A 71,796-nucleotide genomic window follows, 5' to 3' on the forward strand; every position below is an offset into this window, starting at 1 on the left:
TGAGCCGGGGGTAAATTTCCCACCAAAAATTGCTTGCCCGCCCTCTCAGTCTGCCAAAAATCGCTTGCTCCCCCCCCCCTTCTTGGCCCACCAAAAATCTTTGCTCCCCCACAGTGTCATCGCCCGATATCTTCATCTACCATCCGTTTCCATGCAAGAAGTCTTCAGATCGACAACTACAATAAAATTTCTGCTGCAAAATCTGAGGATACCACACTCTTTTTCAAGCTCGTAAATCAACAAAGAGGAGGAAACCGGGTCATAACAGATGAGCTAAATCACGATGGGAAGACCTTATGTACACCCGAGCAGATATCTCAAGCTTTTGGAGAGTATTTCCAGTCTCTGGCTGAGCCGTCTGTAAATTCCAATTTCACTCAATGTTTCAAAGATGATGCGGTTTTGAATAGAAACCTGATCAATGACATCCTCTCTTCAGAAGATGGCGAGTTTGACTTTATCACTAATGATGAAATGAAGACCATCATTCATTCTCTTTCAAATGGAAAGGCTGCCGATCTTCATCATGACCTGTCTGCAGAACATCTTAAGTTTGGTGGTGATCAAGTTATCAAGTCCCTTACCAATATTGTCAACTATATACTCAAATCGGGGCAGATTCCAGACATGCTCAAATGTGGTGTTCTGACTCCTGTACTGAAGAAAGGCAAAGATCCAAAAGATCCAGCCAACTACCGTGGCATAACTGTAACCTCTATCATCATGAAGGTTGTTGAGAAGGCATGGCTACTGAGGGCTGCACCTATCATGTTAAAGAACCAGAATCATATGCAGAGAGGTTTTACTAAAGCATCATCCTCCATGAATGCAGCTCTGCTAGTGCCTGAGGCAATCAATGATGCTGCTGATAACAAGAAGGCAATTCATGTCACTCTGCTAGATGCCTCGAAAGCTTTTGACGTTGTAGATCATGACATATTATTGAATGAGATGTACGACGCTGGAGTACGGGGAAGCTGTGGTTGGCATTTCAGTCTATGTACCAGAACACTGCTTCGATGGTTAAATGGAATAACTGTCTCTCTGCACAATTTGAGGTAAAACAGGGAGTTAGACAAGGAGGAATTACTGATGCACCTAGTTACAAGATCTACACTAACAGCCTGCTTGACCAAATGCAGAATCAGAATATTGGTTATGCGATTGGAACATCCTATATTCCAGCACCTATACTTGTGCAGACGATATTGCCATTATACTTCAAATCCAACTGAGGGTCAAATCCTGCTTGATCAAGTGCAACAATACAGTAGAGATCACAGATACATGATCAACCCATCTAAGAGTGCAACCATCAAATACCACACAAATGATGAGATCAAATATGTCATGGGTGATCAACCTATTCCAACCCCACGGAAGCAACCCATCTTGGCATTGTAAGAAACAAGAAAAAATGAGCCTAATATCGATGAGATGATAAAGATGGGTAGGAGAGTAACATATTCTCTCATGGGTGCTGGACTGCATGGTAAAGATGGTTTGGCTCCTCACCTTGCATATCATCTAATCTGTACCTATGCTATACCTAGAATGATGTATGGGGCTGAGATTATGAAGTTCAATGTCAAGAACCTTGCCCGTATTGAGTGTTTTCATAGAAAACAACTGCGACAGATTCAGTTTCTGCCTGAAAAACCGCCGCCTGCTAATACAGCTGTTTATGCACTGCTTGGGGCGAAACCTATTGAAGCACACATCGACTCAGCTATCCTGACTCTGTTTGGGAGTATTGTCAGACAACCCAATAGCATTGAGCACCAAATAGCGAGGAGACAGCTAGCCATCAAAAACAGCAACAGCAAGAGCTGGTTCATGATAGTGAAAAGTGTCCTTGCCAAGTACAGCATGGCGACACCTTACTACCTAATGGAGAATCCTCCCTCTAAGGCTGTCTGGAAAGCTGAAATAGCAAGAGCAGTATCCTCCTATTGGCAAAACCAATGGAAGATTGATCATGTCTCCAAGTCCAGCTTGAGGTTCCTGAATATAGATGCATGCAGACTAGGTTTACCTCATCATGTCTGGAGCTCACTACCCTCAGATGTCCGTGAAGTAGAGAAGGCAGCTGTAAAGGCAAGATTATTGACTGGCACCTACATTCTACAAGCCAATAGGGCTAAATTCAATCAACACAACTGCGACGCAACCTACTTGCTGTGTGAAATAGCTGAAGAGGATATGATGCATTTTCTTATCAAATGTCCTGCACTCACTGAGCAACGCTGTTACCATGAATCTATCCTGAAGAGGACACTTCTTGAGCACTGTAAGGTACAAGAAGTCGATGACCTATTCACAAAAGAGGATGTTCTACTACAATTCATTCTGGACTCCTCCCATGAATCTATTCAGAGTGTCATCACCCTACCAGTAGATTGGCCCAGTTTTACAGAATCGATCACTCGTCAGTGGTGTTATGGTCTACACAGTAGAAGATCGTCCCTTCTAAAACAGCTTTCTTATGCCGATATATAATCTGTCTGCTCAACTTATTCACATGCCTCTGTAGTCTAGTGCACTGTGTAGCTGATGTTTGCATGAACGAATCATCACATTTATGTCGCTTGTTCAAACTTTGTATACATGTTTATTATGAACTCACACTTGTGATTACTTACATGTAGCAATCTTGTACACATTTGCCTCTTGTATCTGATTGCTTTACATTACGTTTTTTTGTGTAGAATTTAGCTAGTTGTAATCCCGGTGGGGGGGGGCACTCAACACAAATGACCATACGGATATGCTCCCGGAAAGACCCCCTTTTGGGTTTCGCAGCTCGAAAGACCCCTATATTTGACCAAAATACAGCTCGAAAGACCCTTGATTTTGATAATTCCAGCTCTAAAAGACCCAAAAATTGCTCATTCCTCATATTTCTTGTTTTTTCAGGCAATTTTCAACCAAAAAGCCCAGAAAGACCCTTGATTTTGACTTTTCGCAGCTCCAAAAGATCCCATTTAACTTGTTCACAGCCCGGTTCGCAGCTCCGAAGACCCTTTTACCGTGCCGTCAGCTCCCAAAGACCCACCACCTCAAAATTCGGGGAGCATACCCACCAAAAATTTTTGATGTGCCCCCCCCGGGGTTGTAATAAGTATCTTGCACTGAAGTACCAGTATTTATTTGTATTTTGATATGATATTTTAATATTTAATGGGTGCACCCTGCCATGTCCTTTCCTACATATAAGCATGTTCTATTATGATATTGAACTAATACCTGTTACGCATCTTGTTACTGCGAACTATTTTCTGCGTACTATTTGATGATTATTTTTTGGTATGGACCCTTCAACAGAGCATCTGTCATCGAAGGGGTGCGCCTGAAACAAGAGGCGGGAAGTCCAACCTACTACTACTACTACTACTACATGGCAGAAATCGCCATGGTAGATTGAATCCACCGCCACACATGGCCATTATACATATCGACCTGTTAAATAGTTTTTTAGTCGCATAATAGGCCGAAGGACATCTGACTTAGGCTACTGACAATAGCCCCGATTAGCTCGGTGACTCACCTCGCTGTGTGTCAGTCAAGCATGGTATGCCATAGGTAATATTCTTTTAGACAACCTTCACGATTGGCCTATAGGCCTACACTGCGCTATATAATTCGGCACATATAAATCAGAATTATTGCGGAATTATTGTCAGTTTTTGACTCAAGACGCAAGCTACTGTCTCAAAGCGCAAGCTAACGACTATCATATCTGTTCAAAATATATATTCATGTGCAACCACATCTGGTTTCTTTATACGAAATCATTTACGGGAGATATTCATCATTTTCTACACGGTATCCAAAGATTTTCTTCTCATATCAACCTCGTGCATAGCAAATTCACGTGTATCGATCCCGGTATTTATTTAAGTATCTCTGCTGACAAAGTAATTATTAGCCAGGCGATGTCGGTGTGCCCCTTTACACATGCTAAATTTTGGGATCCAATTTTCAAACCTTAATGGTCTAAATATATGTTGCGAGTGCAGGAAGACTTTTTTGGCCAGCCAAAAGAGGAGGAAGCAATTTTTGGCAATACAAGAATGTGTGTGTGTGTGTGTGTGGGGGGGTATTTTTGGCACACATTAATGAGGCACCTTTTAAAGCCATAATGTATGATTTCCTTCAAATTTTAAATTTGTTATTCTATACTCAAAATGCTTTAGTAATAATTGTCGGGAGGGGTTTCTGTCCATTATTTTGGCCATTTAACATGTATATATAGGCCTACATGTAGTTCAGGAAGACAAAGTCATAATTCATGAATTATGCTGAAAATAATAACATGCAATAACCCAAATAAGTGTGCTGCAATGAAACCGTCTTTCATGAGGAAGCCCCTTGATGAGGCTCCTCTTACCATTTCTAATGATCCCCTTCAAGTTGTTGAGTCAGCCCAAATTCTTGGCGTCAAAATCAGTTCCAATCTGAAATGGGACATTCAAGTGTCTGATATGCTTAAGAAGGCTAATGGTAGACTTTATTTGCTCAAGTTATTGAAACACTTCAACTTGCCCCGCGATGATCTTGTCACTATTTTCTCTGGCTTTGTAAGATCGCTGGCAGAATATGCTGCCCCCGATTGGCACCCTGATGGTCTCACGGTTGCTCAAAGTGCCGATTTGGAAAGATTCCAAAGAAGAACGTGCAAGATCATCATCGCGGGAAGCAGTACCCAACTTACAACAAAGCTCTTGAGATGTGTGGAATCAATACATTATGTGTAAGAAGAGAGCAATTATGTTTGAATTTCTGTAAGTCACTCTGAGCAATTCAGTAGTTGGATCCCCCTTTCAAGGCAATGTACATCAAAGGATATGAGGAATCCTAACCAAACAAACAAAGTGACCCTCCCCAGGTGCAGAACTGATCGTTGTAGAAAGAACCCGATCTTGGATGACCGATTAATGGAACAAACTCTTCTGTTTGTGCAATTCAGTTTTGAGACATTGGTTTGCCTGATTTTTAGGAGTGTTTTGAAATTACTTTGATCTAGCGATCTAGCATACATTCATACTGTTTATATTTAATATATTATTATATCGAGCGCAATATACCTGTCTTTATTATTTAGTTGCATGAATCTATTTTTAACCTTGGATTGGTTTTAATGGTGGGGGGGCGTGCGGGAGTGTGTGAGGGTGTATGCATGTGGGGTTTTTCTACACCATTTCACTTACTCTTTGGGAATTATCATCTGTGCAAGGACCTTATTCACATTATCACAAATTACTTGTTCTGGGTGCCAATTATTGGACTGTGAATGTGGTCCAGGAAGCTGTTCCATGTCAGTGCATTTTGCTGTTGTGTCAGTTGGACAACTGCTTGGTTACTGACATGTGTTTAGAGTAGAGTATTGAAGTAATCCTGTGTGTAATTTTGGTTCATTTTGATGGACGAGATTTTAAGATAAGACTTTATGAAAAATTATAGTTTCTTTTTTCGCTTAGTGTATTGAAACAGGACACTGGACTGGATGTTATGGATTTAGGAACGGCCATGCAGGACAGAAGGGCTTGGCGTGCTGTTGTAGTTCGAGGACACCACTCATCTTAAGCAAGTAAGCAAAGTATTACACATATGCCAAATCTGGTTTAAAAAAGTGACCAATTTCATATTATAAGATCGTACATTATGGCTTGGCTCAAGGACCCATTCACAAACACTTATAGCAGGGGGGCCTGATGCAAAAAGAGGGCCCTAAAAATTAATATCCCTCTGAAAGGGGGAAGACTATTTTATCACCCAATTTTTCTTTTAGAACATGAGTTTACACTTTCTCTATGAGATTGACGTTCATTTTTCATGGTAAAAAAAAAAGGGGGGGAGCCTTGAAAATAACTTCAGGTCCGAAATGGGGGCACAGGAAAAAATATGTGACTTTTTTTTTTAATAGCTTAAGATTTAAGATCTTGACTTCCACAGGGGGACTCTGATTCCCCTATACCTACCCCAAGATGATACACAGCTTACACGCAGCAAAGAAGGAAACAAACTTCAGACCTGTTATAACTTTTCACATGTTTATTCTACAATCTCCTGCTTACACCCTGCGGCAAGCATGCTACAGTGGTAGAAAAAAAATACACTAAATAATTTGAGATGCATCCTCCAGAAGGAAGGAGGGCTTTGTTTCTTCATTTTATCATGTACGTAGACTAGACAGGTAGTTAACTTCACAGGGTTGACATTCACAGATCAATGTTAAATATTGAGTGATATTTCAGCAGTGTTGTATGGCACATTTATATTAACAACTATTATTTGAATGCTTGGCATAGTAAATGGAGGTTGAATGACTTGACTACAAGGTATATACACTACACACAACAAATGCTTGTCTCGAACTCTGAGAAGACATTTTATTATATCTTGTAGCAAGAAATTGCAACATAACATTTGTAATGAAGTTAACAATGCTTCCCATGGAAAAAACAACAACAATAGATAGATTCATAGGAACAATTTGGTGTCTTATTCCCCCAGTCAAGAAGCCAAACCTCCTAGGTGGGTGATCCGATATCTTGCATTGAGGATCATCAGTCAGTCACCCAAACATTCATACAAATATTCTGATTTCCAGTTTGAATTGAATTAGAAACCAAAGTCAACCCACCTATTGGCATGTTACCATGGTTACTCAGATTTGTGATACAATTGATAAAGGTACTTTATACATGAATTCATCAACAAAGAATTTTCTACTAAGTTGATAGTTGGCAGAGACACAGAAAAGCAATGTTGAAAAGATTTACCAGAATCACCCGAAGAGAAACAAAGGTTATTTTTAAGCTTTGAGATTTAGTATTTAGAAATAAGACCATTTGTTTCTAGAAAAGAAGTTGATAATCAAAATATGCCAATATTATTAAAAACAAAGTTGAGAATGTTATTGCTTTGAAATGATATTATTGACCAAATTATTTCAAGTAGAACATCAAATGAGAAAGAAATGAGACGATCAAAGTCACAAGAACATAATCAAATCAACTAATACTTATATGGAAGCATTCAAAACTAACTTTCACAAGCCAGTATTATTGGTACGACACACATATTTGTATCAAACATATTTTGAGGAATAATTTGTTTACGGATCTAAAGTATTGCTACCACAAGTTTGACACTAGAATGACCTACCACTAAAAAATGCAGTTTTCGATGTCATCTCAAAAGATTACGACCAGAAATCCAATCCCACTTACCCAACAACTATAGGTACAAGTCACATTGGTCATTACTTGGTTCTGAATAAACGGACTCATAATTGTGTTTATAACATTGGAGTAAAAAAAGGAATACAGCCATACAAACAAAACCACTTATTGATTTGCTTAGCAAAAACTAGTGGTTCACACAAAAATTCAAAAATATATTACAGCTTAGTTGCTTATAGAATTTTTCCAGGGTTTTACAAAAAAAAATCACATGATTTCAGAACTGGAATTCATATGAAGACAGTCATTGTATTTGTTTTCATTTCATAAGATCATGACAAGACTTGTTTCTACTTTCAAAAAATGAGCCATTCCAGAGATCACCTTACCACCCTCGAGATGACACTGGAATTTCGTACGCCATTTTCCCTCCATGAAAAGACCAGTTAACATCATCCAAACCCAGGGTTGGGAATTCTATTCTTATTATTATCATTTTTTTTTGTTGAACAAATCTGGATCCTGGGAGACTGCCGTATTTTTATGAATGGCATAGGAAATCGTATATAATTTTGGGAGACCACCAATACTGAGCACATGTTTGGTCATTTTTAACATTGACATCATAGGTGAGAGGGAATTTCTGAGATGTCCCAATGGCAAAATTCATTACAAAACCTAAGTGTTACATTTTTCCTTTGATCACAATTAAAACATGATTAAGCACACCAGGTTAAGCAATGCTATCAAATGCCTTGTGAAAAGCTACACACTAGTTCAATACATATTAGGGCTCATATTGAAATTCCCTTACACAGGAAGGTGTGCGCCATCCTGCAGCTTTCCTGTGCTAGCCTTCTTTTGTTAAAATCCTGGGCAGGGTGTATCAATGATTCATATAATCCATCCGTTTTATGACCGAGCTTTCCTGAGGCGTGCGCTTAGCGAGGGGAATCCTGCCTTCTTTCTGTGTGAAAACGTGGTAGGGTATTTCAATATGAGCCCTTACATTACACCTGTCTCCTTCAATACCTGTCAAATAAATTACTATAAAAATATGTTCCAATATCAAGTACCACACAACAGTGCAGGATTAGTGATTAAATCAATGGGCTATTATAGTTGACATCCACCCCCCCCCCCCCAATGGAAGAGATAATGTTACATCTCCCACACAGGTTGTGTACATTTCAAAAGGATACACCCATTCCAAGTAACCCCATTTGAAATACTCCCTGTGTGGAAGATGAAGGTCATACTTTCCATAGGGGGTGTATGGATTTTAACTGGAATAGCCCAATTCGGCATTTCCATTCATCAAATCCTTTGCAAAAAAACCACAAAAAAAACCCCAACCCAAACTACATCATTGTCAAAGTGTGCAATCGGCTAGTATTGACGCTGTAATAACCCAACATCTGGGACCCTGGCAGAACCAGCAATTGGGCCTAGTATCAGTGGCGTGCACAAAGGGGGGAAGGGGGCACAGGCCCTCCACTTTTGTTGGTCATTCGGGGGGAAATTGGAAGGTCCCGTGGAAGGAAAAATCTCTGAGAAATTCAGGGAAATCAAGAATAAATTCAGAGGGAAAGAAGAAAAAAAAAATCCAAAAACATTAAAATTTGCCCCCTCAAAATAGGATTCCTTGGCCTTTTAAAACGCCAAAACCCCAGAGCTTAAGGGGGTGCTGCCCCCTGGACCCACGCTACGGGCTTGGACCCCCACCAGGGGCCCTAAGGTGGCCCCTAGACCCCACCCGTGAGGAGCTTCGCGGCCAGTCGCTTGCAGTGCGGGCGTTAAACTCCAAATCAGACTCTATTCAGGGGAACTGAACAACCTGGCCCCGCCACTTTCAATGTGCTGCGCACGCCACTGCCTGGTATGTGAACAATCCAACATGGTTAGACCCCAGTCCTGCTTAGGCACCAGCAGTGTGTTTTTGAAGCCTTCCCTAACCTAGTTTGGCATTCTTTGGCAAAGAATTTCAAAAATGACTGAAGCCTTCAACCTTGAAGAGCCTATTCATCAATTCTGATTTCCATGATCTTGCAGAAGAGCAGATCCTGATGCCATCGGTATTCTCTTAACTTGCTGCAATTTGTCCACCATGCACCAGCTTGTTTTCCAGTTACAATGTCCACTTCGTACCCCAATACAGCCACAGACCAGGGAAACATAGCCTTATATACAAAGGCATATGAGGGCAGAATTCATTCAATGCAAATGTTGCACTGAGCCCTTGCTATATTTAAGTTTTGTATTGGGAAAGAGTTTCATGTTACATTCACATAATATCCTTAATTCAGGATATAATGCCGTTTAAGATCCAGTCACTATATACACGGGGGGAAAGGGGGACTTCAATTTTTTTTGACCAAAAAAAAAAGTGTTCCTCTTTGCTTCTGTTCACAAATTCCGCATTCCCCTTTATATTATGAAATTTCTCCACTTAAAATTTCACATTCCCCCGCTTCCTGGCAAAAAATTTGGACCGCCTTGCTCACAAACAAATTGTGCATTTCCTCAAATCCCCGTCCCCCACCGTAAATAATGACCGTTCCCATATGAACCATAAATGTTATACACACATTATTCTTAGTTGAATTAGATTCAAAAATTACTATTACATTACATTATATTGTATGTTTTTAACAGTATTCATGAAAAATTTCTTAGAAATAAAAACAATTGTATGACCAGAGACGGAATTCATTCACAATGGAATATTCCAGTTGAAATCCATACACCCATATGGAAGACATGTCCGGAATCTCTCACACAGAGTGTAGATTTCAAAAGGAGTAACCCCATTTGAAATTCACACTCCCTGTGTGGGAGATTAACATTATGTAGGGATTTCATATGAAATAGTTCAATAAGAATGTGGCTTATGTGGGACCAATTATCATACATATTTTCTTATTATCTCTAACGCTGTAAAATCTTACAAAACAAAGCCACTGAGCATGCACGCATCCCATGTGATGCAATCATCCTAAGTCATATACATTGTAATACACCGAACAGTTTCATTGGCCATACCAGTAAAACATCTGTTGTAATTGGTCACCAAAGCGATATAGTTACAAATTACTTATTCCAAAATTGGTTATTACATACGTAGGCCTACATCTTCACTGCATTCAAACAATGCTATTATCCCCATTTCAACAAAGACTTGCCAGTTGCCACTCTCATATCTTTGGTTCCAAACTACACCACAGAGTATCAGAAAACTTGACGAGTCACATAACTCACATTCTGTGAAAATGAATCAATACCCTTTCTTGAATACCAAATTGTGTGACTCAATTTTGTGAGATCTCAACTCTTTGAATTTGATTCCCAAAACTTTCGGCTTTGTATCTGAACAGGAAGTAATTACTTAGGATGAGTTTGTGTATAAATAAAATCCCCACTCCCTGTCATGTCTTCCATAGGGGTGGGGTGTACGGATTTTAGCTACAATAGCCCAATCAAATAGGAACAGATAATGCCAGGTACCGGTAGTGCAGGGCTGCTAAGAATACGCAATTTTGAAGGTCAAAAACGCACCCGATTTAAAAAAAAAATAAACGCACAAATCTGCTATTTCCCGTCAAAAGCGCAAAATCTATAAAAAAAACACAATTTATTGGCGATTTATAATTTTTTGCGCGGATTTGGAGAGTCTCTCCTAACATCAAGTGCTGCCATCATTGAAAATAAATTAGAAAAAAAAAAATGCATTTAAAAAATTTTTTTTTTTTTTTTGGAGAATCCTCTTGACCTAGAGCGAAGTACTGCAATCATTTGTGGTTGAATTAAAAAATTTGGAAAAAAGTTACCATAAAATTACTTGTTTGTATCCAAATGGGACTGATTTGTAACTTGTGTTCACTGTATAATATATTCAAGATAGTGAATACAAGTTAGAAATCAGTCCCATTTGGATACAAACTTGGTTTTGGTAACTTTTTTCCAAATTTTTTAAAATTAACAACGAATAATTGCAGTACTTTGCTCTAGTTCAAGGGACTCTCCAAATCCGCAAAAAAAAGTGGGAAAAAAAATAAATAAAAAAATGGAGCCAAAATACGCAAATTGCGCTGCAAATAACACAATTGCGTATTCTTAGCAGTCCTACAGTAGCATCTATATTGGAACATGCACGGTATTGTACATTAGGGTAGTAATATGGTGATCAACAAGAAATGTCAATGCCATTTAAATTTAACGTCATTGTGTACGACATGTATACGTCAAGTTGCTAAATTGACTTCATACACCACTAAAAGTGATCTACTTATAGTAAAACATCACCTCAAGTGATATGTTCAAACAGTTCAGCAACCTCAAGTGGTAAACGTTAACGATATGTATACCACAACATCTACATGTCTAAAGCGACATGAAACTTCAAAAACACCATGCTGTACATGACAAACAGGCCATGCATACACAAGTCACCTGAGGTGATCTCACCCGAGGTGGAAAGTTGCATGAGCATATCCATGTCTGCATTTTGTGCGCATATCCTCATCGCACATTATATCATTCTCGTTGCACATATTAATATGGTACGGTTTGTATATCGATTGAATATAAAAACAACACGGATGAAACTCAAGTGAGCCACAAGCTCATTTGTAACAATTGGGAATAGATATGCATTTGTCTCAAGGGGTATTCTTTACTAAAACCATTTTGAGTCACATCAATACACAGCAAATCTCCACCAGTACTGGACCAGACAAAAAGGCCATTTACTGGCACAGCACTGGATTAGGGATGGGCCAGATTAAGTGAGCACTAACACTGAACTAGACTGGTCCAATATGGTGTGGCACTTATGGACTTCCTTGGCTGGACTTACATGTTGCCCAGTGCAGGTGCTAACTTAATCTTTAAGGTCCAATTTCTTGAAGCTTGGCTAGTGGTCAGGCTTCCCAAGCCAGCAGGCTAGCCCTACCAAGTTGATCCATTTTACTGATTTATTTTTCTCGGTGAAGTACGATGAGAAATTGTTAGCATTGGTATAGGACTAATTGGGTTTAAGCCTGATGGCTTAGGAAGTCTGAACACTAGCCATGCTTTGAGAAACCGGCCCTAAGTGGCTTGATGTGGCCCATTACAAAGCACCTACTCATATGGTCCACTGAAAGTGTCACTTCGGCTGGACAGTGTGAAAGCCTTTTCGCCTGGTCCATTCCACGCCACCATGTGTTGCCCAGCTCTGGCCCAATACTGGGCCACATCAGCGAAGTTCCCTTTGTATACACCACCCTGCATAATGCTTTCATGATATCAGATGAATAAGTTGATGAGGAATGTGGTTTTGTGAACAAAACACTGTGAATACATACAGTATGCAGTGCTTCAATGAATACACAATGACTGCGGCCAGGGCTTCTTAATAGGTGGCCCATGAGTCAGATCTGGCCCTGCCGATTATTCTGTGGTTGAATAGCTCGGAAATGTCCAGTAAACATAACAAAATATGATGTATTGGGCTGGCACTCAAACACAGATCTTTGAAAGAAATAGGGCCCTCCATGGCCCACAGGCAAATATAATTGAGAACTCCTGGCCTAGAACATAGTATGTACAGTGCAGTTTAGGCAAGCTTTGGTTTCTAAACCCTACATGTGAGCACCTTGAGCAGAATTGTTTTCATTTTCAACTCTATACAAAGCCTGAAATGGACATGTAAATAAGTGCTCTATTTGGTATAATTCTCATAGTTATAAATAATCAAACATTGTTCCATGTACATTCAAATTCCATTTTTTCACATAAAAAATCCCTCTCTTGTATCATAAGCAAAACCATTCAAAGCAAAATGTACAAATTATACTTGTTTTGCATGACACTCAGTAAGAAATTGTACCAAGCAAATTAAACACAAAAAACACCAGAATTCACTAACTGTTCGGCCTTCACAAACTTGATGACCTTTTTGTGCGAGTTATTCAGTAATTTTGCCCTGCCTGTAACACAAAAAATTCATTCATTCAATTGTTTAAAAATTACTTACAAAATAAAAAAATGCATGTGAATTCACAGCTTCAACCACCTACTTGCTTCAAAGTTAGTCTGTTTTTGCAACAACAAAATATCCAATGCCGTACAACAGCAGTAGCACCACAAGTCTCATGAAGCTGATATACTCAGTTTATCTTCTAACACGTCCACATGCAAATATCAGTGAACTTGTTCCAATCGCAACATCCCCTCCCTCCCCCATCCCTTCTTCACCCTGCTTTCATGTTTAAAGCTTGATACACTATCAGTGAACAAACATACCCCAGAATCTCATATATTCTCATCTGTCATGCCACAGTTCATTTTAACCCCAATATTCTTGCATGTGCATTCACAGAATGACCTTTGAATGTCTTAGCCTCATTCACATGTTGAGCTAGGTCAAATGTTGAACTATGAATGTCAATGGAGATTACATATCAGAGCTGGTGGCAATGAGACTATTCTGTGATATTGAGCAGTTTAGTGAGTTGGATCATGACACAGAGGAGATCGGGTTGTGTGGCGAACCCATTTGTGTCAGCACCTTATCTAACCACTGCAGGGGCCCGTTCAAGTGAATCTCGATCCAGCAGGGCGTACTTGTCACGTCCTGCCGGTGGTACTCGGCACCCCACCCTTTCACAAAGCTCATTCGTATCGTGCACATCTTTGTCAGCTCGTACACAGCCTCAAAGCCACAGTTGACCGACTGCGACAGGAGGGCAGCAAATTCTTGGTTGTTGAAGATCTTGAGGCTGCAGCCAGGTGGGATTTTACAGACGGTGGTAGGGTGGAATCCATGTCGGTAGTTGCAGTTACGACTCTGTACAAAAATACTGCTGTCGCTTAAACACTCGGCGTACACTTCACCACCTACATAGTACAGATGCACACCTGAAAAAAGTGAGGGATAAAAACTACATTAAAGAAAATCAATCTTAAAAAGTTGACTTATTGTACTGTAGGCACAAGTTGAGTGTAATGAATTATGAAACATCTATGTGTTACTTCAAAATGACAACAGGGGAGATGAGTCAACATGTTTTTTATTGTTGTTCCAGTTGTTCTCAAAGTCAAATTTGAGAGAAATCACCGATTTATTTTGGTTGTGTATGGAGGTCAACGCTAACACCTATTACTATCACCAATTTTCATGGCCTTGATATATACAGCATTGAAAATGACAACGTCCTTGTATAGCTAGTAAATTAATGTTAACTAACCCAAGGTTGCCAACTAAATAAAACAGGCAACATGCTAATCAGATAATATATGTCTATTTCCAATCATGTCAAAAGTTCATGTTTGCTATCGAAATGATTCATATTGTTTAAACAAGGCAGAGGTGTCGTTGGGTCTACATGTAGTGTGTGGGGTGTGCAATCATGATTAATGTGAGCCTGGTGCAAACAAACCCTTCCTTCATCACAGTGATATTACCGTACTGACGCGAGTATAGTCCCACCTTCGAGTAAAGTCCCACCCCCAACAATAAAAAAAATTTCAGAAATTAAAATTTTTTTTTTTTTTTTAAGTTATTTATTTTTTTCGGTTTTGTAGTGTCCCTGGACCTAGACCTAAATGCTAGGATCATTCATGGTTGACCTAAAAAAAATTAAATTTCGCATAAGTTTTGTGTTTTTAATATGAAAATTGATACTTTGTTTTCATGTCATACTCTATTAATGATATCAAAATGCATTGAATTTGAATGCATTTTCTTTTTTTTAATCAACCATGAATGATCCTAGCATTTAGGTCTAGGTCCAGGGACACTCCAAAGCCGAAAAAAAAAATTCCTTTTTTTTTTATTCTCACCCAAAAATATTCACCCAAAAACGGGGTGGGACTATACTCGAGTCAGTACGGTAATATGATATCATCACAACATGAATAGTCTTGGTCAAAGTCTGGTTTTGTTTCATTTAGAATAATGGTCAAGTATGGGTGTGTGTGTGTGGGGATGTGTTTTATTCATCAGTAAAATACTTCATAAAGGATCAGCAACCAGTATTTCCCTTCTCTCATAATAATTTATTTTATTTATTTATTCGTTATTTATTCAGGAAAATTCCATCAATACAAAAGTACTGGTGGTCTCCCTGGAAGCCCTGGTAAGATACATCTATAACTTTCATATACAAATAACATGTACATTATAAAAATATGAACAATTAATATACAAACATGGAAATATCAAGCAAGTTCAAATTAACAAATTGATGAGAAGGGCTAGAATAATAAGTTCCTTATTTTAATGTCTTAAATTAAATACATACAAAATTATATAAGGCATTCTTGAACTCATTCAAGCTTAGTGCATACTAACTACAAGTTATGAAATGTTTAGTGAAAAGAATGATTTGCATATTTCCTAAAAACTTTGATCTTTTAATATTAAGCTTTTATAATGAAATATCATCAGCATCCAATTCTGGAAAAATGTTATAAACCTCAAAGATTTGCTCATATTAAAAAAAAAATTTAAAAAGAAGAAAGAAAGTTATAGACCCTAAATTATTTATTATTCAAGGTTGGAAAGCTGGAGAAATACTGCTACTACAACAAAAAATCTCAAAAAAAGTAACTAAGCCCCCTTAAATACTGGCCATTATTCAAAAACGGGCCATTGTATTACAAATCTGTAAAATGTGTTGGAAGCAAATTTATTTCCTGCACATTTTGACACCTCATCCCAGAAAACAATAAAACGGTGGCCAATTTAATGTAGTGAGGTCCAGATTGAAAGTTGCACTTACTACAATAAATAAACACTCAGATATCATTACACAGATTTCCTTCCATTATACTGAATATAAATCAATAGAATTTACTGCAACTTTCAAATCTTAGGTTACATTGATTTAAATGTACATGTATGCTGTGAAGTCAATATTTAGTCAATTGCTACAAATGAGGTGTCAAAATGTGCAGAAATAAATTCTGCTTCCAACGCATTTTACAGATTTGTAATACAATCGCCCTTTTTGAATAAAAGCCATTATTTAAGGGGGGTTAGTTACTTTTTTTGAGATGTTTATATATATATTTTGAACGTATTTGTTTCAAAGCTGGAGAATTTTTTTAATGTTTGTTTGATATCGGATCGGATGAGATATCGGCCGATATTAAGAACATCAATATTGGATCGGTGGACAAAATCTCATTTGGGTTCAGTTCTACAAATAATGATTCCCACTCCCATCTATACTGATCCAAATAGCCAACTCTCACCTTGGATTCTATAGTCTATACAACATTACTATTGTTTTGATCTGATTTGTAATGCCATAATAGCACACCTGTTGCAGCTACCTTCACACTACATGTGTCATAATGCTGCAGTTAATTAAACAAATCAATAGGAATACCAGTAGAGCTGGCACACAAGGACTCACATCACTACTAAAATACACACACATGCATGCATCAAGGCCTATGTTATGACCCAGATATTTTGTAAGGTAATTTAGAAAAGAGCATTAAGTTCCAATGAAACAAGGTTCTGTTGGAACATCTGATTTATTTTTATAATGATATTGTTTGCTGCATGCAAGTTCCTTCTAAAACAGTCCAACTTCAGTGCATTTTGTGCATCTTGGCAAGACAAATCAAGGTTGCCATCCCAAGGATTTAGACTAGAGTTAGGAGGATTTGGATAACAGTACAGAGATAAGCATCAAGGCTTGGGTACACAACTAGCATCAAGGCTTAAACTAAACAAAAACTGTCTTTAAAAAAGACAACAAAGTTTATATTAAATTAAATTAGTATTGAATTAAATGGATAAGCTAATGCGTTAACATCTGTAGGGATTAACTACTAATATCTATAATTATGTCTGTGAGCAAAACTTTGTCAAAAAGTGAGCGATTTTAATAAATTACATATCATTTTGTACTAAAATTGATTAAAACACACACTTATGTCAATGGAAAAGACGTTGGTCCACAAACATTTAAGAATATTAGGACATTTTAAGGACATTTTCAATGTATAGTCAAAATGCAACCAATAAGGCTAGCCATTTTCAGTTATTTTGGCAACTTTACTGAGTATCTTGGTAGATGTATGCATGTGGGATTAGAGTATGATAAGGCCAGTTGCTTTGATGTGTTTCCAACAACTACTGGTGAAAGTATGCACTTGCAAAGGCTTTTATAACAGCATCTGTGAAAGCACAACTACGCTCTGAGAAGACACTTATATTTCCTTACCTTTGCCAATGTGGCGACGTGTATTCTCAATGGTAGAATTACGATTGACATTGGACAGCAGGCCTAAGCAGAAACGGTCGCTCTTATTAGATGGATCCGTGAAACCATCCACAATGACGCTAGTGCTTGATGCATGGAAAGGCTCGCCAACACGGTTGTTGAGCTCATAGTACGCAATAGAACACCAACATTGTGGTTCTTGGAATGTCACTGGTGACACATCTGTGAAACAGAAAGGCAGAATGTTACAAGGGGATGACATGGATTCCAATTGCTACATATACAACGCCACTTTTCGTCCATTTCATAGCTAGTAACAAAAGCTTTCCAAGAAAGAAAGTATGCTGAAAATACTGAGGAAAGAAGAACCATGCATTACAAACTAGCGTATTTTAATATGTGCTTGGCGTGCAATGCATGGTTCTTCTTTCCAGTAGAATTGCGGTTAAGCATCATGAATTTGATCTTGTGCGCTAGTTTGTAATGTTTGACTGTTTCTATGTTCCAGTGTATATGCTGTGTCTTCCCTTGTATGCTACAAGTATTTTTATGTTATAATCTTGCAATTAGAAAATGCCATCCTACTGATTTAAGGTTACTGATATATGAACATGCTTGCTTTTAGTGAACACAGTATACATTGTATATAATACAGCTGTATGATGAAGATACATAAAAGTGGAAGCATTTGCATGCATTATGTACAAGTGCTCAAGTTGTGGAGTAGGGGAAAAATTGCTTTAAAAACATTAATTATAAGTACAAGGCAGGATAAATGATCGCGTAATGATTACATTATAACTCCAATAAAAGCTTGACAAAGTTACAAAATGACGTTTACATGAACAACACAAAATGTGTCTAAAATAATCATGGAGCATATAAGTAGCAACCATTTGTTTGATATGAGCTCAAATGCATTTATAACTTGTTAAGAGTACCATCTCATCCTTGTAATGCCCACCAAAATAACTCTTATCTGATTGTCCAGTCTGAATAAAAAAGTGATAATTTTATGCTTCTCAAATCCCCAGAATAAAGAAACACTAATATATATACCGTATTCGTTCCAATAAGCGCCCATGCCCCAATAAGCGCCCACCCAGGGTATTTTCAATTTGCTAAAGGGTACCATTAATGTTGAAGTGACAGATAGGCTAGATGTCGATACAGTGAAATAGCTGCAGGACTACCGGTACAAGTCCTGCGTACTTGCAATACATTTTCTGCATCAGAAAAGCTATTAGAACGTCTCAGGACCGTTCTATAACATACGTAAATTCGTCTATATAAATGCCTGTTAGGAAAAAATAAGGGTAAACAAGGTAAAAAATAAGCGCCCACCCAAAATGACTTTGTTAAGCGCCCTGGGCGCTTATTGGAATGAATACGGTAATTCTTTCTTTTAAAACCATCAGATTGGTCACACTATTATGCCTGTATCACACAAACGGTTGCAACGAGCGCATCCTTTTTAAATACGCTTTGTCAAATTTACATCCATAGGTTGATTGAAAAAGCAATTGATGATATATCAATCAGATGTATCAATCAGCATGCCCAAGAGTAAAATCTCAACCAGTTGACTTTAAAGAGGAAGCCCCGCCAGAGCAGTTCTTCTGGGGTGAACCAAACCTGCCTGGTTATCATACTAATCAGTGACAAGGTAATCTCTTAATTTGACAGGCGCTAATTGATGTTTTAATGTTATTACATCAATTAGCACCTGTTTTAATTCAGAGATTACCTTGTCACTGATTAATTTGATAACCAGTCAGTTTAAGTTCACCCAGAAGAACTGCTGTATGGGCTTAAACAACTTTCTAGCGACATCTATGAGTAAAACACTATGGTAGAAACACAAAAAGTGATCCCTGGGTGACTCTCTGCAACTGCCTAGTATGACACATGGGGAATTACAATAGCTACTTAAGGTAGACACAAATGAAGCAAATCACAGGTGATGAGATAAATAGCATAATGAAATCTGCTGCTACTTGGTGTTGTAATGGAAACAATAACATGCTTGGCTATGAATAAAATGGGGAGAGAGAGAGTGCAATCAGAATACATTTGCTTGCAGAAGCATGCAGCGTCACAACTTTCACCTTGAATGAAAACAAATCAAAATTAGCTATTGAAATCAGGGCGATCCTGACTTTAAGACCACCGAGCTATATTTTTCGAGACAAAAAATCCCAAGAAAAATGGCCACTTTCACTTGTTTTCAAAAAGTTGTTTCGAGCTCGTTTTTTACCCCATAATTTCCCTTACTTATCAAAGCCCTGCCCTCCTTCCAATACTTTAAACCTGGACTCCAAAGTGTTTGGCAACTTTTAAACCATGATGCAAAACTAAACCTTGATGCAAAAGTAAAAATTTAGTCCTTATATAGCGATGGTCTAAAAGTCAGGATCCGAAATCAGCCTGATGTAGAGTCACTAATAACTATTCATTACAGCGTTAATGCTTGTTACTTCAAGCCATAACTGACAGTCTTCTCATCTATGTATAACAGCTTGATCAGAAAATGCAGGATTTACAATGTAGGCAACCATCACAGAAGATATCTTACCCTTCCCAGAATCCTTTGCAACATGATCACCTCACCTCATTTCATCAGGTGACACTCCCATTACTGTAGGATCCCTTTCATTTCCATTTTGAGAATAGAAACAAGTGCTCTGTTAATTGAGATACATTTGGTCACTTTTAACCCATGTTGCATTAGATAGCAAATCAGTACAGCAAATTGAAATGTGAGAAATGCATTATGGGAAGTGTAAGATATTCTTCTCTGAGCAACCAATAACAATGATTGTATAATCACACATGTAAGCGCTGTAAAGGTAAGCAAATTGGGCTATTCCACTTGAAATCTATAATAACCCCCCCCCCATGGAAGACCTTAATCTCCCCCAAATGGAGTCACCTACTGTGGGAATCCCATTTGAAATTCACACTCCCTGTGTGGAAGGTTAAGGTCACATCTTTCATAGGGGTGTGTGGATTTCAGCTGGAATAGCCCATTGGGTACAGGAGGCAGCCAATAAGTTTGTGAAGCACACTACAAGTACAATTTATGCATGGTTAATAGGCTTCATTGGTTACATCATACAATTTAGAACATAACTGGCCTATTCCAGTTGAAATCCTTACACCCCCTATGGAAGACATGACCTTAATCTCCCACACAGTGAGTGTGATTTTCAAATGGGGTTACCTGAATGGGTGACTTTATTTGAAATCTTCACCATCTGTGTAGGAGATTAAGGTGATGTCTTCCATAACTTTGGGTGTAAGGATTTCAACTGGAATGGCCCGTTATAATGCTCAGCTCTTGGTAAACTGCTACAATTACGCCACTTTCACAATGCACTGATTATTGTAGAATTATTTAATAAAACAATTAGTGAAACCCATGCTTGTTGTGATTTATATACTGACTACTCATCGACCAAACAGCAATTAACAACATACATCAAAAACAAAAGAGAAGAAGTGTAAATATCTAGATATATACAACAAACTTAGTTTAGGATGTCTCACACTCTAGAGTTCTACTAGTTGGTATTCAAAGCTGAGCACCCAGGAGGGGCCAGAAAAGATCTCATTGAAATATGACTACTCTGTTTCAGCTGCACACAGGTATGTCTATATTATGACTGACTGACAACATTGGAGTCAGCTAAAAAAATTATTTTGGTTTACAAAAAAGTTTTGAGTCATCTTTTAGAGCTTAACAAACAAATTTCAAGTTCTGATTTCAATTTGCCTAACATCAGACTGAGTTAACTTCAATGTGATCACACCAAGGCAACACCACCTTCACCTACTAATACTATGGACCACAATGGCTTCATCCCAATGGCATAGTTCAATAACCTCAATTCAACAATCATAGTCAAAATTTGACCTCAAGTTGCAGAGTACCAGTTTTTGAACCCACATTTTCAAAGGTCATTCAATGAACGTACAAATGTATTGGGGTTAAAGAACGGTGTCATGATGAATGAGAATGTTGAGGATCCTAATGTGATGTTTAAGTAGGGAAAATTCATACAAAATTCGTCTTTCTTCAGTCTGACAACGACCTCTAAAGCCATTCATGCACAGTATGATCACAAAGAAACTTAACTCAAAGATGGTGAAAGCTATAAATCCAATCTATAGTTTGTATTCATTTCCAACTTTTAAATAGATAACTCAATACATTTACTTAGGCCTCAAAAAAATGTTTGATTGATGTAACATAAAAAAAATTAGGGTAGGTAGGTAGTGATTTTTTAAAAACTTTAAAAGCTGTAAATTGCGTAATTTTTGCGTTTGATAAAGGCCTCAGAACTTTATTTATTAAATATATTTAAAAAAATCTTTTTTGGAAAAAAAAAAAAGTCAGGGTCGGGCATATTTTTAGGGTAGGTCGGGTTACGCCAATCAAACAAATTTTTTAGGCCTTATCGGTGTGCAAAAATACACTGGTTGAAGTTACAATTTTTTTCCATCTACTGATTCTATTTTGTTATTTATGCATTTTATTTTCTTAGATTTTAAATATTTTCAAGGGCAAATCCTCCTTCCAGATTTCCTTGTATTGATAACCGCCTTTGAAAGTCTATCTAGCCCCACCAAAACCGAACCAAACACCACTATTTGTGCATACCACCACCCCCATTAACCAAGTCATATAAACCACACACCAGTGTTGTTACCTATCCTTTATTATATCACATATGCAAATAAAGTTCATTATATTAAAACATGCCTGTTTAGAAATAAAAACAAACATTAGTTTTACACTTTATGACTAGAGACAGCAACTGCAGGCACAGCATATAATGTATGTCTCGGGCCCCAAATGCAGAGTTAATTATTTTCAAGTCCCATGCATTTAATAAGCATGTGCTATTTTGGGATTAATATCAGCTGATATCAATGACATCATTAAAAGCAGTAGTCTTCCCCTCTCCCCATGCCACCGCTACCACCAATCTAATATGTGGGAGGTTACGGAGGGAGCTCAGCAGAGAAAAAGAGGGGTGGTCATAAAATAATGATCATTGTCTTACTTTTACTATTGAAAGTAATTTGTCCACATGCAGTTCCCGAGTCTCCTGCCTTGCGTCCTGCAGGAATTGAAATTGTGCTCACAGTCATCCATATATGTACACACTAGGAACATGGCTTACAATATACAGGTGGTAAGGGTGATTGTCTCCATCATATTTTGAGCCCTGCCTAAATTTCTAAAGGTATAGTTCACTATTGAAGTCTGTTTGGCTTCCTCCAGAGAATGATGTCAGTGCGAGCTCAAGTGCATATAGTACAAATGTACTAAATCATGAGTAGACACAAAGAACTGGCATGTTTACATGAGCGATCAATAATGGTACAGCTGTACACTCACAAAGTAACTCTAACAAAGTAAATAAATAAATGTTGGTATTTATATAGCGCCTTTCACATGTGAACATGTACCAAAGCGCTTTACATTTATTCCGCCGTTGTTAGAATATGTCAGCTGCCATACAATGCCCAAGGCATGCTCATACCTTTAGGCGGCGCCAATGGACAGTATTCATAACAGCTCCCCATTTCACACCTGGGTGGAGAGAAGTAATCGAGATAAAGTGCCTTACTCAAGGGCACAACACGATGGCGTTGCCGGGGCTCGAACCCTCAACCTTCCGATTATGAGTCGTAGTACTGAGGTCACTCTCTCGAGGAAGCCAAATGGACTATAATCTGTATTCACGATTTGCATGAACTATGCCTTTAAGATGATTAGGGCGCCACACATTGATTAATGTTATGGGGGCAACAGAAGACCATATCATTCTTTTTTATGCTTGTTTATTTTTTCAATTGGATTTTACGATCTTTCAAAATGGCTGTCTCATGTTTGTGAAAGTCCGTAAAATAAGTGCTCAGAGTTGTATTCACAGAAAGATGTGTCATACTCTGATAACATCCAAACATTGCCGAGAGGTTTCCCTTCAGACAAAAAGGAAAGTGTGATTCAAATGTGTGAATTATCTTAAAATGTTAGATAATATATTTTTTGTATACATAATGATAGTTACATGTAACTATGTGCTATTAAGGCCATATCATACTACCAATCGCAGTGTGAGCTTCAAAAATTGCCAGTGATCAAAAGTTGGTAGCGCTTGCACTTGCAGAGTCACTACCATGCAGTCTTCAGTCATGGCAGGCGACATACATGTAGCAATAAAGTTGCCTTCATGTAAACTCGTTGTAATTTGACGTTACGGCATTGCTAGCGACTTATCGATTAGATATTGGCAATCGCCTTTCTGGTAAGCAACAGAGGTTATGTCACAAAAAATGGTATGCTCCTGGTGATTGTCCGGTATGATATGGGCATTACAGTGGCATAGTACATTGTAAACTGTATCAATTATTTTATTATCTCATAACATCAAACTATACAGACAGCGCATCAGTCCTGCTGGTTGCACAAGTTTTCAAAATAAATCTATAATTCGTAAAGCTGACTGATGCTTCATTTGTATAGTACAAGCACACAAACATACTTGATAACTCAAAACTATGAACTCATATGCAGTTATGCCATTCATTCAATATGAAACATTTCACAAAATATTTACAAAACTATAATGTACTTCAATCAATTTGAAATTTACCCTCTATAATAGTGTACACTAACATCAAGTTTAAGTTAAATGGAACTCAAAATAAAAAATAATGAAATTGACATTCGAACTACATAAAACTTGATTAAAATTGTATGTTATATCTAGAACAAACCTACCTACACATCATCAGGTAGCAAAGAATTTAAAAGAGATTGCAAACAAAGATGAACATTTTAGGCGATTGCTCAGATCACCACCTTGCCCTATTGCGCTAATATAAAGGTTTTGGTGGCTCTGAAAAGAGCCGTTCACTGAAGACTGCCCCTTGTCTACAGAGAACTAGCAGATAGGCGAGATCTGCTTGTTCTCTGTTGACAAGGGGCAGTCTTCAGTGAACGACTCTTGTCAGAGTCATCAGTAGACAAGGGGCGGTCTACATGTCTCATTCTTAGGTACTTTGTCCTGAAGAAGTCAGAGCTACTCCTGACGAAAGCTTGACAGTTCTAAACTTGTACGACGGCAAACCCGCTAAAAACCCACTAATTGTTATGAATTCCCGTCGTAAAAGCATATCCCACAATTTCTCCAGGAAGATGGCTATAATGGAGATTCTTATTTGCTTCTATATTGGGCTATTCCAGTTGAAATCCATAATCACCTATATGGAAGACGTAACCCTAATCTTCCACACACGGGTGTACATTTCAAATGGAGTCACTTTCAGGTAACCTAGTTGAAATCCGCACTCCCTGTGTGGGATATTAAGGTCATGTCTTCCATAGGGGGTGTATGGATTTCAATTTGAATAGCCAATTCAATCTTGGCTCACAAAAGACAGACAGGAAACTGACAGTTCTATTTGTAGAGCTCCTGTTGGCAAAAGTTCTGGTAGAGTAACAAACTTGTATGGTTTGATTGATTGCCTAACAAAAATTTCTACTCATTTTCTTCTTTTAAAATTGTTATGGTGGTGAAATTTACTGCTAAAATAAACATGTATTTTGATGTTTGGAAAAAGATTGGCATCTATAGGACTGTAAGGGATCTGCAGAGAGGCAGGAATCTTTCCCCAATTTAACATACAAAAAGGAAAGTACATGTAGGCACACATCCCAATCATGTTCCCATACCACCCAGTGATGAAGAGAATCTCCTAAAATGTCCTTCTTGGGCTACACCATTTGAAATCCATATTCCCTAGACATGACCATAATGTTCCACACAGGGAGTGTGAATTTCAAAAACAGGGTTACCTGAATGGATTACTCCATTTGAAATCTTCCCCACCCTCTGTGTGTGGGAGATTAAGGTCATGTCTTCCATAGGGATGGATTTTAAAAGGAACAACACATTGCTGAAATCAACCAATTAATCTATTGACAAAGCCATGCAAACATAAAGAACCCATCATACCTTGCAAGTTGATGTTGGTGGTAGGAGGACCATTGTTATGATTTGTTTCCATCGCATCCCCACCCTCTTGGTCAGGTGGCATGTATGCAGGAGGTGGAGTGTCAGCTGTATGTTGAGATAAATTATCATATAAGTACATGTAGTTATAGATACTAATGATTCCAAAAGTAACATATAATTTGCATTGCTGTAAATCATACTTTTCAGAATCATATCAAACATAATCAATCTATGACCACGGTCAGACGTGCATATTTTTACCAAGTAAAGATGGTCAAACCATGGTATGGGTAACGAGTGACTGCACGCAACCATGGTTGGACTATAGTAGTACAATCTTTCAAATGTCAAATGTCCTTGATTCCCCGTGAAATAGGGGATCATTTTGAAATCCTGGAACGCTCATACATCCTACATGTACCTTTATACAAATTGAACCTAGCGGGTAATTCATTTGATTTTAGATCATTGCAGACAGTACAAACTGATGATGGTACTGTGTTGAACCCTGATGAAAAGAGTTTATGATCATGATGATAACTTTAAAAGCTGCTATACAAATCTACACAGTTTCGAAAAACTACATAGTAACAATCAGATGTATTAAATGAGCACTGGAACATCCTGCAAATAGGAAATTACTTTCTGTCACCAACACTCACAGATAACAAGTGTTTTGCCAAACCAACACTCACAGATAACAAGTGTTTTGCCAATCCAAACATGGCGTTGGTCTCAAAATAGAACTGATAGGCAAGGATATTAAGTAATGTGTCATCATGTCAGCTTTCATGTAGTATAGATTTAGGTATTCAATCATAATTCACAGCTGTTGCTCATCACCATTTAACTGTACAAAGATATAGGAAGAGTTGTTGAATATGTGGATTACAGAAAATATCTATAAACTTTAATGATGCACAATTTGTTCCAATGTAGCAAAATTGAATTCTTTACATGTGTTTATTGACTACATAGTCTGCGATTGACTTACCAGGCAAACCGTAAGGACTGCTTGGACCTGAACTAGCAGGAGAATGTGGCTGCTGTGATCCAGGGGAGCCCGGGTGAACAGATCCTGGTCCGTGGGACTGTTCTGAAAGCTCTGTGGGTAGGTGGCATTGTGTGGGTATGCAGGCTCTGGTAGACTGCGATACGGCAACAAACTGTGTGATGGGACTGATTCACTGTGTCGTGGGACAAGCACTGGCGGAAGAACTGTGGAACAAAATAGCAGATGAGAACAGAAATCTCTTTATTAGTATAATAGTATTAAACAATTAAGTGTATTATATTCGAGCAGGGTTGTATTGGGAATTTTACTTTTAAATATCTTTCTCCCTCTCCTTTAACAGACCTCTCCTTAGCAGACCAGGGTTGCTAAACCTGCAATTTCCTGTCCCATAGAAACCAATAAAAATAGTGGGCCACTTTTTATCAGTGGCTCTCATGACTCCATGTAGTTTCCTGTCCCATAGAAACCAATGGTTAAGACAAATAGTGGGCCACTTTTCATCAATGGCTCTCATGACTCCATGTAGTTTCCTGTCCCATAGAAACCAATGGTTAAGACAAATAGTGGGCCACTTTTCATCAATGGCTCTCATGACTCCATGTAGTTTCCTGTCCCATAGAAACCAATGGTTATTAAAGAGAAAAATTCGCTAACTTTTCTATTATTTGACCAGAGATTTCGGCTGTAATTTGTTGGCAATTCCATTCAGCACGATGCCACTCCATTTCTCCAAGTTACCATGTTGTCTATATATATAAAAAATATAACACTCTGTCAAATTTTGACCATTGCATTTTCACAAGGCAAATTTAACATCATGCAACATTACAAAGTTGCATGCTCGCTGCTCAGGCATTCAACATGTTCAATATTTGTACCAGGAGGCTGGTTGACTTCATCAATATTGACATGGAGTCAGACAGACTTGGTAGAAATGAAACCTTAAACCAGGACCTCTCCATTTTGCCCATGTGATGATTGAGGTACATGCACTTGGTTCAAGGTCACCTATTGTGACCCACTTTCTTGGAATGGCGAATGATAACGCCCCAATCTCCTACCTCCAGACAACAAATTCACAGATCTCCAAAATCATCATCCAACTCGTGTTGATTATACCTACATGTAGGGCTACTAGGAATACGCCATTGTATAATTTATGCGCAATTTGCTTATTTTGGCTCCAAATGCGTTTTTGTTTTTGGTAATTTTTTTCCAATTTTTTAAAAATCAATCATGGATGATTGCAGTACTATTGCTCTACACAGCCGTTTTCGCCAAACGTTTGTCAAACAATTGCCGAGCACAAACGTTTGTCAAACATTTTCAGAACGCCCGTAACGCTTGGCAAGCGTTTTGATCGCTAAATGTTTGTCAAACGTTTGGCGAAAGCGGCTATGTAGGTCAAATCAGCAAAAAAATAGAAAAATTGAAAGAAAAAAAATATTTTCTTTAAAAAAAATATTTTTCCAATTTTTGTTGTTGTTGTTGATAGCAGCACTTGGCAAGTTGGCATTATGTCCAGGGACTCTCCAAATCCATTAAAAAAAACCATATAGGGCCTATATCAAATTAAAAATTGTATGCCAATTACTTTAAATTGAATGGACCTCATTAACAACAATAAGATCTTGAGCTGATAGCCATAGTAAGTTCCATGCCATCAAGCTAAATTTTAATTCACTATGCATGTGATATGATCTAAGGGAGTGAGTCGCATGTCGGCAATTTTCAATTAGAAGTTTTTTACATCATTTTCTGGCAGTTTACGAATGCTACATTTTGAAGCAAACCCCTATCAAAATCGACATCTGGTTACAAAGTTAAGAGCAATTTATCAATGGCTGGAAACAATAGAAAACAAAAGAATTTGAACACTTGTTTTGCCTGTATCTCAAAAACAGTCCATCTGACTTATTCCACTTGATCATGTCAGATATCATTAATTCTATCGTGGTTCCATTTTCTTAATTGATCACCAAGTCTCATTCCGTAATCTCCTCTCTCCACCTATGCTATTGGCTACACTCATTGAATACCATCAAATGCAGCCAATGGGACATCATGACCCACAAGCCCCAGGGACCCAACACAACAACTCAACCTTTTTTCTATTTATTTATCCTACACCATTATAGAGCGCTTGCAATTCTGTTTTTCATCCATACTGCACCGTGATCATTTCACAGTATAGCTGGAGGCCACTCTGTGCCAATTTTAGTCATTGCATCCCATACAGTTGGTGACTCATCCAGTATATTGCTTTTACCATGGATCCATGCATCATAACCAGTCGGATAAAAAGACCAAAGACTATGCAAATATCCCTAGTTGTAATATAATACAAAATTCACTAACAATCTGCCAATCACAGACAAATCCAATGCATAGTTCCAATCCCAGCTTCCTGGTTATATCAAATGAGCTATTCCAGTTGAAATCCATACACCCCCTGTGTAAGACATGGTCCTGACCCTACCCATGGTTTTTTCATGGAAGTGAAAGAAGAAACAAAAAAGGATAGAAGATGAACAAAGAAGTCACTTGGTACCCCCTGGGAATCGAACCTTGGACCCGAGCATGCCACGCAGAAGGTCACTGGTCTGTAGCCACGGGTTCCCTGGGTATATGAAGCCTGTTAGTAGGCACCGCAAGCACCTCACACAAACTTTCAGCTGACTCAGTGAGCCGTGCATGAACACACACACACACTGCATGACGCAGCAATTTGTACATGAAAATAGGTGTGTTTGTCGATCGGCGTGGTGCAAAATGAATGCATTAAATATTAAAATAAAGTTGATATCCGTAAAATTCAAAGTTTCCCCAACATTCACCTTTTTTAATTTTTTGATTTGCATGAAAAATAAGCGAGTTATCGTGATTTTAATCCCAAGCATTCGTACGGTGAATGGGCGATTTCTCACCGGAGGCGCCCCTCCCGGCGCATTATAAAAGCATTGGAACACAAACCTCACCCCTGTCACTGATTTCTTTGGACGATTCCGTGACGTGTCTCGCGACCTATGACCTGAAAAATGATATTTTTGGAAAGGGGAAGCCCGGAAATATACTGCCTGTCGTTCGAAATTTTCCAATATGGCCACCAGAAGTGGAGTTCGAAGAACAGGTAAACAACCTTCATTTTCATCCTTAAATACGATAAATATGAAAATTTCGATACATAAACATAAAAATATGGACTTTCAAGATTAATTTGGTATAACGATTGTGATATTTTGATGCCATGCACGCATCGAAATTTGGCGATAAACTTGACCATTTCCGTGTTGTAATTTTCAGAGCCGGACGAACGGACCGATGAACACGATCACGCATTCACTGCCGAAGTTGAGCATTTATCGGGATGGTCTTCTGAAGAATTAGACGCATTACTGACAGAATTGATAGTTCCAGGTAATTATTTTTCCATAATTCAATAAATATGATATTACTTTAATATAAAATATTAAAATATTCATGATTAAGCGAGTTTTTGGTTACAAAATGTGGGACGAAAGTCAAGTAATGCGAGAAAAATTAAGAATACCAGGGCGTGTGTGAAGAGAATGTAAATACCGTGTAAACATAAAATACGGGTCACGTGATGATTTTATGAATGAATTGACCAATGGCGTAGCAGATTGACATTCTGCCTGGCTGTTCCGTTTATCTATCGCCCTCCTTACGTAATATTGGGTGAATATTGAATTAGCTGATTAAATTCCATCAAAAATTATTTTAAATGAATAAAAAAAAAAAGTAAGCGATTTTGAGTGTCAAAAGTAGTCTTGAGTTGTAAAAAATATTAATTATGCCTATGTTGAGTGTTGGGATTAGCATTTATTTGTTTGTTTGTTTGTTTGTTTATTTGTTTGTTTATTTTTTTTTCTTATTTATTTATTTATTTATTTATTTGTTTGCTTGTTCCTACATTTTCTGATAAGTGTTGGGATTGCTTATTTATTTATTTATTTATTTATTTGTTTGTTCCAACATTTTCTGATAAGTGTTGGGATTGCACATTTATTTATTTATTTATTTGTTTGTTTCTTTGTTTGCTTGTTCCTACATTTTATGATAAAACAAAAGATGATGTTGGTTTGTGTTTAGATAAAGATGGATTTTTCCCAAATTAATTTTCAATTGTCTTCTCCCTGTGCAGATCACTGGAATGGAAAACCATGTGGAGCTTTGTTGGAGGCAATTCGCTGTCGCATAGTTGCTTCAAATCAAACCTACAAAGACCTTTTTCCACCTGTCTTTGATGCTCTGAAGTTGAAGATGCCATCTCGCCTTACTGGGATGCTAGCAAAGGTACAGCGAAGAGTTCTTCAAGCACAGACGAGTGGCAACTTGATGATTCTCGCTGAGGAAGTCCCTGGTCTTGCAGTCTCCAAAACACCCGAGAATGAAATAGGCCCACACTGCAAGCAAATCGGCATCACTCCTACCTTACTTCTGGAAGGTTTGTGTGTTTTTTTCTTCTTTTTTTCTTTTTTTTTTTGGTGTTTTTTTTTTTTTTTTTTTTTTTTTTTTTTTCATTTTCACTTGAATATCCCTGCGTCAGTTCCATTCCACAGGTTTTGAAGCTACAAATGAACCACACAACAGCTTGAACATTGAATGTGGACAATTAAAAAAAAAAAAAATAAATAAATAAATAAATAAATAAAGCAGGTGAAAGTATGATTATGTTATCAAAAATCAATACTAAAAATGAAAGGGTTTGTTTTTATTTTTCTGCAGGATCATCTTATACACCAAGTGCTGTGAGTGTTACCAATGCAGTGGTTATTGAGTTACTCAGGTATCGAGAGAAAATGAATGCGACATGGCAAGTCGTTACAGATGTGTGGTGGCCCAACATTTTCCATACAAATACACCTTTAGGCACCATTGAAAGCAGTTGGAAAAATGTCAACAAGAAACGTCAAAGCTTACGTAAGGAGGAACTGAGCGAGTTTCTAAGTTCTATTTACACAGTTCCTGTCCCAAAGCCTCAACGCCAAGATGAAGAGAGTGACGATGAAGGTTACGATGATGACAGTGATTTGGAGTTTTATCCAGATTTCATCTCTGAAGAAACTTTCAATCATATGGGAGACTGTATGGAGTACCTAACTGACCTCCTGCAAGAAGAAGTGCTGCAACATGATGAGTCAAACAGAGACCGTGTAAAGGTTGAAAAGGCACTTGAGCATGCTAATCAAATAAACAAAGAACTCAAAAAGCAAGTCAGTACTTTGCAAAGAAGAAATGTAGTGAGACGATTGGAACGTCGAGAGCAGGAACTTGAAGACTCGCACAAAGAAAACCAGAAGTTGAACAAAAGGATACAACAACTTGAAAAGAAAATTAAGACTCTGCAGAAAGATAAAAAACGAAAAGGGGACTCTAGAATTCACTTCAAGAAAAGTGCAGAGAAAAGTAAATCTGCACAAAAAGAACTAAAAAAACAAGTACAATTGTTAGAGCTAGAAAATGATGATCTGAAATGTCAATTAGACCACATAATGGAGGACAAAGAAATTGTAAGTTTTGAAGGTGGAAAATACACCAATGATATAAGGTTGGTATGCTTTGAATTGATAGCACGTGGAGTCAGTAGTAACAATGTGTCAGATATTATCCGCATCGTCTTGCGAGATGTAGGGAAAATGAATGTTGGACGGTTACCCAAACCCACACTCATACGGTACCTTAGCATCGAGCAAGCTATGCTTAGTAAGGAATCAGCACGTGCAAAAATAGAGGCCTCAGACCATGTTACTCTCCAAGTTGATGGCACTACCAAAAAGCGGAAAGGGTACACCACTTTTATGGCATCGACAGATGATGGGACAGTGGGCATGTGTCTACATGACATCCACACAGAAAGTGCAGAGAGTCTACTTCAAGAAACAGAAGAAACGTTAGATGAACTCAACACGCTCAATATCAACAAGGACCAGGGTCACACTCTGCAACTTCTCGCAAAAATTAAGAATACAATGACGGACAGGTGTATTGTGAATAAAGCCTATATAGAGAAACTAGAAAAATGGAGAGCCAAAGCCCTGCCTCAAGTTACAGAGAATTGGGAAGACATAGACGATGATGTTAAGCAACAAATGCTGACAATAAATGATATGTATTGCGGTAAACACTTGGTCCTAAATCTGCAAGAATACGCTGCTTCCGCTCTCTTTGAGTGGGAAATAATAGAGGCAGGAGAAAATAAACTAGGCCGTGAAAAAAAGGTCCTATGGTCCAGAGGAAAGGAATCGGCAACCCTACTTACAGTCCGTTCCTTCTGTAATCTACTTGGGCCCGAGTGCGATGAGAAATCTGGGATGGTAGAAGACTTCAAATCAATCCTCACCACACACCATAACCAGTCCAAATCACATCTGCAGTCATACAGAGGCAACAGATTTAATGTACCATTCCACAATTCCGCAGCCACATACCATCACAAACAACATTTCTCCACACTCGTCGCCTCTCTTGATCAAAAGCGCGAGGAGAATATGTTTATCAAATGCTTGAAACTGGACTTGCAAGACGACATCATACTAGCTGGCATGAGAGCGATGGGGATTATATGTGAACACATAACAACACCACTTATGCAGATGATCGAGAGTGACCTCCACATTCTAGACACGGATAAGTTTTACACCAGGCTGCATCAAAAAGTCCTAGACTGGATGATAGACCCGTCACCACTTGTGAATGATAGCACCATCTTGTTTCCTGAATTCCCACCTGTCAGAAATGAATTACATCATTCACTCTATGAGACGACGTCAGGGAATATTGAGCATCTGACAAAGCAGGCACTCTCGGTCATCATGCATAACCTTCATGTGTGTATAATTCGCCAACTTCAAGATCATCTTCCAGAAGGTAAATTCTACAATGCTGAGCATCTGAGAGAGGAAACAACATCATGCCCCAAGGATAACCTGGCTCCAGAGCGTATGTTCGCAGGTCTGGATTATCTTAGGCGAAAGATGCCAAATGCAAACACGGTTGCATTTGAGGGTATTCTCCTTTGGAGTCTAAATAAGACCAGGAAATATCTTGACGACATGACTGACAGTCAACGAAGCAGGTACATTGAGGATGCAAGAAAGAACAGACCATCATTCCTTAGACTCTACCAGCAGAAGAGTGCCAGAATCAAGTCAACACTCGCAGAAAAGTTAAGGATGAGTAGGGAAAAGAAGGAAGCAAGACAACGCCAACAGACCAAGCAAGCTGCTGAGAATACAGCAAATGCCCTGAAGCTTTGTGGGTTCTTATGTAACTCAGCACAAGATGTAGACAGACTGAAGGCTGATTTGAAGGGAAAGAAGCTTGAAGCTGCGCTCATATCCCAGATCAAACACTGGAAGTCTTCAAATAAAGGCGGAATTAGGAAAGATCTCTTCTATCTTACCAACAAAGGTAAACACCTCACTGCCGAACAGTTAGAAAATAATCTAAAAAACATCATCCTGCAGGTCATGACTACTGTGGAGAGCTTGGAAGAGCAGCCTGGTAGTTCAAACTCCAGTGAAACTCCAGGAAACAAAGACCAGCAAAAAAGTGAATTAAAACGCAGGCTGTTGGCAAAGCTTTCTCCAACAAAGAGGCGTCGCAAAGGGCCATTTCCTAGTGATAGGATTATTGGTAAGCGAATTCGTCACATGTTCATCGACTCTGAAGGAGGTGGAATGCTTGAATGCAAGGCATTAGTTTTGAGGAAAGCCACAGAGGAAGATATTGATGAATTAGTTGAACAAGATGATCGAAAGCACATTGGCGTGTATACATTCTACACCATTATGTATGAACCTCCACACGAGGAAATGTTATGTTATCCACTCGAGAAGGAATGGGATGAAGGTACCTTAGATCTCATGTAAAAATGCAAACAAGTAATATCACAAATTGAATAAGTTTGTTATTTTAAGGTGGTTCAAGTTTTTAACATCCAATCAAGTACTGAACAATAATGAATTGTTAATTAATTTCTAAATTTCTTTATGAGGTGGTTAAACAAAATGAAAGTGAAATTTTACTACATGTATAAGTACAGTTGTGATTATTGCTCAGTTTTTGAATGATTGAAAATGTACTTTATCTGAAATAAGTAAAATTGATCCAAATCTACTTGCAATTTATTGCATGATACATGTATCCAAAATCCAAGAACCAAGTGTACTGTAATTTTAAGAATTCTGATAATCACAAGGAGCAATGTATTGGAAACAAACAAATTAATGCAACTTACCATAGCACCTGAAAAGGAAAGTAAACACAACAGACACAAATTTATTGGCAGTGATGAAGACAAACTAAAAAATTGCTCCTTGGTCAGCAGACTCAGTACCCATGTACCTTTATTTAATTTTGAATAAAGTTTTAAGTAACTTAACTTTGTAAAAAGTGAATACATTTTAGCTTATGAATTTGTTGTCAAGATAAATGCAACATTTATACATCATTTGCAGAGAACCGCCATAAAATTGTTGGATTATCTTGAGCATGACCTTATTCATAGGAAATGTGTATTTACTTCAAACATTATTAATTAATGTAATCATGGAAATAATTTCAATTATTTTATGATAATTAATTTTGTTTTCAAGATAGGTTTATAAACAATTGAACCAAAGATTTTGTGCCTCAATATTGTTTCGAAGTTCAAACACATTTCATGACTGAAATCATTTGTGTGTGATGTCAAAAGAGACTACACAGACATTTATGCATAATTAATCAAGGTAATTGATTGGTATAATTTGCATAATATTGATGAGCAATCTTTGATATCAGTAGCTTAAACTACAGATAAAGTCATGATCTCAATTTGTGACATTTTATATGACTCTAAGTACTTATGCGTTATGTCAGGAGAGCATTTACGCATATTTAATTAGGCAATTTTGCATAAAAGGGTGATTAAACAGCCTAATTTGCATAATGCTAAACTGATATCTTTAATATTGTTAGCTTAATATGCAGATAGAGTCATGATCTTAACTGATGCCAAGTTATATGGTTATAAGTACTTGCGTTAAGCCAGGAGAGCATTTTCGCATATTTAATTAGGCATTTTTGAGTAAAAATGGTAATTAATTAGCCTTATTTGCATAATTTGTATGTAATTGTGTTTTTTTGTCATTTGCAATAAATATCTATACATGAAAAAGATGTGTACCAAGTTTGATGGTTGTAAGTAGTTGCGTTTTGTCAGGAGAGCCTTACGAATATTTAATTAGCTGGACTTAGTCATTTTTTTCGCAATTTTGGGTTAGTCCCATGGCAGTGAATTGAACGAAAAGGCGTTTTCATTACTGTGTAACGACAAATCTAAATGTCCAATCTGCTTCATTTTTTCTTTGCTCCTAAATTTGGCACTTGAATTATCAGGAAAGTTAAATTCCAGTGACCTCATATGAACAATTCACTATGAAAATTTAATGGGAAAACCCAAAAATGTGATTTTCTCCCTTTTTGCCCAAAATGGCTGAAAATAGGCCGAAATACGACAATTATAATTGACCATAACTCGAGAACGGAAGGTCCGATTTTAAAAAATTTTTCAGATTTGTGATCCTCTCATCAAACTGCATATAAAAAGTTTAATCCTAATATCTTTGGAGAAACTTTGAAAAATAGTGTGATATACCTACTGTTAGGCTGATTGCGTCATCGCATCACATGGAATGCATGCACTTCTGCATGAGCACTTACATGTAGTTTTAAAAATAGTGAGCTTTAGTGAGAACTGGTTCGGTTAGGGTTAAACTCCCACACAGGTTGACATCTTTCAAAAGGAGTCACCCATTCAGCTCACTCCATTCACACTCCATGTGGAAGATTAAGAATATGTCTTCCATAGGGGTATAGTTTTTTCAACTGGGATAGCCCAATACTTTATTTACAGCTCAGCAAAGCCCACTATTTTTCAATCAAAAGTACATTGGGCTTTTATTTCTATAAAACATGACATTTGCATTTTATGTATCCATCATCACTAGCCCTCTATTCCATCCACTCTACATAGTGTACATTGATTATCAATTTCCACATTGTTTTCTAAACAGAAAGTATGGCCATTTGATTTGTCAATTCCTAGTCATCAGCATTTCTCATATTATTCATGAGTCAAGTAATACTCATCCGTTATTCCTGAAAGCACTTGAAAAGCATGCAGCAGACTATAGCACCACAAATATACTGAAAATGGATGAGCCCAAGTCTCCAAATAAAAAATATAATTTCAATATAAATTTTACACTTTGTGAAAACATAAATATTATTTCTCCCACCATAAGTATTAAAGCATACATATTTATTAAGCAATGAGAGCGGGCTGATATTTGTTTTAATGCATATAAACTAGTTTATTAAAGTACTTGATGGTTCTTTGTATATTCTCGTAAAATTTTAATGAAGTGAAATCACTCTTCTTCTTCAGTATTTACACAAGAATATTGCGACAGAATTATAAGGATGTGATTCACCCCCATCAAGTTTCATCACTTCTTACTATCTAAACAGAAATATTGGCATTTTTGAAATACACACAACACAAAAAGAAAGTCTCACTCCAATGATCTGTCATAAATCTAAACCTGATCATATGGTAACAATTGGATACATTGAAATTGCCAGGAGAGCATTAAATAGCTCTTCAGGAGCTCTCAGGAAGAGCAATAGGAGAGCGATCTGAAAAGCAAAGCATCAGTGAGGAATTTTTTTTCCGTCTCACCAGTGATTGAATTTTTTTGTCTCACTAGTTGGGTGAATTTTTTCTCTCACTAAGGCCAAAAAAAAAAATTGTTTGTTTGTCCTCCACAGCTTTGAAAGAGGACGTGCGGGCGGGCGGATTTTTTTTTTTTTTTTTTTTTTTTTTTTTGATTTGGTGTATTCCTGGACCTAGTTAGAGCTAAATGCTACAATCATTCATGGTGACTTAAAAAACCCAACATTTTGTTTCTTTAATATGCAGTTAAAGCTATAATTTGTGTTCATGTCATAGTCTTTTAATGATTTCAAATGCAATGTATTTTGAAGTCACTCAAAATAATAGACTATGACATGAACACAAGTTATAACTTTGCATATTGAAGACACAAAATGTTTTTGGGGGGCTTTTTTTACTTTCAATCATGAAAGATCTTAGTACCGGTATTTAGCTCTAGCTAGGTCCAGATCTATACTACTCCAAATCTGAAACAAATTTGAATTTTACTTATTTTTATAAAAAAAAAAATAGAAAAAAAAATATTGGTCAGGCCTTAATCTGAGGAGCGGGCGGTGGAGGACAAACAAACAACTTTTTTTTTTTGGCCTAATGGGCAAAGTTTTTTTTTCTTCAAAAACTTCCTAGCCCCTTCCCCCAATAATATCTAATGGTGTGTCCCTTGTTTTCAAAAACAGCAAAGTTACACTGCCAGCCCTAGCTACTTGGATATTCCAGTTGAATCCACACACCCCTATGGAAGACATGACCTTTAAGGAAGGTGACCTGAATCACCTGATATATAATTTGGAAAATCAAATTCTTCAAAACTTACGTATAACTTATGTATAACATGAAATGTCATCTCTTCCCTTTCAAGCACTCTTGCAAAAAGAACATGTAAATGTTTTTTGTAAATGAGACTAATACCTTATGGAATTACCAACATTTATACAGCGTGATATTGGTAGTCTACAGTGTTTTTATTAAAATGATAATCATCATGATCATGTAATATATTGATTTCAAGTGAAATACCCTAGTTTTCTCAGTACCATATTGAAATTTGAAGCTCCTACTCGGTCTATTTCCGAAGATATCATAAAAAAACTGTCCAATTCATCTAAACTGTGGTATACCACAGTTGAGACTATGTAATTCGACAGGTTTTTAATGATTTCTTCAGAAATATACATGTATACCAATTTGGAACGCCTAATTTCAATATGTTTTAAATGAGAAAAATATGAGCTTTTACCTGATGCCAAAATCTGTATTTTGATTGGGTAAAGAAGGGGAGGATGGATTTCAACTCGAATAGTCCAATTTATAACCATGATATTAATCATGTTTATATTGCGGTCGATTTAATGAAAATAACAAGCCATCCAACATCACCTTGAGATTGTTCACTTGAAAAATATCTACTATCAGCAAATCAATAAAAATTATTATTGCTTCAGAAAACATTTGATTGTCATTGCTTTTTATTCAATGACATTCACAACAATACAATGTAAACACTATAATTAGTGACCATGGTCATGGTGAAAGTTCAATCCTAGTTCATCATCATGTATGTGGGTACATGACATGCTCCTGGACACCAAGGTACATGTATATGTACATAGGCTTTGACATTCTTGATACAATCAATCATCCTTAATTTCTGGGAAAGTGATATGTCCCATGGCTCATTGGCAGTCATTCAAGCGCTTCATATTATGTAGCCATGATTGCCCAGTCTTCCAAGCTCTGCAAAGTAGGAAACTATGGTTTGTTAATACTGGCTAAATAGGCAGCCAACAGACCTTGTAGCTCTGTAAACTGGCCAAGCAATGCTTTGGTGGACCATAAAGGTGAAACAGGGGACAACAGACAGAATAGTGAAAACAAAACATCCTATAGAGGCTATTGTTCTAGGTGTTACTTGTGTCATGAGACTACATTTTAAACACCCCAAGTTATATTATGACTATTTTGTTGTTGAAGGTGACTCAGTACATGTCACCACAGCAAACACCAAAATGAACCCAGTCTACCTGGGTTTTTGTTTCCTGAATCTATCATCCAGTTCAATAACCTCATCGATCATTCCTGCTTTTTTGTGATTGAAACACTACAAGCTTATATAACATTGATTCATAACATATATTACTAAGGGATATATAGGAATGTTATTCAATTTAAACAATGAGTCACTTCAGATATTTTTTCAGTATCTGGATGAAATGTGAATAGGTTACAAAAAAGCTTTTGCTTTGTCAAGTTTTATCCCCCCCCCCTCTCTCTCTCTCTCTCTGAAAGCCATATAATGTAACATTGGCTGAGGAGGATGCCTTCAATATTTTTCAAAATTCTGCTTTTTACACAAATTTTGTACTTAAAATTACATAATATACCCTGCAAAAATGAAGACATTTGGGTGCTGTAGTTTTGTCACGATGGAAATGTTAATTGAACGTGTATGCGATGTTCATAACACAGTACGTACATGGCGTGCGGGATGGTTAACTCACATCAAAGGACTGTGCCATAGCACGACCGCCGGAAAGACATGCATTGGCAATATTGGCGCTGGTAGTAAATTCCAATTTTCTTTGCTATACCTCAGTTGTTCGGCTCAAAATTAAAAGGGAACACATCTGATAGTAATAATAAGCTAACATTTTATGGAAAAGAAATACTAATCTATTTGAAAGGAAATGTTACAAGACGGCTTTAACTTTTATAATATTGGCACTCATGCAGATTGCTGAGATTAAAAGGACAGTTTTAGTGAAACATTGAAAGTTGGTAATCTCAAGGTACTGCCTTTAATTGATCAATCAATTAATACAATACAACAATACTTTCATCAATATTGTCCTTCAGTGTCATTTATTTATTTCATGCGCTGCATGACGATCCTACCAAACTCAAGAGGAAACAAAGTATTATCACGTTATTGGTGAACTTAGAATACCATATATAATTCAATAGGAAACAATAGATACAGTATACCCACAGGAATAGAATTAAGCTCTGATAATTTGTTAGGAATTATTCCAAGTAAATCACAGACCCACCTCCCACTCAATGACATTACCTGTAGGCTATTGCTAATGCACATACCTGCACCAGATACAACCCAGCTCAATTTGCATTCGATAGCCTCAACCTCAAGGGTGTACAATTATGACCCGACACAGTTACATTGTACACACTCCACTTAGAACTTGTGAGGATTTTGTCACACACACACACCAAAGAGGCAAAAGTCTTAGCTGGAACAAAAGTCTTAGCTGGAACATCATATTGATGGCTGCATCTTGCAGATGAGATTACTGAAGTAATCGATGTGTGTAGGACACGGTTGTGCTAGATCAGGAAGTTTCACATGACTATGGTTGCTCTTTTCCAATCTCTACAAGGCATATTCTTGCATGACAACATGGTTCACTGATATACATCTGTCAGTAGGGTCCAAGGATTTGTCTTTGCCAATAGATTTTCACAAGCTTACATTATGGGTGTATCTACTCAGTTAATCGCTGGTTCAAATCAGAATGGTTCTGATTTTTTCCCCTCCTTTATTATATTGCTAGTTTGTCTGAGCTCCATTTCTTTATCAGTTCTATGCGATTTTAAAATAATGACATTAAATTTCTTCAGCGCATCATGGAATTCTATGTGGAAAAAAAGTTTTAAAAAAACTTCTTTTTTTCTTTTTCTTCTGGGAAGGTTTTGCGCAAGTCCTGAAAATCGCGTGCCATACAGCCTTAGCAAGAACACTGAAACATACATGTACATACACTGTCCGAGTATTTTAACACTTTAGTTTAAAAAAGTCTTATAAATGAAGAAATAGTATTTACCTGGACTTTCTACTCTTTTGTAGTGATATGGATTGATGCACACTTCCTTCTGTTTCTTGCCGAAAGCATAATCACAATAGTCTAAAGATTTTAACTCATGGTGGCTCTGCAAATCAGGCCAGCGCCATACACGGCAATATATCACATGGGGTAGTCCCTTCCGATGTGACACCTGTAATCTACCGTCCAATGAACGTGGGATGGTCACACATTTGCTTTGTTCTCCAGGCTGTGAAAGAGCCTTCTCCAACTCCTCCATGGCACCTTTCTTCTTTTTCAGTTTCTTGACTAGCGAATCCACTGCTTTCTCTGCCCATTTCTCTTCCTCGTCACCCTGTTTCCAGCCCAAAAGGCGCTTCACCACTGGACTGGTGAAGGAAAACAAGCTAGCCATACTCATTGTTCACTCAGGTGTAGCCAACTCAGTGGCCAGGTTCTTTTTGACACCAATATGAAAAGTAGTCTTCAGCATACAAACAGACAAGCAATTTCAAGGTTTTTTTTTATTTCTTCTTGATTTCCTTTGGTTTTCTGCAAAAACACACAAACAAACATTACTACTATTTATTAAAACATGTGCTATAGTACAAATTATTCCCTCCCTCCCACTCATGCAAACAAATAAGGATTAAGTATATATGCTAGTAATATTTGGTCTCGCTCTCAAACAACACTCATAAGAATAAGTAACTTTAAAGAATATCCCAAGTGGCCATCTTATCGATAATCACATGTAAATGTTTGGAGCCGCTGCCACACTAAATTTGTATGTGGCAGTAACTACTTTCCATTATCCATTTACCAAACAAATAATTCCTCTCATGTATTAAACTTAATATTGAACTGCAACATTATCTGTTTGTTTCATAAACTTGTCAATATAGTTTGGATAAGTGCAAAAGTTGAATACAGCAAGTCTGGACTTGTTGCTTCACATTAATGTTTCTATCCCTTTCAGATTACCGGTAATACATTCATGGCTTTAATAATGTTCGCCACTTAGAATAATGTACAAATCATAAATTTTATGAAACTTTGTTCTTTTATAACATTTCACAATTCACAAGATGCTTTTAAATTGTTTGATCATATTAATTATTATAAAATGTAGTTGGATGAATTTCAATCTCTGTCAAAGACTACTCGCCATCGAGGAGGGGATCAGTACGGAAGCCACAAGTCGCACTCGAGGAGGGATGAGCTGCGAAGCTGCTTCCGAGAGTGTGTGGTACCCAGCAGTTTCTCTGGGTACAGGGTGTTAATCCAACAATCCGAATCTGGAAAACACTCCTTCAGTCCGACACGGCGACACTGCGTTAGTTCGAATCTAAAAAACACTGCGCTAGTCGAAAACTGAAAACCTTGCGCTAATCTGAATTTGAAAAACACTGCGCTGGTCCAAATACATTGTATGAATGTGGGAAACGATGCACCGGTCCGAATATCCGATATTCGGACTAGCGCTGTGTTTTTCAGATTCGGATAAGCGCAGGGTTTTCGGATTCGGACTAGCGCTGTGGTTTTCAGTTTCGGACTAGCAGTATGGTTTTCAGTTTTGGACCAGCGCAGTGTCTGACTGAAGAAGTATTTTACAGATTCGGACTAGCGCAGTGTATTTTGGGATTCGGACTAGCACTAGAGGCATGTCGGACTGAGCGGTGCACCCCGTTTCTCTCCCATGGGTAATAATATACACGTTGGGACAATACTACACAGAGTCTGTAGTCAGACCTGATCAATTTATCAGAGTTTGAATGTCACACAACTTTTTGAGATGTCCAGATTCATCCATAGTCCAATGATCATGTACAAAAAATGTTACAAGTCATGTCTCATCTAGCCTTATTCTTGACCAAATCTGCCACAAGAATAACCCTGTATCGCAACTCTAACATTTTGATAATATTAATTCAGTATCAGTTGTGTTACGAGTCACAAAAAAAAAGCCAATTTAGACAAAGATATATGACCTAATAAGTCACTGTACAAATTCAATGCTCAAGGCCAAGTCACTGAATATCACTTGCCTCATTTAAAGGGTTCGAATTAAGGAAAAATAAATGGTTGTCCCACGGACAACCAGATTACAATTTCTGGTTGTCCGTCTCAAGTTTTTGGTTGTCTGTAGGCCTACAACGGTGACAAAGGCTACAGATTCATGGTTGTCCGGTGGACAACCAAATCAGTATTCTTGGTTGTCCGGCGACTTTTTTAGTTGTCCCGGGCGAACGGACAACCAAAATTTCGAACGCTGCTCATTTACCTCCAGTCACAAATCATGACTTGTTATAAACTGATTTTAAATTATCAATATTAAAACATAACAACAAACAATTATGTGCATAAAATGTACACTTACAGAAATTACAGTAGGCTGAGTTGTACCGGTTAAAAATAAACAGCATGGGTACTTGATAGAATACATGTAGTACAAGCACTTCTCTCTGTGTCATGTCAACTCACAGTGTACCCCACAACACTAACACCCTTCTTTATTAAATAGACAATGCAGGAAATCCTCAACTTCAATTAACAACTACTGCAAAATGCTGACAAATTATACAGCTGTCAGTTATCAATGAGGTTTGGATTGACACATATCCTTTGTAGGATATCATATACTAGGATATCTAGTCCTCACAACTGCTCATGTATGTTGAGCACTTTTTAATTTAAATGTGAATCAATTGCAATAATATGTCTGGTCGGAAAAAGATAAAAGAGGCCCTATTCGCTGTCGTCAGTGTTCGAAATAAGCACTTATCCTCTTGTCCAAAAATCACTGGGGACAACCATATTAAGATATGTACTTATCCTCTGGACAACCTCTATATTTTACCTCTTAAATATGACACATTTCGGGGACAACCAAAATGTTTTGAGGACAAGCAGAATTTGTGCTTTGGTTATCCTCGGGACAACCTCCATATTTTCCTTATTTCGGACACTGGCTGTCGTACAAAATGTAGTGCATGTTAGTAACCATTGGTTACTGCTCCAAGCCTGGGCTCATATACATACACCTGTTCCAAATTTTGATATGCCAATAATGCCATAGGCTTTGTGTTGTGATCATTTCGATCAGTGGTTCGTAACAAAGAAAGCGTGATCCAGTTGACCTACATGAAGCAACGGTCATATTCAAACGTGCACTATGATGTGTTAATAACAATTAACATGTACAGGAACTATACAACCTTTTAAATGATAAGCACTCTGTTGCATTGAGATCACATTCCTATATTCAAAGGACACTGCACCTCAACTTCAAAAGTAGGGTGCAATTTTTAATTTGTCAAAGAATCTTTTCGAGTGCACACTCGAAATAACAACAAGTTCACTAACACACCCACATACATTGTATGAACAAAGCAAGCACTTAAATTCTGATCATCTTTTTGGATTAATATAATGCTTTGGGCCGGCACTTTGGGCTCTCATTTAGCGATTACATGTTATTTATCAATTATGCATGCAATCACCCAAACAGTTCAATGATCCATCCAGGAAATGTCCAAGTTTGGGTGCTTCCTGAAAACCTGTGTCTAGACTGATTGCCCATTGAAAATAGCACAGGAAGGTGTGAAGCAGACAAGATAAATCTTACCCTGCCCACAATCCTTTGCACATCATGCCATCTCATTTCATCAAATGTTCTTTACAAGTTCCATTTGTTTTCATGTTGAGAATATACTGGCCTCACACGGGTTGATAGTCACGTAATAAACACAATTTGCACAATCTGGATATGTGCTCTTTTCACTGAAGTACCTTTTGTCACTATCGACAGGCCTTGCCGTCTAGATTTTAAAGGAGAGTGGTTAATCACTCGCTAGCATGATGCTAGGCGAGTAGTAGAATTTTCACAAATAATTCATTTAAATATAATCAAGTAGAGCTTTGGTCTTAAAACGGTATTTATGAACTTATGTTGAAATGCGCGCGAAACGCACTAAAAATTTTAATTTTCTGTGCTTGGAGAGGGCACATAATCTATTAAATGCTGAATTGGCTAATTCAATTGCTGATTTTGGGATATTCGCAGCGAGTGATAGGCCTATTGAGTGTCTATGGCGAGTGGAAAATCGCTCGCTAGAAATCGAGTTTGGGCGAGCGAGAGCGATTGTAAAACATGGCTGACTCGGTAGGCCACTGGTTAAATAAAAGTTCTGACAAACAGGAATTGGTTTCGTGGTGAATTTATTTCTTCATACTGGTGCAGATAACATAAAAATAATTTGTAATATAAACTCCGGAGAACAGAAATGATAAAACAACCAGAGCAAAAGCTCCGTGTTACAACCCCATGTTGAAGCGTCTGTGGTATGAGATAGAGTGAACTCCGGTGAGCAAGCGCTACAGATTTTATCGGAAGTTCGTCAGTATCAGCCCACACAAATCCTGAGCTGTGATTGGTCAAGATTGCATTTCTATTGTTCCTAATGAATGACTCGGAATGATTCGACAATAGTCGTTTATGAAAGGAATCGAAATCGTGAATTTCCCAACAAGAATGTCTTAGAAAAAGGTAAGACTCCCGCATCAACATTCTGCACTGTAACACGATCACTCGCCTCAAACGGCAAGGTGTGTATTGACCCATGTTGCACTGGATAGGAATCAGTATTGAAATGGAAACAATGCAATGTGGCAAGTGAAATATGGTCATGCGTTATGAATTGGGGTATAGGAAAAGGTGGCGGGTTACATTTCTTTTTCTTTTTTTTCCAAACATTTTGTCACAGATCTACATGTAACTAATGGAAAGGGTTACTGAACTGGGTTTGGTCTTATTTTCTTGCTAATTTATCTGGCTAAAATTGTGGAAGGTAAAACTTTCATACTAAACACAGCCAAAATAAAAGTCTCCACTAGTTCAATCCCAGTAGTACTGGGATCCACTGGGTTTTTTTGCAGGGCCTGGAGGAAAAAAGTTTTGATTGATAATGTTATAAAAATCATAAAAATTATGTACGAGTGGCATGAAAAAACCTGAAGTGTTTGAAAAAAGCCTGGAAAGGTGTGTGAAATTGGGCTAAAAGGCCAAAAACTGGCTGAAATTAAAAGAAAGTGTGGAAATTTGGACAACAAAAAAGCCTGAATTCAGGTATAACCTGAAAATTCTCATGCCTATACGACTTTTGAACACCTCGCGGAGGTATTAGTGTTTACTTCTGAATCGAACGTGGGGACATGGAGAAAAGGCTGAACAATGAACATAGTAAATTATATTTACCTTCATTTAAATCTTTATGATACTTTCATTAAAACAAATATTCAAGCGATGATAGTGTGTAATATAAAAAAGGCGGTTCTCGAACCACGAGTCTCGCCTGCTTTCGTGACCGCCTGCTTTTGCGATTACTTTGGTAGAGGTAAATGAATTTGGCGGTTATCGGCTGGGCACGATTATCTGGCTGATGGTGACTGTACCCACCAAGTTTCATGCCCATATATGCAACAGTTTTTACTTATTTGACTTCAGATTACCCCTGGTGGACTCGAAATGACCTTCCCAAAATTTGGCTTTAAATGATGACTGTACCCACCAAGTGTCATGCCCATACGACAGTATTTACTCATTTGACCTCAGATGACCCCTGGTGACCTCGAAATGACCTTCCAAATATTTGGCTTTAAATGTTACCTGTACCCACCAAGTTTCATGCCCATCAGACAGTTTTTAATAATTTGACCTCAGATGACCCCTGGTGACCTCAAAATGACCTTCCAAAAATTTGGCTTTAAATGTTGACTGCACCCACCAAATTTCATGCCCATATGACAGTTTTTACTAATTTGACCTCAGATGACCCCTGGTGACCCCGAAATGACCTTCCAAAAATTTGGCTTTAAATGTTGACTGTACCCACCAAGTTTCATGCCCATCCGACAGTTTTACTAATTTGACCTCAGATGACCCCTGGTGACCTTGAAATGACCTTCCACACATTTGGCTTTAAATGTTGACTGCACCCACCAAGTTTCATGCCCATACGACAGTTTTTACTAATTTGACCTCGGATGAACCCTAGATGACCTCAGTGACCTTGACCCACTAACCAATACAAACTGGTTCTGTCTCGGGTCAAGATGCACCCACCCACCAAGTTTGAGGAACGTGCAACCCCTAGTCTCCGAGAAAATAGGCGGAAGGCAAACTTTAACCAAAACTTTAACCAAATTTGTCACATCCACACACACACACACACACACACACACACATACATACACACATACGGAAAAGTGATTATATAGTCTCCTGCCTTATCAGGCGAGACAAAAATATAAAATGTCACTATTTTCAGAGAAAAATGTGTTTTTAGACAAAATTTATAGTTTCTTTTCTGGATAGAGGTTGATTTGCCTCGGTCCCAGCCAGTGTGTGTCCCTCCGTCACTGAAATGGTTTGTTTTGACGAAGGAGCACAATTCGGCTAGGACCTAGACTAGAGGTTTTTTACTAATTGTATTGAGCATGCATGGTGATAAATTGACAAGAAATTCTTTCATTTATAAAATTCCCTTTAAAAGGAAAGCCCGGAGGGAAATCTAAGCAATAAATATACAATGTACGTCACTTATACGCCAATTTGGTTCTCAAGTGCCATGAAGTGGTGTCGGGATAGATCATGGGGTGTCATGGTTGGTCAAGAGGTTTCATTGATAAGTGGGTACCATGGTTGGTCAAGGGTTTCATGGTTGATTAGGGGTGTTATACTGGGTCAATCTATAGTTCTTTTTGACGTGGTCAACCCCTAATATCATTGGTTAAAGAGATAGACACTTTTTGTACTTTTGTGCACTTTACCCTCTTTCTTTTTAACCAAGCATCACAGAGAATCGTGCGATATGTCAAACTTTTCCTCTTGTCTTTAAAGGAACAAAAACACAGTGGTCGTATCCACTATCCAGAGTCCGAAATAAAGAAAATATGGAGGTTGTCCCGAGGATAACTAAAGCATAAATTCTGCTTGTCCTCAAAACATTTTGGTTGTCCCCAAAATGTGTCATCAAATATTACAATCAAACATGAAGTCTAAGGCCCGGCAAAAAACGTGATCTCGCTTTTCACGCAGTGATTCTCGCTATTAACCAATTATCTCGCTTTTTAAAAAAGTTTCCAAGCAGACACTTAATATAAAAATGTTGCTTTATGCCATAAAAGTTCGCCAAATTCCATTAAAATGCAGTTCCAACTTCGAAAAAGTGCAGAATTCAACAGCATTGCAAGCACAAGGTCGAAAGTGAAAAAGCCATCCTTTACTCAATAAAAACTGACATTTCATTTCAAATGAGTTCAAGTTTAGGCCAAAATATCATTATATTTATTGAATTACTGGAATATTTTGACATAATTCAAGGTCAAATTTTTGTCACTTTTTTCTTTAACACCGGCCGGCTGTCGCGACGGCAGGTTTGTTATTTACCGGTACATCTAAACATTGTTCTGAATCAACAATAGAGGGCAGCATTTTCGGGCGTTTTGAAAGCTTCTTGTGCCGTTTTTCGGGAAAATCTCGCTTTCTCGCTTTTCAAAATTTTGGATCTCGTTTTTTACCTCAAAAAATTGCTTTTTTGCCGGGGCCTAATGAAGTCCAAAGTCAAAATTTAATGTCAAGTTTTATATTTTACAATAATGATTTTGGAGGTAAAATATAGTGGTTGTCCAGGGGATAAGTACATAGCTCAATATGGTTGTCCCCAGTGATTTTTGGACAAGAGGACAAGAGGATAAGTGCTTATTTCGAACACTGGTCGTATCTGTAGGATCATTAATTGGTTTTAAGGGGTCGAGCTGTATTGTCTCAAATATCTCCGAAATGGGAGAAAACTGCAATGTTTGCTGTGAAATTTTGCCTAGCAATATCTATCTCAGGTGCAAAATTTATGGTGCACATGAAAGATTGAAGTCTTTAGATTAATATTTTAGCAATCTTAATATTATTAGTTGATAGGAAATTCTTCAAATATGCCTGTACATATAACGACGCATTTATAACAGCCCAATGCAGTTTTTTATAGGTGAACTCTTTTGGAGCAGTCCGTGTTGGTCGATGCCCCTATCTTTTTGCTGAGGTATTTACAGGAGCTTGAAATAAGAATTATGATAGATATTTGTGACTTCGAATGCGACGAAGGCATGTTCAAGCTCGTCAACATACAAACTTCTACCTGATTTTACAGTCTCGTCGACCACTGTCTGGCGCATGTTATTTTGTTACTCTAAATTCAACAAAATTCCATTTTTTAGGCAAAAAGACTTCTGGAGATACCATCCTGCATGTCCGTGTTCGATTTATGGTAATACAATTAACCAATTTTGAAATATCAATATTTTCAGATTCACGGAAGCCATATTTTGTACATTTTCGACAGTAACGAGTTAACGCCAATTTTGGTACAAGTTTGTCAGTTTTGCCGGGTTATTTATCCGGTTAACTAACGAATATCAAGGTTCATAGGCGAGCTAATAGCGCTATATTATTATATTACTTTTACTTACGATCTTCATAATGATTCCATTTGAGAACGAATATAACTCCTTATAGGTCTTCAACTTTGTCTTCACACGACTAGCCATATTTTATGGAGTGTTGCCAGGCAAGTCAAAAGCAAATTGGGACAAATCGGCACTAAATATGGCCCGTACCTACATGCACATACCACCCAAATGTCCATGTTATTTAGGGTACAATGTTAATGTAAATACATTGTAATATACAATTTTAAAACATTGTTGAAAATGTTCTAACATGCGTATGCGCGATTCTTTCTCCCGCTTGAGTTTTAATGTATACCTAGTATAAGATATTGACAGTCAATTCATAAGAAGCCCAAAGTTAATACTAACACTGCAGCGCTGGCAATACGACCAATTCTGTAAAACGATATGACAAGAATCGGTCCGCTTGATTTATCAGGTCTATAAAGGTGACAAAGGAACAGGTCTCTAGTTTGATTCCACAACCATTCAAACCGATCTCATGTTTTATTGTATTATCATGTATTAAAATGAGGATGGCTATGTCATAAATGGACCGGAACAATATAACCGTATACTACCACCTGTGTTGAAGGACAGTTCTGAGATACAGGGTGTTCCAGAATGATCTATACCGTGTTTGAAAAATTAATCAACAGTGTATTTAATTTAGAATACAATAGAGAGCTTATGAAATGACGTTACTTTAACTTTTAACTTTAATCGCGTCTAGAGGATTACAGAGGATTATGTATTCAAAACCACCTTGGTTTTGAATACATAATCTCTATAATCCTCTAGACGTTAAAGTTAAAGTTAAAGTAACGCTATTTCAAAAGCTCTCTAATGACATAAATGTCACCTACTTATTGTTTTACTTTCATTTCAAAAACTTGATTCGTTTTGGCGTGATATTGATATTCTTAAAACTGGACAAAAATTGCACGTGTGTAACTTACAGCACAGGCTTCATAAGCACCAGACATTGACCTGCTTTATCACTATCGCCCAGACGTAGACGTATTTTTGCAATATAGTGTAGAAATCATTCAGTTGTCAAAGGAGATACACCAAATTTGGCACAAATGTAGAGCTTGAAACACTGAATAATTCTTAATATTGATTTAAGTGACCTTTTTCATGTGTTTTCAATATTAGTCCCGATATTTGTGCTGAATTAAAAAAAAAATTTACGATCAATTTTACGCCAAAATGTAATTCTTATAGAGGGTATAACTTGTTTAAGAAAAACTTGCTGCAAATGTAATCTTCACCTTTTCCTAGTTGTGTGTTTGCCAATAGGGACATAAATACATGCTGTGGCACAAGGACGAATCTTCTCTATAATATTTTTATAATAGGCCCCTAAATCAATCTCTGCCGGCATTTCAAATGATGAAACTCATACACCGCAATCATTATTTTCGAAACTGCCGCTAAAGACGACACATGCAGTATTAGGTCAATCAAGCTTAACAAATACTTTATACCATGCATGCTAGTAATCGATAGATCATAACAAAATTAGCTGCAAAACTGTTTCCAAATAACTTTGTGCTGAACGGTTATTCATTATTTTCATAATAGATTGTATTGTCAAAACTTAAACTTCACCATTGTACGCAATATTCTGTAATTTATTTTAGAAACATTCGATCTTTAAAATCTTAAATTACCAAGAAAGCTAAATATATGTAATATTTAGAACTCAAAACAATACGACTGATAACAATGCTACCTACAAAATTCAACTTTCCCGGTATGGATCTTTCTGGGACACCCATGCAGCTTAAGATGACAGCGAGACAGGTTTCTCTAGATCGATTACACGGCCATTCATACCTATTACCTGTTTTAGGGAACAAACCAAAAATCGATATCGTCTTATAAACGAAACCAGTTTCGTTTAAGGGGTAGGGGGTAAAAATACTCGATTACGTTTGTACAAAAACATCGGTCTGAAGAATGTGTCATTATTATTATTATGTCAAAATTTCCAACATTTCATTATTACGTTTCTGGCATGGAGGGAGGGGGTCGGCTGAGAAACGAAACTAGTTACGCTTATTGGACGTCATCGATCTTTTGGTTTGTTCCTTATTGTAACCTTATAGAAGCCATACTTTTCACGCCGTACTGATTACCCTCTGTACGGAATGTTACATCACAATCTTGATCGACTTGACAACAGGCACACCCCCGGTACAAATAATTGTAAATGGTGGAAAGTCGATTTATGACAAAATGATTAAAAGTGATACTTTTAGGTATTATTCTGTTAGTTTCTGTTTGGCAAATCATAAATACTCACGTGTTTTGGTCAAAATGGCAATAATCTTTTTTCTACCCCTACCCACCTGAAATAGCTAAACACAACCCTTAAATGAGATATAGTCACTTTTTTAATTTTGTGCACTTAACCCCCTATCTTTTTAACCAAATATCCTAGAGAGTCGTGCGATATGTCAAACTTTTCCTCTGGTCATTAGGAACAAAAAAGTCACTGGTCAGCGTGACCAGTGGTCGCGTATCTGTACGATCACTGGTTAATGAGATATAGTCATTTTTTTGTACTTTGTGCACTTAACCAGTGCTCTATCTTTTTAACCAAATATCCTAGAGAGTCGTGCCACATGTCGAACTTTTCCTCTGGTTATAAGGAACAAAAAACTCAGGATCATTGGTAAAGCTGGCATTTTCGGGCGGGCTAGCGGGTACCCGCCCGAGATTACATTACCCGGGCAGGAAATACCCTGCCCGTGTACCCGAAATTTTAAAATTTTAAAGTTTTTTTTTTTTTCGCTTTTGTAGTGTCCCCGGACCTAGACCTAAATGCTAGGATCATTCATGGTTGACCTAAAAAAAAAAAAAAAAAAAATTAAAGATGCATTGAAATTACCCGAAAATGCCAGGCCTAATCATTGGTTAATGAGATATAGTCACTTTTTTGTACTTCGTGCACTTAACCCTCTGTCTTTCTAACCCTAACACTGACCCAGGTTTTTTGCTATCGGAAGTCACAGAATATCCGAAAAAGTGAAGAAGAAGAATTTTTGACTTGGCACCCCCGGGATTCGAACCTTTGACCCCCCGCATGCCAACCACACGATCGCGGACGGGGAGCTACACAGGTTATTGCTGCCCGGCCAGCAATTCCGTGAGCATTTGACACTTAGGGTGATTGCGTCATGCAGACCCTGGGAACAAAAAGGTCAGTGGTCGCGTATCTGTACGATCACTGGTTAATGAGATATTGTCACTTTTTTGTACTTTGTAGTGCACGTAACCCTCTGTCTTTCTAACCCTAACACTGACCCAGGTTTTTGCTATCGGAAGTCACAGAAGATCCGAAAAGTGAAGAAGAAGAATTTTGACTTGGCACGGGCCGGGATCAGGGTTTTCTTTAAGCATTTTGCTGAAGGGGTATTTTCAAAATTTTTTGACCCTTTCAATTGTGAATTTTTCCTCTGAAGGAGTCAAAAACATTGCCCAAGGGGTATTTTTATAATATTATTTTTGAAGACATTTTTAATAATATGTGTGTTTTTGGCGCCATAGGCGTAGATCCGGAGGGGGTGTGTGTGGGGCCAATATTTTGCCAGGGGGATGGTCCATACAATCATCCCCCAATGTTGACGCCTGTATGTGGGTTTCTGACCAAAAGTGCACATTTTTGCGCGCTTCGCACGAATTTATTCCACTTTTGACCATATTTCAACAGTTTAGCTTCAAAATGGCCAATTTTTTGTACCATAAACTTATTCTTTCTCCAAAAGGTGCTGGATTCACTATACTTCAAGACATTTTTCACCCCCGAGTCAAAAAGAAATTTACACCACTGTTTGGAGCAGTGGCGGATCTAGAGCAGTCAGAAAGGGGTGGGGCCAATTTTAGAAGAAAATAACAATATTTAAAAATGCACCCTGAGAAGTAATAAACTTTTGCAAAATGACTACATGTAATTGAAGCAATTTGGTGGATCATTTTGGCACTATTAATGTGTAAAATTTTAGTTTAAAAGAACCGAACATTTGTGAAATGAGCAGTCCATGGAGTCTTTCGTGGACGGCAAGTTTTCCCTATTATGGTAGGCATATATAAATTGTATTATACATAAATTGGCAAATGTCGAAAGCAGAAGTGAAAGTGGCCATTTGTTTATCAACTACGCAGGGTGATGTTCCCCCCTTAGAACTTGGAACATTTTGCAAAATGAAGACCTAATTGAAGCGATTTGGTGGACCAATTTTGGCACTATTACTGTGTAAAATTTAAGTTTGAACAGTTGAAAAGCCAAAAATTGTGAAATGACGGTCCATAAAGCCTTTCGTTGTCACGTTTTCCCCATTAGACCTATAAATTGTGTTAAACATACATGTAGGGCCTAAATTGGCAAATGTCGAAAGCAGAAGCGAAAATGGTCTTGTTTATCCACTATCACTATTCTTCACTTGTTTATCTGAGGGGGATGTTCCCCACTGAGAGGGAAAATTTTGCAAAAATAAAGTCCAATTGAAGACATATTTGGTGCATTATTTAAACAGAAAAAAGGACCCGAACCCAATTTGCAAGATTTCAAACTGACAATACATGTATACAATTTTAGAGACTCACAATCACTAAAACATACATGGATCGATGCTGACAAAATGTGATGGGCCCTACATATTGGGAGTAGGTCCTAAATGCCAAAAGCCGAGAATAAATGCACAATATCGGGTGTTTCTCTATTCAAATCTTGCAATATCTGAACGCGTACGTTTTCAAGATTTTGTACGCATTGGACTTTGGGACTATGGATTTGAAGGAGTCAGAAAAGTGCCTGAACGCATAAATATGCATGTTTTGTGCGTTAAAGAAAACCATGCCCGGGATTTGAACCTTTGAACCCCCGAATGCCAACCACACAATCGCGGACCGGGTGCTACACAGGTTATTGCTGCCCGGCCAGCAATTCCGTGAGCATTTGACACTTAGGGTGATTGCATCATCGCAGACCCTGGGATGCATGCATGCGCATAATTTTTCATTGTGGTATTCTGTGGTATTTATGGGTGTAAGGGTTAAGAGTCGTGCCATATGTCAAACTTTTCCTCTGGTATAAGGAACAAAAAAAGTCAGTGGTCGTACATGTATGTCTGTATGATCATTGGTTATTAAATGAGATAGGCCTATAGTCACTTTTTTAATTTTGTGCACTTTTAAGTAACCCTTTTAAACCAAATATCCTAGAGAGTCGTGCAATATGTCGAACTTTTCCTCTGGTCATAAGGAACAAAAAAGTCAGCGGCCGCATATCTGTAGGATCATTGGTTAATTAATGAAACATACGCACTGCCACTGACGTCACTACCGAACTTGAGGCAATGCATAGTAAGACCCAGCCCTCGAATTAACCCATGGCACCCATGGCATTTTGCTGTGGGTGCCCATCCCCACTGCCGTAATGCCCTCAAAATATGTCCTTTACCCTAGGCAGTCACTTGCTGTGCCCTCTAATGAAGTTGCCGTCAGTGCCCCAGCCCTGCCCCTTCATTTATAAAATCATCTATCTATGTTTGTGTATGTTTTCTTCACTTTTGAGAAAGTGCCTTGGTGCCCTTCTCAAATTTTCAACAGTTGCCATGATGCCCTCTTGAAATATTACAAACTGCCGTGCTGCCTTGCCTTTTCAGTGAAAATCCAAGGCAATTTCCAACTTGCCCTAAAAAAGTTGCCGTGCCCCTTCTGATCCTTTTGAATTAATTCGAGGGCTGGAGACCCCCGGGGTGGTGTCAAATGAATGAGAAAAAAAATAAGGAATACAATTTTTTAAAAACCCCGGGGTCGTACATCTAATACTATAGTTTTATAGTTTATAGGAAAAATAAAAAAATGTGGGTCCCTATTTTCAGGGTGACCTATTTCTCCAATGCTTAAGCAATAAAATATACATCACTTATTAGGCGCGTGAAAGTTGATTCCGAGTTTATCGTCCCCCGCCCGCGTCACTTTTTGGAAACCAAAAACACCCGCGTCAAATTGTCAAAAATGGCAAAATAATTCATTATTTTCAAAGTATCAGTGTTTTCACCAGTTTTAGTAATTGGAAACATATATTTTTGTTTGTAAAACATATAAATTCATAACTTGGAAGCGAAACCAGGCTCTTTTCTAACTTTTCTAGTCCCTACCCATATAAAAACATGTTTATGAATAACATGTATGAGTATGGCTTTAAATCAACACGCATTTTAGGTCACAATAATGAAATCTGATTAAATACCGGTAATGAAAAATGAAAAATGAAAAAGTCACCTCACCAACCTGGGAAAAAAAAGGGACAATAAACTCGAATTCACTTTCATGAGCCTTGTACGTTGAACATGGTTGGCGCGAGGTCCATCATATACTGGTACCGGTAATATTATTTAACATTTTAAGGGATCTAAAATGAGCGTTTATTGCGTTTCGACAGTATTTTTTGTGGAACATGAGAGCACCTCGGACCTATCGAATTGCATTCTGAATACGAAGCATGTCTTTCTGATATCAAATAATTTTCATTTTTTGAAAATCACAATATAATACAAATTTTATGACAAATTATAAAAATTTGATATTTTTCAAATTTTTGATATAACAGTCCTCAAGTAAATTATATAAATCTAATGATATATTCTTAAAGTGTATGTAGCAGGGAGGAAAAGCCGACGATCAATTGAAAATTTTGACCTTTCATATTGAAGATGGATTTTTTCCCAAAAGACCTAATTTTTTTTGGTGTTTTGGGAAAAAATCCATATCTTCAATACTGAAGGTCAAAATTTTCAATTGATCGTCGGCTTTTCATCCCACCTACATACACTTTAACTTAGTATAAATCATCAGATTTATAAAGTTTACTTCAAGTACTGTTAAATATTAAAAATATCAATTTTTAATGATTTGCCATAAAATGTGTATTAAATTGCTAATTTCAAAAATTATTTGATATCAGAATGACATTCTTCAGTATTCAGAATGCAATTCGATATGTCTGATGTGCTCTGATGTCCCAAAATAAATACTGTCCAAACGCTCATACCCCAGCCCTTAATGTAATGAAAACAATTTAACACTCATGACACTGAAGACACCCTATGCACCTACTACAACTTGAGAACAAGTCCTCAAACATTTGTAGTTACTAGTACTACAACCGTGCCTGGCCCTGGTCTGGGGACGACTGCGTGTACATGCACCCCCTAGTTCACCACCTAAACGTGTATTGTTATGGCTCAAAATTCGGACCGCTTGCCATTAAGTTTACTCAAACTTTACTGCTTTCTGTGTTTTAAAATTTGTTGACGTTTTAATGATCCCCGATCGATTATTTTAGCTGTGTCACATCACGTGCATGACGCTAGTAGGTACCAACCAAACTTCAGAAAAAAAATCACGATCGCCGATAACGATGTGATATGGGACTTACATAGGATTACACAGAGATATTTCTTGCCAAAATTTGACCATTTCTAGGTAGCTTGGCCCTACTTTGTCTGCGAATATGAAAAAGGACAGTCTTAAGTAAGTAGCCTAAATGTGCAACGCTTTTGATGTTTTGGGAGACTCTGGGAGGGATCAGAACAAAAAAATGATGGAGCCTATTCTTGACTGTGTTAAATATTCCTTCAACCAGCTGCCGTCGGTAACAGTCTTATACGATGGACAGATAGTATCAGTTTGTGAATGAGGACATCGTATATTAAAGTTCCTTGTACTATGCACCCCCCAACAGAAAAGTAAACAAATCACCTCACTATTTATTTGCCCGATTTGGTGAGCGCAGTAGATGACGGAATTCACATTCATACAGCTCCATATTAAAACTTGTAATAGACATGTACGTTGTAAATATGTTTCTACACCAAACTGTGTTTATAACTGACATTTGTGAAAACATTCCTCCTAAAATTCGAGGAGTTTTGTACCTTGCTGACCTCCCGGGAGGTCACAAAAGATGGCCGTGATGGTAAGCATGTACTAGTACTACAATACCCGGCTAAATATTGGACCAGTTACTCACCAAATCAAACTTACGAAATGTTGACAGTACATCCGAACATCAAGTTAGATAACTCCTTTAACACCAACCAATAAAGACACTTCATAAAGCCATCATATCTGTCAAAACTGGTAGAAAATTCCGCTCTCTACTCACTCTACGCTAATCTAATGCCAATGTTGGCGACAGGCAGACTGCTACGGACTGTTTACAAGTTAGTAACATTCGTAAATAATTCCGCGTATGATTCTACCACTGCATTTCGTTTTACTAGACCATAAAAAGTGATAAAATTCATACAGAAGCTTAATGAGATTTATACACAATTAACTATATCCAAATTTATAGTATTATACTCTATAACAATATCAATCAATTAGTACTACTTTGTTGAACTTTCGCCTCTAACACCATGAACAGCGGTGATCCGGTGTACAAAATGAAAAAAAAAAAAACATTGCAGTGAAATGACGTCACCTACGGTAGGAAATGGACCGCAGTGAATAGCGAATAGCGAAATTAGGTGTGAGGGCGACCGCGATCTTTGCAAAGAAAGCTCTCAAAGAGTCAAAATCAAAATAGGCCTACTGTGACAATTGAAAAAGTCAATCAAATTTATCAGGCCAAGTAAAATAAAAAACATGTTTCACGTCCGGGTTTTTGAAAAAAAGGAGGAAGATGAGGGGCTTTTTATTTTCTATTTTTTATTGCAAAATCGGAGTGTAAATAGGCCTACCCATAATTAATAGAGCTATTTTAGCGTAGGGCCTACACAATAATGTCTGGAAAAAGGAGGAGGCCACTTTTTATTTGTTGTTCTGAGAAACCTTCCAAAAGTGTTTCTTGTATATTAGCAAGGCTTAGTATAGAAAGCATCTCTATACTTCCTAGACAGAAGAGTTATAACTGAATAAGCGGGAGGGGACGTGAAACATGTTTATTTTTTTATTTGGCCTAAACAATTATAAAAATTTAATTTGAAGCAAACTAAAAGGGCACTTCGTGATCCACGCCGCGGATCCACGGCGTCATCCATGACCCCCCCCACTTTTCTCAACAACAACAAAAAACACTGCAAAACTCTGGCTAGCTATATATACGTAGGGGAGACCAGGGCAAAGTGGACCAATTTTTTTTGTCCAGCCCAAACAGGATTACGAAGCAAGGCAAGGCAATATTTTTACCTTAGGACTGCAACTAACAAATGACATGATCAAAAATGCAATGGTGTGAACTTGAAAACAGGTCTTTTAAATTACCACTAGGAGCTCAAAAGGCCCGTAAAAAGTGAAGAAAACATACTTTTCTATGGGGCAAGCAAAAAAAAAGGCACCTCAGGGGCCCGTAATATCTATATAAATAAAAGGAAGATTGCCCATCTTGTGCGCGAGTGTTCTCCGAATTGCCTTGACTTTCGACTTTGATTTAGTGGTATATTGATCGGAGACATATTGCCATTTTTCCATCGGACATTCGTTTTTGCACAAATTGATTGTAACTAAGGGAATAACATAAAAAACTGCTGTGTTGCTATGCAAAATCGCATGCAGTGGCATTGTGGGTAATAAGGACAGTGTGAATCGCGTAGTATAAATATTTACATTCAAAAACCATACGCAGAGCAACATTGTCCCGTTTTCTGCCAACTGCGAGGTGGCCAAGAAATGATTCAGGCTATCTAGATGCACAACAACGCATAATTTATTAATGATCTTCGCCCCTACGCAGAGCTACGCGCCCCATTTTCCGCCACTGCATCGAGGTTGGCAGCCAAGAGATTAAGGCTACGACGCGTGAATCAGGAGACCCGATGTGGAGGCAGTCAGTGTACAATTTCATTCTAGGCCTATGAAACGTCGTTTAGTTTTACAGCCAAATTCATACGGGAGATTGAGGAATATATACGGGAAATGCATTTGGTTGAAAACGGTCAAGAAATATGGTTAAAACCGGGTGTTTTTTTTCCCGGGCTTTTTTATTGTCGAAACCATAGACATACCACCTAGACCTATTACTACCCATCCAATACCACAGCGGGAGGTGAAGCCCCGTATCCAAGGTGATATTGACGGATTGACGGGGTTACTAGGCGCGGAGAAATATCGCATACATGTTTGACGCGCTCGTTTGCGTGATTACTGCGCCGTTATCGCCGCGTCAAATGCAACATGTTCCATAGACGCGAACATGTCTGCTTGTTTGCGTCCGGGTATGCGTCCTTGTCAAATTCGTTGCTAAGCAGTGTCGGCTTCACTACGCGAGTCAAAGTTATTGGTCTAGGTTCTTGTTTGTCTGGGGTCGAAACTCAGTGGTAGCGCGTACCGTAACTAACTGGCAGTTGGCGTACAAGGGATGTGACGCGCACGCACGGGGCGCATATGCATAGGCCAACTTTCCGTGCCAGAGAAAAATAATTCATGAAAAAAGGTAAAATAATGAGAACATAATTAGGCCTAAATGCAAATGGGAAATCACACGCTAAGCAGGAAATATGAAAACTGGGAACAAAATATGTAGAAAAAAAAGCCAAAGCTAAAAGGACAAACGTAAGAAAGGGTAGATTTATAAAATAATAAATAATAATAAATAACATCAATAAATAAATAACATGGAAACGGAAAATAACAGCATATATTTATTGGAACAAACCGGGTGTTTTTTTTTCCCGGGCTTTTTATTGTCGAAACCATAGACATACCACCTAGACCTATTACTACCCATCCAATACCACAGCGGGAGGTGAAGCCCCGTATCCAAGGTGATATTGACGGATTGACGGGGTTACTAGGCGCGGAGAAATATCGCATACATGTTTGACGCGCTCGTTTGCGTGATTACTGCGCCGTTATCGCCGCGTCAAATGCAACATGTTCCATAGACGCGAACATGTCTGCTTGTTTGCGTCCGGGTATGCGTCCTTGTCAAATTCGTTGCTAAGCAGTGTCGGCTTCACTACGCGAGTCAAAGTTATTGGTCTAGGTTCTTGTTTGTCTGGGGTCGAAACTCAGTGGTAGCGCGTACCGTAACTAACTGGCAGTTGGCGTACAAGGGATGTGACGCGCACGCACCGCGCATAATGCATAGGCCAACTTTCCGTGCCAGAGAAAAATAATTCATGAAAAAAGGTAAAATAATGAGAACATAATTAGGCCTAAATGCAAATGGGAAATCACACGCTAAGCAGGAAATATGAAAACTGGGAACAAAATATGTAGAAAAAAGCCAAAGCTAAAAGGACAAACGTAAGAAAGGGTAGATTTATAAAATAATAATAAATAATAATAAATAACATCAATAAATAAATAACATGGAAACGGAAAATAACAGCATATATTTATTGGAACAAAATTGATCTATGTAGAAGAAACTGAAAAGGTTACAGTAACTAAATGAAACGGGAGCAAAATAAAGAAGGAAAGAAAGAAACTAATCAGCTAACGTAAGAAAAAAAGCTAAAATTATATTAAAATAATCAGGAAATCTAAGATTTATTGGAACAAAATTGATCTATGTAGAAGAAACTGAAAAGGTTACAGTAACTAAATGAAACGGGAGCAAAATAAAGAAGGAAAGAAAGAAACTAATCAGCTAACGTAAGAAAAAAAAGCTAAAATTATATTAAAATTAATCAGGAAATCTAAGAAAAAAGAAGCTAAAATAATGAGAACAGAATTAAATAAATAACATGGAAACGGGAAATCACAAGCTAAGCAGCATAAAAAAGAAGCTAAAAGGGAAACGTAAGAAAGGACAGATTTTGAACATAATGGGAATGCGGTTAGGCCTAAATAAATAAATAACATGGAAACGAAAAATCACAAACTAAATAGCAATTTTTTTAATGGGAACAAACTATGCCCATGTTAGAAGAAACTGAAAAGAAAGAAAGAAGCTAAATGGAACTGCCAGAAGGGACAGGTTTAGAAAAATAAAATTTACTTTTTCAATGATTCTACTTTTCAGTAATTCCTCCTGTTTTAGTGATCGCCCCCATTTACTCATCTAGCGGGGACCCGCGCGAAGCGCGGGTATCCCGCTAGTATATATAAAAGGTAAAGAAAAGATACCTTGTAATTAAGGCATATTTTCTTTGCTTTTCTATATGGGAATCAAAGGTCTTTTTTCTTGTCCATTAGGCATGAGGTATCTCTTTTTTGCTTTTTACGGGCCCTCCGAGGTGTCTTTTTTTTTTTTTATGGGTCCATTGAGGTATCTTTTTTTTTGCTTATTAAGCTTTTTACATACTCACTAAGGTCTCTTTTCTTTCCTTTACGGTCCGATGGTATATTTTCTTTGCTTTTTACGCGGGGTCCTCTACCACTACATGGTCTCTTTTCTTTGCCTTTACGGGTCTATAAGGTCTGTTTTTACGGCCCATAAGCAAACAAAAGTAGCGGGCCCGTATAAAAAACAAAGAAAAGAGACGTGCATTTTTACAAATACAAGATAGCCTTTGAAGCACACAATCTAATAAATATTTCACTTGAATTTCCTATACTGTTTGCTTTTGCCAAAATGATCATCCTCGATAAAATGATAAAAGAGAAATCAGGGTCAGTACAGCTTTAATCGCGTGAACACAAATTGCACATTTTTATAGCTCTCGGTCAGCTGAAGATTGGTGCTCGATCTTCACTTGACAAATGTGGAAGAACCGGTTCTGATGGATGTTGATTTACTTCTTTTGTCATCATCTGGACATCGTAGGCCTACATATCTTCAATAAGCATTGTACTCAAAGCAGCACCAACAAGCAAATGTCCCCTCATATTATGTGATATTGCCTTCCCTCTTATAACATGTGTCCCCCAACATTACCTCCAGAAACTCACGAAGACCTGAAATATTCATCAGATGCCATATAGATCCCAGGAAGCTCATACCTATGTGAAAGCCACCAATTCTGAGAACTAGTATGTGCAAACCGCTGTCACGTGGCTCTTCTAATGATTGAAAGGGCTTTCCACCACAATGGCTGGTCAACCCGGGAGTGGCATTATAATGTTTGGCATGGGCACACACAAACTCAAGCGTTGATAACACGCATGATCACTAGGATTTAAGTCAATCATTGGTAAGAACATCACAGAAGGTTCTCCAGGGTGGTCTCCTTTATTTACCATCTGCATCATTCCAGACCAAGAAGGACGTGGGGGATCGAAGGAGTAGGCCTAATGACGAGAGTAAAGAGATGGCTTCCAATACTTGATGTAATGATGTGCTTTGTCAATCATGAATAATCCTCATTCTCCTGTTTGGAAATAATTACTGGAGTTGGGAAACTAGCAACTCTATCCTCAAACATATACACAAATATAATCATCAATGTCATTTCAGTCGCATATTATCATGATCATATTCATGATATTTCACCCTGAACATGAGTATAGACACCAGCATGGCACTTTGTCACTATACCTTGAAATAAGAAGATCGGTTAAAATGGTGGCAAGTTTGGAATAATGCGGCATATCAGACCCGAATCAAGGGCTCATTGTTACTATATTGCTGTTATATCTGTGTTCACAGCCCCTGAAAAAAGAGGATTAACACCACATATGTTCCTTTTACAAATCCCAGATCTCGAGATAGTAGTGAAAAATGCATTAAAATGGTGGCCATTTTGAATTTATGCAAATTAGGGTTGAACCCAAAACTCCATGCTAATTATAATGTTATATGTGTATTCATAGCCCTTGAAAACATGGGTGTAGCCACCAAAATTGTTCTTTTATGAGCCTCAGATCTCGAGATATGGCCAAAACTCCATCAAATGTCGGCCATTTTGAATTTATGCAAATTAGGCATATTTCCGCAACTTGGATTTTTTGGACTTTAGTATGTCACAAAGGGTATAGGCCCTACTTCACCGAAATGCATTGTGAAGAAAAACCTTTGGTTGCAATTAGTTCTAGGTTAAGCCAAAAAATCCATTATCTTTCTTAGACTAAAATGGCAGATACCGTAAACGTTCGCCTAATGGCGCTTTTGGATTCTTAGAAATGTGAGAGCGCCACCCTTGTAAAATCTCAACAGCATTAAGGATACGTATATGTTAAATTGAGCAACCTGGACATAATGCCTCAGAAAAAATATCGTGACATGACCCAATACTTTAGGTCACTAGGTTAGTTGCTAGAGCAGCAAATGTTTTGGGGTTTCTTCAGGTATTCTTTCTCAAAGTGCCATTGGACTTAATTTGTAAATCGATTCATACGTTATACCTAACTCATTTTGGTAAATCTTTTTATAACATTGTAATTTCTTCATATTTTTTTAATATTCTTCAGTTCAAAATTACACCCTTCTATTGTCTGACCCGTTAGCTCAGTCGGTAGAGGGTGCGCCTTGAATGGTGAATGGTACTTGTTCGAATCTTGATTTCTGCCCCCACTTTTATGTGAAGAAGGGTCAAGAAATGTTTTTGGATTTTGTCCCCATTTTACAAACGAATATTGTGATTTTTTTTTAATTTAATTTTAATTTTCTTATTTTTTTTAGATAAATAGGCACTGCAAACAAACGGCAACAAAAACCGCTGACAAAATTTGCTCCACCTGCTACCTATCAATGTGTGATATATTCCACTACATTTAACAGTTAAATGACCTTTGAAAAATAGAACGGCCTCAATGTTTCAAATTGTGTAACTACATTACTTTATTCATTTATGCATTATAAATGATCAGCTATTTTTTCTTTTCTTAAAAGGATTGAACCCAAGTAGATCAGACCACTGATCATATAACTATCAGACCACGAAGTAGTTACGTAACTCCGTGATGGTATCGGAACCAAGCACTGTTTGTATGGCGATCATTACGATCACGCTATTTTGGTATGCCTTTTTGTGTGTACTGCTTGTTTCGATCGTGGTTCATTACTTAAGCGCGTGATCCCGTTGACATAGTAACATTACGTAACTTCGAAATATGGAAAGTCATTGGCGGTATTGTCAGGTATTGTGTGCCTTCCAAAGCGCCTTATAACATGTTCTCATTGTGTTGTGGAATCCTAGCCAGTATTCAATGATATTTATAGAGGCCTTGCGTTTATCGATTGGCTCCAAACAAAGGATTTGAACCGGTTTCTTCCCCGTAATCATGGCGCAGTGCAGTCCATTCAATCAAATGTTGTCATCAACCTATTTGATCGTAGTGCATTTTGTTATGTGTGTGAGACGAACTGTGTCGGTAGATGCAATCATGCTTTTGTTGAATGCATTTGAGTAGTCCGCCATATTTACGGGATGATACGTCATATGCACAGCCTCTATCCAGTTGGTCGTTGTATGATTTTGTTCGTTCACTCATTCAAATTTTATTTATATCATTTGAAGACTGAGCCTATTATGATACATCATCCGTGGAACAGTTTCAAACAAATATAGCTAGGGATTATTGGGGCAGAGGTTATCTTTTGAATCCTCTTAGAGGGCTATCATTTTTTTCGGAAAGGGGGGGTCGTCCCAAATTTACAAAAAAATTTATGATCCCAAAAAAATTGTATTGAAATCAGTCTTTTTGAATAAAATAATACACTTTCTGTGGTCATCGTATGACTCCCTACATTTTGGTCATAAAACATTTTATGACCCCCTCCTATTATTCTTTCCAAGACTTTATGACCCCCGTATATTTGGGACCCCTCCCCTTCAAATAAAATGATATACCTCTTATGACAACTGATGCATAGGCAAGGACACTCGCGCGAATTCAGTATCGAAGTTACGTAATGTTACTATGTCAACGGGATCACGCGCTAGAGTAATGAACCACGATCGAAATGATCACCACATAAAGTATATGGCACTCGAAGGCATACCAAAGTAGCGTGATCCGGTAACCAAGAGAATTACGTAACCACTTCGATGCTGAATTGAAAGACTTGTCGACAGTTCGTCTCACACACATAACAAATGCCTATACAATCAAATAGGTTCATTACAACATTTGATTGAAAATGAAACGATAAAAACAAAGAATCATGAAAAAAGACACATACAAGATAAAATAATAAAATTATGTAAACAATTTTAAAGATAAAATCAAGAAAATAGAGAATAAAATTTCCTCAAATCAGAAAAAAAAACATTGACAGACATCATAATCTGTCAGAAATTACTGCATGAGATTCGAACCATCAATCTTCACCACAAGTTCTCTTTATCCTCGCACTATAGTCTAATGCTCTGCTCACTGGGCCACAACGTATCAGATGAATGATTACCGCATTATCATGAACAAGTTTGTGTCGATCTTGTTCATAATTGTATGTGTCGATAGGTTTCACCCTTTAACTACACGTACCCTTAATGATCAGTGATAATAGTCGGGCTTTTACAGGGATGGCGCTCTCTCATTTCCATGATCTCTATAGCGCCATTAGGCGAACGTTTACGGTATAAGCCTTACTAATATAATAAACATGTGGTGCGTGAATGGGGTCGGTACCAGCTAAGTTAGACTGTCCCACAGTCTCGGTTCCATCTTAAACACTTAGAGTAGGGATAACCATCAAAAAATATATGTTGCCCCTATTGCTACAAAAGATTGTTTTCTGGATAGAACTCATCAATAGAAGTATTTTGGTGGTTAAATGGTCAAAATCGGTCAAAAACTTTTCGAATTATGAATTTTCAAAGTTTCCCATTCTGACCGGTCATTGGAACGAAATAAAATGACAAGGTCCAAAAATATCAATTGGGAGCAAAATTGGCATTTATTATATTTACCTTTATATATTTCTTTATTTTAACATATATGCAAACATGAAACAAGCATATTGTGAAAGTATCAAAGGGTTTCTTATGAAATGGCACTTTACTAGTCAATGGAATCAATTATTTTTTCAAACCGAGGCATTGAAATCATGCATTTAGCGAACATTTGCCAAAAATCATCCAAGATGGCCGATATGGCACAAAATCAAAATTGCACTAAGTCCAGGTAAACTTTTTTTTTCACAACCAAAAATTTCGATGTTATTGGGTTTAATATGACCAATTAGTAGGTGTATGCAAATTAAATATTAAGTGTCATTGAAGTCTAATTCACAACAATAGAGGTTATCCACTTCACTCATCATGCTCATGTGTGACTTCTAACAAAAGGTGCTGTTTCCCGTAGTATTCCTCATTCAAAACAATTCAATACATGACCTCAGAGTTACCTGCATGACTTTCGTGGGCTATTTTGAAACAGTTATGGTTGCACATTCAGGTACTTCTTTTGAAAGTTCTAAACAAGGTATAGCCAGCAGCAAGTTGTAGATGGTATGGGCCTAAATATAAGAAAACGTTTAGGGTTGAAATCAGGTGAAAAATACATCAAATGAGCACGAAACTTCACATTTATGTTCAGAAAGGTGTCTTCTTAGCATGATTTGAAAGGAGTATGGAAATTCCAAAGGGAAGCTGGTGATTTAATTTGTAACTCGAGATCTACTTGTTCAATATTTTAACCTTTTTACAGAGGGTATGATAGAGGTATTACTGGCACCTCTGCCAAATTTCAGCTCAGTAGGCCACGTTTTTCACCTGAAATTATTGACATGAATATTTTGTGCCATTCTTGAGCAGTGCTGAACTCAGCCACTGGCAATTAAGCGCACTGTGGCGATGGACCAATTTTGACTCGCACTTACAGGAAAATGAAATAAGTTATGTTGCCGTAATTTGCAAGATAGTTACAAAATATAATTGGCATCAACTTCCCCAATTTTAACAGAAAAATATTGAACAATAAAAGAATGAGATCAATTTAGAAATGTCTGTGCAAGTGTCGACAAAAACTCAATTAATCTACAGACCAAAAATTATTATTATTTTTTTTATAATAGCTCTCCTAATTTAATGTTATATAATCTACATTACCAGTCGTTCTCCATGGACCCGAGGGAGGGTCTACAGCTAAGTAGGCCTTTAAATAAAGTTGTAGGCCCTAACAAACGTTTAATCCATAATTTTGAAATGCTTTTAATAATAAAACTTTTTTTTTCTTATCAAAACTCCTGCATCCCAAGGGGTAGGGTAGGGGGCCTAAGGCAAAAATGTCAGATTTTATACCAAAACCAAATCTATTTTTAACTTCTTTGCCTCAACAACTCAGTCAACCCAAAATTAAAGGAGTATTTCCTGATCCTAACATCCTCTTTTTATGACATTTTTCAGTAGATATCCACGAAAAAAGCTTATTCCAAAAATTTCAGTTGATTGCGATTTTGGGTTTGCGAGTTATGCATGATTATGTGTATTACACTGCTCCATAGACAATGTGTTGTAATTTCGTTATCCTTTAAAAATAAATAAGGCGAGCAAATGAACTGTCAAGATTAATGTGTAGTTAGGCCTATTATATTGATAATACAGTTTATTGTTGATATAAAATTGCTGGCTGAGTGATGAAAGTCAAAATAACTATTAGCTACTATAACATTAACAATAGCTCTATTACGTAACAACATCACAATTTCGTAACACATGACTATTTTATATGACTTGCAATTTGCCGAAAATCACACATAGCTTTGACTACATTTGCCGACAATCACATGATTTTGACGACAACAGTCAATTTTTGCCGACAAAATTGTGAAGCGGCGGCCCTGCGGTTCACGTACATCCACATCAAAACGATGCACTTGTCGGCAGCTATACATATGTTTTTTTACTAATAGCTATACCAGACTCATCCCAAGCAGAGATCAATTCAAATCATCCCAAAGTCACTGGTTTAGGAAAACAAAGACCATCCCTTAAACATGAGACCTAGGGATGATTTGAATAGACCGCAACTTGAGATGGGTCTGGCAGCTAAGATGAGACACAGGTAGCAGCTGACATGTGCATCGTTTTGATATAGATGTACACCATTATTCCCAATCAAACATTTACAATACCCTACATCATGGGCACTTTTCTTTGGTACGCCCATTATCCTTTTAACGGAAATTTTATTCAGTGGGTGGGGGGGGCAGTGTCTCCCGGTGATCGGGCCCAGGACTTCCGGTGATCGGAGTTGAGGAAAGGTCCTTGGAGTGGTCGTACAGCAGTGGACGCCGTTCACCAGTATTTCTAAAAGGATGCTAGAATAAGAAAACTTTTAATGCCATTTTCTTGCACATGCTGAGGAAGTCTGATTACCTTTTTAAAATAGCCGAGTGGGAGGGTTTTCAATGAAATATTTTGTGTGTAAAAACTGAAGCATCGCAATGTATAAAAAAATATTTGAATATTAACTGTACATCATATATGACGATTTGTGATACCCAATGGTGCTAAAGTTTATGTGGTTTAGAAAGCAGAGAATTTTATTTCAATTTTATATACGCCAAAATATTTTCTGAATTGAGTGGAAATTAACACTGAATTGATGGTGAAAATTTTATATAATTTTACATAGGTTCCCACTAAAAATTACTGTTTCGTCTTTATGGTAATCTAATCTCCAATATCTGGAAGAAACTTTTGAGGACCTACGTGGAATTCTCCTATAAATTGCAAAAATCCAGACCGTATACACGAAAAATGGTAGGCTCCATTATACTGACACATGTAGGCCTATATAGCAGTAGCACGTGTAGCCGCGCGGCGAGTCAAAATCGATATAATGTATTGTGTAATGTGCATGTATGAGAGGCTCATTTATTGTCGGATTTCTGTATGTAGGACACGCAGTTATTAACAATTGAGCGCTATTAATACACATTAATGTTTTTAAGCAAATAAAATTCCAAAATATGGTACGTTTTCTATCTTTGCTTGTTGATTGCGATTTTGGGTTTGCGAGGTATGCATGATTATGTGTATTACACTGCTCCATAGACAATGTGTTGTAATTTCGTTATCCTTTAAAAATAAATAAGGCGAGCAAATGAACTGTCAAGATTAATGTGTAGTTAGGCCTATTATATTGATAATACAGTTTATTGTTGATATAAAATTGCTGGCTGAGTGATGAAAGTCAAAATAACTATTAGCTACTATAACATTAACAATAGCTCTATTACGTAACAACATCACAATTTCGTAACACATGACTATTTTATATGACTTGCAATTTGCCGAAAATCACACATAGCTTTGACTACATTTGCCGACAATCACATGATTTTGACGACAACAGTCAATTTTTGCCGACAAAATTGTGAAGCGGCGGCCCTGCGGTTCACGTACATCCACATCAAAACGATGCACTTGTCGGCAGCTACATATGTTTTTTTACTAATAGCTATACCAGACTCATCCCAAGCAGAGATCAATTCAAATCATCCCAAAGTCACTGGTTTAGGAAAACAAAGACCATCCCTTAAACATGAGACCTAGGGGATGATTTGAATAGACCGCAACTTGAGATGGGTCTGGCAGCTAAGATGAGACACAGGTAGCAGCTGACATGTGCATCGTTTTGATATACCGTAGATGTACACCATTATTCCCAATCAAACATTTACAATACCCTACATCATGGGCACTTTTCTTTGGTACGCCCATTATCCTTTTAACGGAAATTTTATTCAGTGGGTGGGGGGGCAGTGTCTCCCGGTGATCGGGCCCAGGACTTCCGGTGATCGGAGTTGAGGAAAGGTCCTTGGAGTGGTCGTACAGCAGTAGACGCCGTTCACCAGTATTTCTAAAAGGATGCTAGAATAAGAAAACTTTTAATGCCATTTTCTTGCACATGCTGAGGAAGTCTGATTACCTTTTTAAAATAGCCGAGTGGGAGGGTTTTCAATGAAATATTTTGTGTGTAAAAACTGAAGCATCACAATGTATAAAAAATATTTGAATATTAACTGTACATCATATATGACGATTTGTGATACCCAATGGTGCTAAAGTTTATGTGGTTTAGAAAGCAGAGAATTTTATTTCAATTTTATATACGCCAAAATATTTTCTGAATTGAGTGGAAATTAACACTGAATTGATGGTGAAAATTTTATATAATTTTTACATAGGTTCCCACTAAAAATTACTGTTTCGTCTTTATGGTAATCTAATCTCCAATATCTGGAAGAAACTTTTGAGGACCTACGTGGAATTCTCCTATAAATTGCAAAAATCCAGACCGTATACACGAAAAATGGTAGGCTCCATTATACTGACACATGTAGGCTTATATAGCAGTAGCACGTGTAGCCGCGCGGCGAGTCAAAATCGATATAATGTATTGTGTAATGTGCATGTATGAGAGGCTCATTTATTGTCGGATTTCTGTATGTAGAACACGCAGTTATTAACAATTGAGCGCTATTAATACACATTAATGTTTTTAAGCAAATAAAATTCCAAAATATGGTACGTTTTCTATCTTTGCTTGTCACGTGGTAAGCCTGTGTTGAATTTGCGATTATATGTTCAAAAAAGTTTCAAGATGGATACAAACAAGTCATGTGGCCGAGCGGTCTAAGGTGCTAGGCTCATTCAGATTTCACGATAGCGGTGCGGCGTGAGTTCAAACCCCACTTCTGCCAAACTAAATTTCCCTTTAAAAAAATAAATTAATATTATGTTAGGGAAATGTGGCTGGGAGAATTAATGTATGACGAAGAGTGGTGTGGAGTGGTCGTAGCCCATTCCATACTAATGAGGTCATATGACTATTAAAGACCTCATTGGTATTCATGTCCTCATTAATATTCATGTGATTTCTACATATCTGTTGAATATTAATGTACTTGTGTATATTAATGATGTTACATGAATGTTTATTAATTGATGGATATTAATGACTTGGATTTTAATTAGGTAACAGCAGTATTAATGAGACCATGAATACTAATGAGGTCACATGACTATTAATGACCTCATTGATATTCATGACCTCATTAATATTCATGTAATTACTAATCTGTTGAAAATTAATGTACTTGTGTATATTAATGAGGTTACAGGGATGTTTATTAATTGATGAGATCGTGAATACTAATGAGGTCACATGACTATTAATGACCTCATTGCTATTCATGACCTCATTAATATCCATGTAATTTCTAATATGTTGAATATTAATGTACTTGTATATATTAATGAGGTTACAGGAATGTTTATTAATTGATTAATATTAATGACTTGGATTTTAATTAGGTAACAGCAATATTAATAAGATCATGAATACTAGTGAGGTCACATGACTATTAATGACCTCATTGCTATTCATGACCTCATTAATATTCATGTAATTTCTAATCTGTTGAATATTAATGTACTTCACTGAACAGTTTCATCTGTAGGATTGGTTTGGTT

General features: G+C 37.5%; 2 protein-coding genes across 2 annotated transcripts; one reads left to right on the plus strand and one right to left on the minus strand.

Moving 5' to 3' along the window:
* Positions 1-10,943: 10,943 nt before the first annotated feature.
* On the minus strand, positions 10,944-57,767 carry LOC140160898 (mothers against decapentaplegic homolog 1-like). The gene is given in 8 exon segments (XM_072184233.1): positions 10,944-14,087; positions 17,411-17,632; positions 22,480-22,536; positions 25,444-25,548; positions 26,438-26,533; positions 26,536-26,661; positions 41,039-41,569; positions 57,570-57,767. Coding segments are annotated over 7 exon segments (1,407 nt in total). The 5' UTR covers positions 41,439-41,569; positions 57,570-57,767; the 3' UTR covers positions 10,944-13,686.
* On the plus strand, positions 29,275-34,753 carry LOC140160899 (uncharacterized). Its single transcript, XM_072184234.1, has 4 exons — positions 29,275-29,588; positions 29,762-29,875; positions 30,624-30,926; positions 31,208-34,753. The coding sequence occupies exons 1-4, from the start codon at positions 29,558-29,560 to the stop codon at positions 34,351-34,353; spliced, it is 3,594 nt and encodes a 1,197-aa protein (XP_072040335.1). The 5' UTR covers positions 29,275-29,557; the 3' UTR covers positions 34,354-34,753.
* Positions 57,768-71,796: the final 14,029 nt, after the last annotated feature.

Source organism: Amphiura filiformis, chromosome 9 (genome assembly GCF_039555335.1).
Source record: "Amphiura filiformis chromosome 9, Afil_fr2py, whole genome shotgun sequence".
Lineage (NCBI taxonomy): Eukaryota > Metazoa > Echinodermata > Ophiuroidea > Amphilepidida > Amphiuridae > Amphiura > Amphiura filiformis.

Bases quoted from the DNA above. Each gene is read 5' to 3' on its own strand.
- LOC140160899 (XM_072184234.1), top strand. From the start codon at position 29,558: ATGGCCACCAGAAGTGGAGTTCGAAGAACAG. The intron at 29,589-29,761 runs GTAAACAACCTT...TGTAATTTTCAG, and splicing joins AAGTGGAGTTCGAAGAACAG to AGCCGGACGAACGGACCGAT. The intron at 29,876-30,623 runs GTAATTATTTTT...CTCCCTGTGCAG, and splicing joins GACAGAATTGATAGTTCCAG to ATCACTGGAATGGAAAACCA.